Genomic DNA, 58,924 nt, shown 5'->3' on the forward strand with positions numbered 1-58,924 from the left:
TGCATTATTGCTTAATGACATGTTACCACAAACATAGTAGCTTAAAAAATGCAAGTCTATTACTTCATACTTGTGTGAATCAGGAGTTTAGGCACAGTTTAGCTGTCATTCACAGAAAGAAGATGTTGTGAGACAGATGGAGCATGCCACCTACAATCCAAGGGATATTTGAGGTATCAGGCAAGAGCCCTGGAAAATATTCTCCCTGAAGTTCATAGCAGCTTTATTCATACTTGCAAAAACTTGAAAATCACCTAGATGAGTTGGTAAAGAAATTGGTGAATCCAGATAATCAAATATTATTCTTGACTAAAATGCAATCAGCTCTCAATCCTTCAACAGATGTGGAGGAATCTTACATTGTTTTTAATAACTGAAAGCAAAAATCTACATGTTGCATGATTCCAAATATATGACATTCTAGGAAAGGGCTCCACCCTCAAGACTTAACTCCTTCACAAAGACCCACCTCCAAACACCATCACATCAGGGATTAAATCTGAACAAACGAATTTTGGAGGGACACAAACATTTGGGCCATAACAGACTTCCTTACATTTTTCATAAAGTCCTTGTCTTTTCAACGATCCTGTGTAGGATCACACAGGATGTATACCACACACATTTACTTGTCATGTTTCTCCTTGGGCTCCTCTCAGCCGTGATGTTTCCTGACTTTCCTTGTTTTTGATGATTTTTGACAGATCTGATAAATACTTCTCAAATTTATTGTAGGATGTCCCTCTACTACAGCTTTTCTGATGCCTTTCTCATAATTAAACTATGGTTATAGGTTTTGTGGGAAGAAAGTCCCAGAGCAAAAGTGCCATTTTCATCAGATCTACATGCTTTATGCCTATTGATATTGATTTTGATTGTTGAAGAACATTTAATGACTTGGATAATTTGTATTTGTCAAATTTCCCCACGGTAAAGTTACCCATTTTCCTCCTTCCATTCTGTCTTCTTTGGAAATGAGTCACCACATGCAGCCCATACCTCAGGAGTGGTAAACTGGGTTTCCCTTTTTTAGAGTGAAGTATCTACATAAATTATTTAAGACTTTCCTGTACAGAAGATTTTTAAAAATTCTGCTCCATTCATTAATATATTCAATGCTTTATTTACATCAATATGGACTCACAGATATTTATTTGATATTTGAAGTTGTAATCCTAACTTATTTTGGCTGCTATAACAAAATATCACAGACTGAGTGACAGAAAACAGAAATTTATTGCTCACAGTTCTGGAGGCTCAAATTCCACTATCATAGTAGCAGCATGATTTTGGATTGATCCGAAATCCTTCTTTTGGAGTGCAGATTTCTCATTGTATCCTCACATGACAGACAGAACTAGGAAGGCCTTGTGGGTCTCTTTTGGAAGGTACTAATCCCATTCATGACAGAGGCTCCCTTGTGAGCTAGTTGTGCTCCAAATGCACCAACCGGAAGCAAGGTACATTGGGCATTAACATTTTAAATATGAATTTTGAAGTGACAAAAGCATTACATCCAATACTTAATATATTTGTTGCTCAAATTGTTCCAGCTTTGTCCACTGGGGCCTCTTTCAGTTGTTTCCTGAGCCCCTTTGACAAACTCTAGTAAATGTCAGTTTTTGCATTTTGGTTTTGTTTTCTTTTGGCTTTTCACTTCCTTATATTCTGAAGGATCCTGAATTTTTGATAGGACTTCTAAACACAAAGAGGAGAGTTTAGCCTTTAATGAAAGGACTTTAGAACACAAGAGTCAGGTGACTGAATTAGATCATTTTTATTTTGAAATCCAACATTTAGTAAAAATGAATTCATTCATTTATTAAACATTAATGGCCTGGTATGTGGCAGTCAATGTTCTGGCAACTGAGGATTCGGTCTATTCTCATAAAACTGACGTCTTGTTTGAGGAAGAGACAACACATATATCAGAGTTCATGTTGCATGGTGCATTAGTTTAGTTGAATAACACCAACCCCCAACACATGGTTCAGATTTCAGTTATCACAGGAAATTTACTGTGAACAGTTGCATGAAGTACAACTTTGCTGCTAACTCCACGTCAGTCCACAAATCACTGTGTACTAACAGGTGCTCATCATGCTCAATAACCAATCCTGTTAATTCTTCAAAAGTCTGCAGGATTGGTCACTGTGACTCTTACTCTGTTTTGGCACAGACAGAAAAATAAGTAGTTGTGTTGTCTCCATTCTCCCAGTGATGAACTCATATGTCATTTACAAGGTGAATAACTGTAAAAGGGAATTGGTAACAAATGAAAGTGCAATGGAGAGACAAAAAGTGATGATGCCAGAAGTTATATTCAAATTGAATGCAAATGGATTACTGAAAAAATAGTTGACCATGGGAGTAGTAACTTAATACTGTAAGAAAGATTCCAGATATGCAGTCAGAAGAACTTAGTGAAGGCCAACTTACCACATAAATAAGGAAACTGGTGGTAAGAAAAGGGTGAAAATGACCCAGAGGATGTGACAGCAGCAAATATTTCAAATCAAAGGAAGTTTTGTAAAGATTTCACAACTTTGAGAGTACAAGCACAAAATGTTGGAAATTGACCCAAACTTACCAAGGAGCATAATTCACCAAGTTGGAAAAAAGATGCTCTTATATTGTAAATTATACAAGAAGAAGAAAGCAGGCAAATTAATTGATGTAATACTCAATGTTTCTACTTTGTCAAACTATATATTGTTAGTTGCTGACAATCAGAGTTTCTAATGCTTTAAAAACAAATTTTAAAAGTCACAAAACAATCATTATTCATCCCAACATTACTGAGATCAGATTCCATGATTTCATTTACACAGTAATTTTTATAGTCCTTTTCTCCCATTCAAAGAGAGAGCTGCCTATCTTTTATGTCAGATGGTGATAAGTGCTCAGGAAACTAACCAGATTAAGAGCTCATGGAATGCCATGGTGAGACTGGAACTGATACTTTATACATTGTGGTATATGGAAGGTGCCTTGGTAAATTTGAGCAGAGACTGCAAGGAAGGAAAAGAGTGAGCCAAGCAGACATGTTGGAGGAAGAAGGTGAGGGTAGAGATAGGATTTGACTGACAGTCCGAGAATCACTGTGCCTGAAACAGGAAAGCCAGTTAGAGACTATAGCAGTGGTGCAGGAAGGGATGATGGTGTCTGGGACCAGGGAGTGGTGATGGGGATGAGAATGTGCAGATTATGTTCAGTGGTGAGCTGTGAGAAGCTTGGACTGGCTCAAGAGAGACAACATTTACATTTTCAGGAATTATTTAAGTTGCTAAATGGTTGTGAACTTGAAATTGACCACATTGAAAGCATTTTACATCAAGAATTTGACATGTATTACCAATCAGGCTTATTTTTTCTTTCTTAACAGTCAGTTGTTAAAGATTTACCATCACGCTACTGGACATAATCACTTTAAAGACAGAACTGAATATGTGATATAAAAGAAAGAGAAATCAAGGATGACTCCAGGCTTCTGGAAATAGTGTATTTATCATGAGCAACAGGGTTGGGAAAAATGCAAAATGATAGAAAGACTACTCTTTCCATCACAGAGAGAGGAGGGAACACTACTCTTTGGGTTTGAAAAATAGGCTATTGAGACAATAAGGAAGGAGAATAATTTTTCTTAAAACCAAGATAGGGCATCATTTATACTCAAAGGGTGAGGAGTCCGATGAACAGAAGACAGAATAACTTCTCTGCAGAGAACATTAGTGTGAGCCAAGTCCAGGGTTACAGGTGAGAGATAACCTGACCTGTGTTGATCTGACTTATTTCTCACATTCCAGGGATATGTCATGAGTCAGTCCCCAGAACTACTTCCCATGATCCCCACTCAGGACCAAGTATGAAGACACAGCTCTGAGGGCTTCAGGAACATGTGAGCAGGCAGGTCTCCATGGAAGGGGGGCATTTGGAGCAAAGTTGTGGGAGCTTCTAGCTGGGTTCTTCTCCAAGGCTGGGCCCTTCAGGGAGGGAAGGAGACAGCAGAGACAGAGGGTGGCACCAGGCAGGCGGGAAGGATGGAGCTGTGGGAAAATGTCATAGTTACGTGCTCATCACTCAAGAAACATTTCATGAATCCCTCCGATGTACCCAGGTGTTCTCCTCCTAGGATAACTGTCCTGAGAGGATGGGCAGCTCCTGAGATAGAACTTTACCTACTCAGCCTCCTTCCCTCCTCCCCAGGTCCTGCGCCCCTGGTGCCCCTTCCTAAGCCTTTCTACTGTTACACAGAGGATCAGAGCAAGACACCCCTCAGAACAGCTGATCCAAACTTCTCAACATTGCCCTAAAATATGGATTTCTTTTGCCCCAAGAAGTCCCAGATTTTAAGTGAACCACCCACTCAGGTGTTCCTCATTCAGCACCCTCTGCCCACTTCCTCTACAGAACCCCTAAGACTCTGTGGACCCCCTTTGAAAATCCCTGATCCAGCCCATCTCCTCTAGGACCTCACACACCTCCTGAGAACCAGGTAACACTGAGAGGGAAGCAGGGTGTCCTGAGGGGATTGAGGGAGCTACTTCACCTTCTCTTAACTCCACATGGGCCCTGACCTTGTGTGGTCTATGAGTAGCCTCCCTAAGCTCTAGGACAGAACTTGTCCTGCCCTCCATCCCACCCCAACTTACATTTATACTCAAAACTTCTTGCAGATTAGGATGATGGAGATACTAACCAATAGCAGCGTCTTGGGGCCTAGGAGGAAAACTGCCAGGAGAGGCGAAGACTGTTCTGGGCCTGGAAATCAGGCGACAAGGGGATTGATTAGAAGGGTCACAGAGGTACAATTCCCAGGGCCTCCACTTACTCCATCTGAGGCCGCCTGGGCCCACCAACACTCTGTGGCTTTGACCTGCCTCCTGGCCTCAAGCTTGAGGCAGACATTAGGGCACAGGAATCCCTCATCTCACACTCTCTTTTCCCAGGCTGCAAGGGTCCTATAACTTGAAGAGAAAACTCCAGAAGTGAAAATCACTGTGAGACAAGAGAAAATTCAGCAAGTCCTAGTGCACAGTCTCTCACTAGGCTGCAATCCCATCCTCAGTCAGCTATTAGGAAAATTTCAGGAGAAATAGTCAAGTCTGATAAGGTTAGGAATCTAGATATTGAAAATAACATCATGAGTATTAAATCTGCCTAAACTTTGAAAATATTTTAAAAAGTGTCCTGCAGAACAGTGCATAGATCACAGGAAAGGGTTTCAACCTATTCTTGATTTAATATGGTTGGCACACAATCCCCCATATCTGTGTGTAGATTACCAAATGTGTCAAAAGAGGTGATCAGTAGTAATCAAGTTAAAGATCTTAAGATGGCACATTATCTTGGATTTTCTGAGTAGAGCCCATGTGATCACAAAGATCCTTACAAGTAAAAGATGGAGGCAGGAGAGTCAGAGAAGGAGGTGCGATGTCAGAAGCAGAGGTCAGCGTGATGTGGGGCCCTTTGCCAAGGAATGTAGGCACCTCTGGGAGCTGGAAAGGGCAAGAAAATGGATTTTCCTCTAGAGCCTTTGGAGGGAACACAGCCCAGCCACCATCGTAGACGTCTGACCTCTACAACTATATTAAGCATATTTGTGTGTGTGTATATATATATGTATTAATGCACTTGTATTGAATCACTGAACATGGTAACTACTTACAGTGACTATAGGAACCTAATTCAAGGAGAGATGTGAATAAATGGACAGGCACAATTTAAAATGCTTAACTTCTGCGTGTGCATGCGTGCATGCTCAGTCGCTTCAGTCATGTCCGACTCTTTGTGCCCCCATGGACACATGTGACCCCTGCCAGCCTCCTCTGACCATGAGATTTTCCAGGCGAGAATACTGGAGTGGGTTGCCATGCCCTCCTCCAGGGAATCTTCCTGACCCGGGAATCTAACTATGACACCTATGACTCCTACATTGCAGGCAGATTCTTTACCCACTGAGATACCTGGGAAGCCCCAGCTTCTAGGTGAAAAGAAGGAAAAAGTACTGTTTGGCTATTGAATGGTGAAGGGAAAATGGGAAAAAGGAAAAACGTAGTGGAAGGGATTTCAGGGTTTATGTTCCTGAAAGATGAAAGAGAACCAAAGAACGAGAGGACTCACAACCTTTCTCCCTCTATGAAAACCAACTAACCAAGAACTCCTTTAAATGTTAGATTATGCTGTACTGAGAGAAGAGAGGCTAGAAATATTGTAAGACATCTCAGTACCGTAAGAACAAACAATAAGATATGCATCCTCACCCCAGACCCCCGGACCCAGGAGTGCAATGGCTGGATCCCTCAGATGCTCAGGGTAGGCTTTGGGTCTGGGTGGAAGGGTCACATCGGCATTTTATGCTTCTCTTCAGCCTGCCCACCTAAATGTTTCAAAAAACGCTTCCAGCCTTACTACACTAGCAACCTTGATGGGACAGCCCAGAAGTACCAACCCTGGTTGAGTCCAAGCAGGAGATGGAAGATTAGAAAACATTTCCAAGCCACTGTAGACAAGATTGCATGAACTCTTCTCTCCTACACTCCCTGTTAAGTATAACTTGAACCCTAGAAATAACACAGAGGATAAGCATAGGAGAACTCTAGGTGGAAGCAGAGGTGAACAGGCTGGAGACCTCAGGACTGGAGGAAGAACACAGCAGTCAGCCACCCAGGTCCGCTCTCCTAATTCCCTAGCACAGAAAGAGACCCAGATGTGGCACTAAAGAAAAAGAAAGTCTAAACCAATAATCTAAATTTCTGCTTCAAGAAATTAGAAAATGAGAAGCAAGATAACCTAAAGCAAAAGGAAGAGAGGAAATAATACAGAAATAAGAAAAATAAATGAAGTCAAAAACAGAAGAGAAAAATCAATGAAACTTAAAACAAAAACAATAGAGAAAATAACCGAAACAAAGAGTGTGTTCTTTCAAAACACCATTAAAATGAAATGCTTCTAATAAATAAATAAAAAAGGAGGAATGACACATTTCCAATAACAGGAATGGAAACGGAAGACATTAATACAGACTCTGCAGATATCAGTGGATAATAAGAGAATTTTACGAACAACTGTACAGACAGCAATTTGAAAACTCAGAGACAATGGAAGAAATGACTCAAAAAGCACAGCCTACCACAGCTCACACAATATGAAATGAATGTTCTGAATAGTCTTAAACAATTGAAATTTGCTTCAAATTAAAAAAAAAAAAAAGATTCTCATGACCCATACGGTGTCATGGGAAAATTTTGTCAAAAACTTACAGATGAATTAAAAACAATTTTGGTGAAAAAAAAATAATTATAAAAGGTATTTTGAAAAATTTGAATTTATATTCCACTTTAAGTGATATTGGGAATTAGTATTGATTATATTAAGTGTGCACTGGTATTAGTTTTATAGAAAATAATGTCCCTAACGAAAAGACCACACAATTGCAGACACCATTGACACACATAAGTTATGAACACAATTATGCAACTTCTCTATATCACTAATTTAAAGGAAGTTGTTTGTTCTCCCTTTCCTCTCTTAATTCTTCCAGCAGGCAGGGACCTGGACGCTCAGTGACCCAGCATCGACCCAGTAGATGAGGACAATACCATAGGCATGTTGGAAGAAATGTGGGCCTTTGAAAGATCTTCTGGAGAAAGATTCCTGGAAACCTGACTTGGCCCTCTCTTGATGTTATATGACAGCCTACAAGATGTCTTATTTATATAAAGGGAGGGGCACTGTCATTGGAACAAGTCCACGCTGTGGGAGAACACGTCTGTAATTAGCATGTATCTCTTGTGCAGGCTTGGGGTTCCTGTCCTCAGTAACTCATTCACCTTGATTACTTTAGCCCAATGACCTGGACTAAAGGCAACACATCTTCAACAACACAAGACCGACCCGCATCCCCACTGCTCCCTGAGTCCCTTATGTAAACTCCAAGCCCTCTGGGTGGCTGAAGCAGAAAAGGAGATGAACTGACAGTTGCATTTAGTTGATGTGCAGTGAGCGATTGTGATCATTTCTGGTCCACTGTCACAAATCAAAGGACAGAGGAGCCCATGCGGTGACCACTCATGGTCACCTGCGTGCCTGGTACAACTCTAACTTCATGTCCTCACGGCTCCCCCTCCAGAATTTCACAGAGTAGTAAGTACAGACATTTACTGGTGTGATGTTCCTGATATGGATGGAAAAGTCTAGGCTGAAAAGAGACCAGGAAGAGGTTAGAAAGAGTAAGGAGGTGGCAAGTGGGCAGATGTGGAATGGTGAACACAGAAACATTATTTGAAGAAAGAAAGAGGCAGGACACTGAACAGGATGATATTCCTCCTTCCTCTCTTTCTTAATGTCATGGATGTTTATGTCAAAGGATCTATAAAGAATATACCATACTCTTACCCGTGGTAAGGAGGGAATTCACTTTAAAGTTCTAGTTTATATCTATTGACTTCTAGATTGTTTGATAAAAAGCATGAAGTACTCCCTTCATTATATAAAAACAAATAAAGAATTGGGTCAGTTGGAGTGGAGTCCTCACCAGGGAGTTTGTGGGTGCCCTGGTCCTTCTGATGAGCAGAGACCTCCAGGGTATGTTTTTTGGTGACCGCTGGCTGCCCATCATACTGTGGTGAGCACCACAGCCTCCCTGTGGGCAGAGGAGTCCACCAGGAGCCAGCTCATCCAGTTAAAGTTTCCATCCTTGTGTTCTATGAGGGTCAAGGTCACTTCTGTTCAGAATATGATTCCATTCTCCAACCAGATCAGCTGCAAGTCTCTGGGGTAGAACTTGTTCACTTGGCAGGTGATGACATTCATCTGGTTCCCCATAGGGTGTTGTGTAAGCTCCAAGGTGGGTAAAACTGAAAGAGCACAGAGAAGAAGCTCTGACAAATGGGACAGGTCACCGCACCCAGGTCAGAGCCAGGCGGGCAGCAAGTGCTCAAAGGGTTTCTCTGCATAGGAATGAAATCACTAAGCACAGTGCAGGGCACACAGTAGGTGCTCAAAAACTGATAGCTCCTATTAGGGTTATAATGTTTGCAATCAGCAAGATCAGTCCCTATCATACAGTAGGCACACAATAACTGCAGCAAAATAAATGAAATCCCTAGGCACATAAGGGCCCGGCTTATAGTGTTGCCTAGTCACTCAGTCGTGTCCGACTCCTTGAGACCCCATGGACTGCAGCCCTTGAGTCTTCTCTGTCTATAGGACTCTCCAGGCAAGAACACTGGAGTGGGTTGCCATTTCCTTCTCCATGGCTTATAGTAGGTGCTCAGTAATTGGAGAAGCCATTGATAAAGCAAAGAAAACTATTTAGCATCGTGTTTGGCACAGGTGTCCATAGAAGTGAGTGAATAGCTCAACTAGAAGCCTGGTGTTGGGCAGGAATGTCAGGAAGTAGATTCCAGGCAATTCAAGGCATGGAGCAAAAAGCAGGCGGGAGGAGCTAGTTAGGGCCTTGGGGGCAGGTGAGGGCTTGAGTTGACATGAGGGGCATCTACCTCGGATGGTCTCGGACAAGTTGGCAGTCCCATGGAGAGGAGGCCCCCTGCAGGGTGACATGAGCCACCTCGCAGATGACCTGGGAGTGAACATCTCCCGTGGCCAGCAGCACCTTGGTTGTGCTGGAGATGCTGTAGGAAATGCTGTCTCCCTCTGGATCCACACTGGTCAGTTGCCATTTTTGAACCATATAAGGGAGATGTTTCTGGGGGAGAAAGCGTGAGATTTGCAGGTGAAACTCACTGTCTGCTCAGGCGTAGCCCTTATTGTAGGGCCAGATACCATGGGCGGGGAGGGCTTAACAATGAACATGATTGTGATTATCATCACTAACAAAAAACTTGTGACAGTGTTAAGAAATTGCAAATATATTATTTTTAAATTGTTCAAATAATTCTGGGAGGACAGTGTTACCATAGTCATGTTACGGGGAGACCTACAGGTTCCTAGGGGTGACTTTGAATCAGGGGCAGGGCTGACTGGAATTCCAGACCTGAGTTCAGAGTCCACCTTCTTTCCTCTGCCAGGTGATTTCCCACCAATTTGGGCACAGGAACAAAAGTACTTTTTGGGCTCACTCTTTTTATTAACTATTCCTGACTGGGCTCGCCTGGAAAACTTAACTAACTTCAGAAAATGCATTTACAGAAGGGAATGCAGGGAAGCAGGATCACAGGGACCACACAGAAGCTGAAGCAGGGTGGCCAGCGGATGAGAGGGGTGGTGTGGCCCCTTCTAGCTCCTCGTCTATGAAAGAGGGCAGCTGGCATTAACCTGCCCAGGCTTCAGTGAGAGTTAAATCAGGTGCTGGAAGTGTTTTTGCTGGGAGTAAAACAAGATGCTTCACAAAACTAAACAAATACATGTCTCTCTTTAACCTGGACTCTATTTATGTTCAGAACTGTCTTTCAGGTAGTTATTCTTCCCACAAAATGCCAATAGGACTAATATATCAACCCCTGAGTTTCAAAGGAAGGGTGCAAACGGGTATCTTTTTGAGTCGGGTTTTTCTCTTGGGTTAGTTTTGAGTTGAAAAGAAAGATCACTGAGTGCTGAGAAACCACAGGTGCTTAGCTTCTTCGCTAAGTCGCTTCAGTCGTGTCCAACTCTGTGCGACCCATAGACGGCAGCCCCCAGGCTCCGCCATCTCTGGGATTCTCCAGGCAAGAACACTGGAGTGGGTTGCCATTTCCTTCTCCAATGCATAAAAGTGAAAAGTGAAAGTGAAGTCGCTCAGTCGTGTCCGACCCTCAGCGACCCCATGGACTGCAGCCTACCAGGCTCCTCCATCCACGGGATTTTCCAGGCAAGAGTATTGGAGTGGGGTGCCATTGCCTTCTCCAGCTTAGCTTCTTAACTGTTATTAAATCCATAGAGACACAGACATAGGCCTACAAGAAACCCAGATTCACACAAATCAGCAAGTCAAATGTGAGAGTCCCTGTAGAGGAGTCCTGCAGGGTGTCTCTCAATTGTTCATTATTACCCAATACCTCCTGTAAAAGTCTGTAGACAGCAAACATTACAGATATTTGCATTTCTAAATATTTAGCTTGCTTCCTAAAACTCATCAAACATTTGAGGACATACATAGCTATATGTTCCTCATATTAGCTGCCTTAATATGTCAAATTGTATAAACTCCAGCATCCTGGACATCCCTAAAGGGATGAGGTACTGTGATCAGTTACTACTTATCCAGAGTTTCCTCAGAGCCTGTTTTGGCCTGATCTCTTGATCACCCTCAGCTCTCTAATCCCCCCCACAGCTCTGAGAGGAAGGCCTGAGTGTGTCCCCATATATAGGACAAAATTCAGGAAGAGTGAAGCTGTTCAAGGACACGTGGCAATTAAGGTCAGAGTTCACCTCACTGCACACAGGACTGATTGACTTTAGTGTCGAAGTTCTTTACCCTTGAGCCTCACTGTTTCTGGACAAAGTGGATACAAGCACCACCTGGTAAGATGAGGATGTATATAAAACACAGAGCTTGGCATATAGTAGGTGCTTAATCAATAACATCCATGATCTTATCATAAAAGAAAAGTGAAAGTGTTAGTCGCTCAGTTGTGTCCGACTCCTTGCGACCCCAGGGACTGTAGCGCTCCAGGCTCCTCTGTCTATGAGATTCTCCAGGCAAGAATACTGGACTGGGTTGCCATTTCCTTCTTCAGGGGATCTTCCTGACCCAGGGATTCAACCCAGGTCTCCGGCATTGCGGACACATTCTTTACCATCTAAGCCACCAGAGATGCCCTTGTTATCATAAGATATGGTCATTCTAGTTCTGAAACTACGTATTTATTTTTTAGGCAGTAAGAAGCCAAAACAAAGGCACAATTGAAGCACCAAGGAGAGTCATATTCTGCTCCAAACAGCTGCCGTGCAAAAAATCGACATTAAAAAAAAATAGTAGAAACACCAAATTATGAATCTGTCCCCAATTATAAAAATAATCCCATCAGAAATAAGTTTGGGGAATTAGCTTTCAAAACACACAAGAGACCACAGGCATTTTCCTGCAGATTAGCTCTTTATAGAACCTGGAAGCATTCTGAAAGGAGACAGGACAGATTTCATCAGTGTCACTGTGGTTGTTGAGGCCAGAGGGCTCCAGGCTGAGAAGGGAGTGTTTGCAGGGATTCCAATGCCTGTTTAGGCACACAGGTGTTTAAAGATGGGATGGTTTCCCCAGTGATGAAGCTCTGGTCTGAACAGGATGGTCTGAGTGAGTAGGAAGGCCCTCTCAACCCAGGTGAGCTCTGTTGGGGTGTGGGTGTCCTCGCCACTCCACTCAGGCTGAGTTTCTTGGGCCTTCTAAGATCTGTCACCATCACAGTTTATTCTGAAGCACTCACATCTGGGAGAGCTGTTCTTATAACCCAGGCACAACAGGGGACTGACCTCTATCAGGGAAAAACCACAGCCTTCCCTCTCGGTGACCTCGAGAACACACAGCTCAGGCTCCTCTGCCCTAGCTGGGCACCAGCATCCTCCACAGGAGTTAAGACACTCAGCTGTCCAGGCCATGTCTGTGCACTTAAATCAGAATTTATAGGGTACAGCCAGGGTCCTGGGATCTTGCCACCATCTTCCAGGTGATTCCAATGAGCAGCTGAGGTTGAAAGGCACCCAGCTCCACAGTAACTCAGTTGTACTCAGTCCTGGAGGGAAAGTGACTCTGTCTGAGGTCTTCTGGCTCCAACACATCAGGGCTTATGTTAGTGGAATATGTATCACATGCCAGGGTCTGCTCTAAGCTCTTGACATGTGTCCCTCATTCAGTCCTTTCAGCTGCTCTGTGAGGACGGGGCTGTCCCTGAGGGATGAGGACACTTAGGCCCAGAGTGGGGAGAGATTCGGCAGAGGTCCCAGCGCTGGGATGGGGCAGAGTTGGGATGAGTTCCCAGGCAGGTGTTTGGCCCAGGCTCTCAGACACTGCACTGAGCTCAGGAACACCCTAACCGCCACCCCCGCCCCAATCCAGAGCTTCCTAGGCCCTCTCCAGTCAATCACAGACCCCTGAAAGTTGTGTGATCACCATCATTTCGTAGATGGGGAAACTGAGGACAAGAGGGAACTGAGACATGCCCAGGACCCCACAGCCTGGGAGGCCAGCACCATCGCTCCCTGAGGGGCTCTCCTTTCACCAGGTCATTCTGCCCTCAGGACACTCTGCAAAGGTTGTGTGATCATCCTCTTTCTACAGGTGAGGAAGGGGGGTGCCCAGTACAGGGAACTGTGCTGGTAATTTGGACAGAGCTCCTCAAATCCTTCCTGAAAGACATGATGACCACCATCATGCAGATGAGGAAACTGAGGCTGAGAGAAATGAAGGGACTGTCTCCTCTCACCCTCTGACTGTGTCCTGGTGTTTCCTGTCAAGTCTAAGCTTTCAGGTCCATCAGCAGAGCAAGTGCCCACCTTCAGGAGCCTCCACACTGACCACCAACCTCTCTTTTGCCTCAGATTCTTGACTCCAACAACTACAGGGAGGAGTAGCCTCTGAGGGCCCGGCCCTGGGGACATTGGAACAACAAGGGAAGACGTGGGCTCCCGACGCCTGAGTCTAGAACAGGAACTCTCGCTCACACGGGGCCCCACCACCCTCTAGGGGACACCTCCCCCTCCTCATTCTCAGTCCACAGAACCAGGAGTGGGCACAACCTGGTGCTGCTGGGGTCACAGCGGCCCCTCTGGGCTCTGTCCACACCACCCTTCCCGGACCTGCTCCTCAGGGGCCTGGTGAAGGGGCAACATCATAACAATGGGGAGAAAATCTCCTGATGCTTTTAAGAGTGTTGAAAAAAGCTAATTCCCCAAACTTATTTCTGTGTCATTGTGGAACTTTTCAGCACATCATGTGACACTGAATGATCTGTCTCATCTGGGTTGTAAAACTGGACTTACCTCCCTTACAGGGCCTTTTAAAATGTTTATCTCTAAAGAAAAGAATGAAATAAGATTTTAGAGGACAGGGCTGGAGTCTGCTCAACACTTTGATAAGCACAGTGGGGTGTGCAGAGAACAGGGCTGTGTGACCTTGAGTGCCTGGGATTCGATCTTGGCTCCTCTACCTGTTCACAAATCAGATCCCCTCTCTGAGCCTGAGAGTCCTCATCTGTAAAAGTGGTAAACAGACAACCTTTCCTTCTGAACACTGTTTATAATGAGTAAATGCCTAAGGAGGATTCACCATCTGACAGGCGGCAGCTCCTCTCCCCTCCCTTCTTTCTCATCCAGGGGATCATCTTGCAGGCGGCCTGAGGAAGAGGATGAACAGCCCTGGGAGCCAGCAGATCTGAGAGGTGGGGGAGCCACTTACTAGCTGTATTGAGACTGAGCAGGGGACCCACCATCTGGGAAGTTTAATAATATCTGAGAAATCAGGAAAAAACACCTTCCGTGCTGACATCTAGACATTTAGGGAGATTATTTGCTACCAAGACTAGGAAGAAAATCAGGCAATATCATCACACAAATTAAAATCCACATACTGTCTGAATTAGCAATGCCACTTCCAGTGGGTATTTCCCCTCTGAGCAGAGTGACACTTGGAAAGCTTATCCACCTTAGCACTGTTTCAGTAGCCCAAGGTTGGGAACAACTTAGTCTCCATCAACAGGAGATTGGGAGATAAATGATGCTGTCTCCATATGCTGAGTGTTAAGTAGCTGTTGAAAACCAGGGCAGCTCTAGGGGCTGATGTGGAATGAGGGATTTGGGATCATGCGGGTGAAAGTAGGGAGAGTTTTCCAGTCACCTCAGGCTCAGGTTCTGAATGTGAGGGACCTTCTGGACCTTTGGGAAAGCAATGAAAGGAGCCTGTTCCATGGTTAATTCAAGGAGATTTTGGGTGGTGGTGGTTTACTCAGTAAGTCGTGTCTGACTCTTGTGACTCGATGGACTATAGCCTGCTGGACTTCTCTGTCCATAGTTTCTCCAGGCAAGAATACTGGAGTGGGTTGCCATTTCCTTCTCCAGGGGATCTTCCTGACCCAGGAATTGAATCTGGATCTCCTGCATTGCAGGCAGATTCTTTATCGACTGAGCTCTGAGGGAAGCCCAAGGAGTTTTTATTCTGCAACTTCTATGTGCCAGGCCCTTCCAGAAAACTAGTTCCAATGCCAGTGAAGGAAGGAGCCTTGCCTGGAGTCAGATGGAGTTCCTTTTTTTTTTTAATGGAAAAGAAAAAAATATATAAACATAGTGAGACATATTAACATTTATCTGAGAATATTTTATCAAATGCAGAAAAAATAAGAATAGGAATATCTTGATGTTATTAATAATTTAAATATAATTGAATTATATTTAATTAGTTTATATTAATCATATCCTATACAATATATATCAGGTGGGCCTTAGAAAGCATGACTACGAATAAGCTAGTGGAGGTGATAGAATTTCAGTTGAGCTATTCCAAATCCTGAAAGATGGTGCTGTGAAAGTGCTGCACTCAATATGCCAGCAAATGTGGAAAACTCAGCAGTGGCCACAGGACTGGAAAAGGTCAGTTTTCATTTCAGTCCCTCAGAAAGGCAATGCCAAAGAATGCTCAAACTACCAAACAATTGTACTCATCTCACACGCTAGTAAAGTAATGCTCAAAATTCTTCAAGCCAGGCTTCAGCAATATGTGAACCATGAACTTCCTGATGTTCAAGCTGGTTTTAGAAAAGGCAGAGGAACCAGAGATCAAATTGCCAACATCTGCTGGATCATGGAAAAAGCAAGAGAGTTCCAGAAAAACATCTATTTCTGCTTTATTGACTATGCCAAAGCCTTTGACTGTGTGGATCACAAGAAACTGTGGAAAATTCTGAAAGAGATGGGAATACCAGACCACCTGATTTGCCTCTTGAGAAATTTGTATGCAGGTCAGGAAGCAAAAGTTTGAACTGGACATGGAACAACAGACTTGTTCCAAATAGGAAAAGGAGTACGTCAAGGCTGTATATTGTCACCCTGTTTATTTAACTTATATGCAGAGTACATCATGAGAAACGCTGGACTGGAAGAAACACAATCTGGAATCAAGATTGCCGGGAGAAATATTAATAACCTCAGATATGCAGATGATACCACCCTTATGGCAGAAAGTGAAGAGGAACTAAAAAGCCTCTTGATGAAAGTGAAAGTGGAGAGTGAAAAAGTTGGCTTAAAGCTCAACATTCAGAAAACGAAGATCATGGTATCCAGTCCCATCACTTCATGGGAAATAGATGGGGAAACAGTGGAAACAGTGTCAGACTTTATTTTTCTGGGCTCCAAAGTCACTGCAGATGGTGACTGAAGCCATGAAATTAAAAGACGCTTACTCCTTGGAAGGAAAGTTATGACCAACCTAGATAGCATATTCAAAAGCAGAGACATTATTTTGCCAACAAATGTTCATCTAGTCAAGGGTATGGTTTTTCCTGTGGTCATGTATGGATGTGAGAGTTGGACTGTGAAGAAAGCTGAGCACCAAAGAATTGATGCTTTTGAACTGTGGTGTTGGAGAAGACTCTTGAGAGTCCCTTGGACTGCAAGGAGATCCAACCAGTCCATTCTGAAGGGGATCAGCCCTGGGATTTCTTTTCTTTTTTTTTTTTTAGGTACATAACTCCCATTTTTAATAAAAGGTGTGCAAATTAAAACTTGGAAGGGTTTTTAAAAACTTCCTTGAAGTGACTCAATAAGTACTTGGAAGATGTGGAATACAGACTGAGCAGAATGAACCCTTTGTCAAAGCTGCCATACTCTAAGTCCTCTAAAATAAGAGGAAAAGAAGATAGCAGGTAAATTAGAAAAGGTAATTTGCAGATAATTTGAGATTACTTGGATGTCAGGCTAAAAAGTTGTTTTCTTTCAGCAACAGAGTTTTCATGCTGTCTATGCGGTCGAACAGAGTCGGACACAACTGAAGTGACTTAGCAGCAGTGGCAGCAGCAGCAATGTTTCCTTTGGTTATTCAGTTCAGTTCAGTCGCTCAGTCACGTCCGACTCTTTTCGATCCCATGAATTGCAGCACGCCATGCCTTCCTGTCCATCACCAACTCCTGGCGTTCGCTCAAACTCGTGTCCATCGAGTCTGTGATGGGAAGGAATGATGCTAAAGCTGAAACCCCAGTACTTTGGCCACCTCGTGCGAAGAGTTGACTCATTGAAAAAGACTCTGATGCTGGGAAGGATTGGGGGCAGGAGAAGAAGGGGACGACAGAGGATGAGATGGCTGGATGGCATCACTGACTTGATGGACGTGAGTCTGAGTGAACTCTGGGAGTTGGTGATGGACAGGGAGGCCTGGTGTGCTGCAATTCATGGGGTCGCAAAGAGTCGGACACGACTGAGCGACTGATCTGATCTGACACAATATATTTAAAATTCTGTATCTCATACGTTGTTGTTAGATGTCCACAGGACATTTAAAAAAACTGGCAAAAAGATAAACATTACTAAATCTCAAAAAGTAGAATTATTTTGTGTGTGTGTGATTCAGTTATACATATATACATATGTTATTTTTGAAATTATTTTCCGTTATAAATTATTACAAGATATTGACTATAGTTCCCTGTTCTATATAGTGAACGTTTGTTGCTTATTACATATCTATATTTTTAAACTAGATATCTAGTATTCTATTAATACTAAGTCAAACAAGTAGAATCAAAATATCATAAATTTTTTAGTTAGGTAAAAATTCATAAGTTTTCTAAAATATATATGTTATACATAATTTATATGTATGTATACAAAAGGTTTTCTACTACACTTGATAAAGGTTTGAGAAATGAACATCAACAAAAAGAAGAGATGGAGAAACTGGAAAACATAAACTAAATGAAATGGGAGCACTGAATATGAAATAGAAAAAGTGAAATAGACTAGATAAAAGTCACAGACCCTCATATAGTCCAGTTGTTTTTAAATATGGCTGCTCATTAGAAACATATTGGAACTCTGGCCAAAAAAAAAAAAAAAATCAATACCCTGGTATTTGTATTTGTATTCTGCAACTTCTATGCTCTAGGCTCTTCCATTAAACAAGTTCCAATACTGCTGCAGGAAGGAGATTGGCCTTGAATCAGATTGGGTTCTTGATGGATCCTTTCACTGACTATGTGACTGTGGTCTGGGCCCCCGTCATCTCTTGGCCTCAGGGCCCCATCTGTACATAGGAGGTTGGGAGGATGATGCCTAAGGCCCATCCTGTGCTGAGAGTCAAGGATTCAGGGCCTTTGGCAGAAAAATCTAAATGAGCACCTTTGCTGCCTCAGTGGCACTGCTCCTAAGTCACCCACATGGAGAACTGCTTCCCTGAGGAGGGACATTCTGAGATGAACCAGCTCTGCTGGGAGCCTTTAGTGACTGTGTGAGTCAATCCCTGAATGACAGAAGGAAACACCCAACCTCTCGGCATTGTCTCCAAGCAGGGCCGTAAGAAGAAACACTGAAACAGCATCTCTTAGAATTTATTCCCAGTTTAGTAAGTTCTGAATAGGAAATAAAGAATAACACATCTCCCCTCCCTGCCCTCGATGGACTTCTCCTCTTTGGGAGGAAGAGAACATAAGCTTCATGGGAAAAGAGCCCTCCCCTTCTTTGTTCAAGAGCCCTCACCTGCTTTGTTCACTGCTGCTTCCACAGCATCCAGGGCAGGGCCTGGCACACAGTAGGTGCTCAATAAGTGCTGAATAAAGAGAAGACTCAGCCACACTGAGGGTGCACTCTCCAGAGATAAGAAGTGAGGCCTGGCCTGTCAAGGAGCAAGTCACTCAGACTTTCATTCCCTTTATCCCTGGAATCAAAGGACTGAATGTGATGGAAAAGACAAGGACTGTGGAACCAGGTAGATGGGGGATCCAGACTTTTCCCACATTTACCAGCTGTGGGGCCTGGAGCAAATAGCACAACCGTCATGGCCTCAAATACTCTGATTTGTAGAAGGGAGGAAAATCAGATCATGTCCAGATCACTGTTGTACCAGATTGCTTTTTTTGCTCAAAGAGTGAAGGGCATTCTTGTTGACATGTCAGAGACCAGGGGATGAAGGACCCCCAGGCCATACTTACCACTCACAGTGAGATGAGTGCCTGGTCCAGACTTAAACTCCACGTCACCACGTTCTCCTCTCCGGAACTTCACACAGTAGTAGACACCAGTGTCTGCTGGGGTGATGTTACTGATGCGGATGGAAAAGTCCATGTTGTTTCTCTTTGTGGTATCTACAACATTTGTTACTCTGGGGGAGACATCTCCTTTTTGACTGTAGATTAACTCCTGACCTGGCCCAGTTCCCCTGAACCACCTGATGGGCCCCACAGGGCTCAGGGAGGTCACGGTGCAGTGCAGAGTGGCCGTCTCTCCTGCTGTAACTGACACTGACCTCTCAGGCTGAATCACCTGCAGCTCCCCCTTACCTGCCGCTCCTGGAGGAAAACACAAAGCAGTTATTTATTCATCCTCATGTGATCCTGTACACTTTCTTACATGTTTATCAACGATCAAGATCAGCTTTCATTGTCTGAATGCACCGTGAATGGGCCTTAAACTCAGCACACTGCATGTGCATTGCATGTAGCTTGCACAACGAGCCTGTAATGTAAGACAATAATACAAGAAAGGAACTGAGTCAAAGAGTCGGACACGACTGAGCAACTGAACTGAACTGAACATGACCTCTTAGATCACTGAGTTATGAGGAGAAGTGATGCATGTATTTTGTATGTTATTCATTAAGCTGCAAATACCTTTATAGACCAACTTCACTCCTCCCCAGGGATCCACATACTCATGAAGCAATTTGCTCCAACAACCTGTATACTTGAGTGACAGTGATATTCAGATATTCACAATGAACATTTAGTTTATGAAGAAAGTAAAACATTGTTTCAACTCCCTGGGATTTTTTCCAAAGGCACACAATGACATATGTTATATTAGTTACCTAAGGAAGCTGCAATAAATTAACAAAAACTTAGTGACTTAATGATAGTTTTATTGTCTTATAATTCTGGATGTGAAAGGACGAAAAGCAGTATTACTGGACTAAAATCAAGGAGTCAACTGGGCTACATTTCTCCAGACGCTCTTATCATCGCCTCTGCAAATTTTTGACACTGTCTACATTCTTCTCAAGGTTTCTATCTTCTTATGACTCCAGTTGTGCTTCCATTGTCACCTGTATTCTAACTTTGGATTTCCTGCCTCTTCTTATAAGATTATATTGGGCTCCCATTTATAAGCAAGCATAATTCTCCCATAGCAAGAGCCTTAATCACTTTTGCAAATGCTTTTTTCCATGTAAAGTAAAACATTCACTAGTGAGTGTTAGGACATGGATCTCTTTGGGGGGCTACATTTTGTTTACTTAATCTATAACTTGCTTTAATCGAAGTGTATTGGTTTACAATGCTGTATTAATTTTGCAGCACAAAATGTGACTCAGTTATACATATACATTTGAAATATATTCTTTTCTGTTATTGTTTATCCCAGGATACTGAATATAGTTGTGTGTGCTGTACAGTAGGACCTTGTTCTTTATCCTTTCTATATATAATAGCTTCAGTTCAGGTCAGTTCAGTCGCTCAGTCGTGTCCGGCTCTTTTCGACCCCATGAATCGCAGCACGCCAGACCTCCCTGTCCATCACCAACTCCCGGAGTTCACTCAGACTCACGTCCATCGTATAGCTTACCTAACCCCTACATCATTTACCTTGACAACTGCAACTCTGTTCTCTATGTCCTTGAGTCTGTTTCTGTTTCATAGGTAGGTACATTTGTGTGTCTCTCTCTTTTTCTTTTTTTAGGCCACATCGTGTACCTTGAGGTTCTTTGGTACCCTGCTGCTGCTAAGTCACTTCAGTCGTGTCCGACTTTGTGTGACTCCATAGACATCAGCCCACCAGGCTCTCCTGCCCCTGGGATTCTCCAGGAAAGAACACTGGAGTGGGTTGCCATTTCCTTCTCCAATGCATGAAAGTGAAAAAGTGAAAGTGAAGTCGCTCAGTCATGTCCGATTCTTAGCGACCCCATGGACTGCAGCCCACCAGGCTCCTCCATCCATGGGATTTTCCAGGCATGAGTGCCGGAGTGGGTGCCATTGCCTTCTCTACTTTGGTCCCCTACCAGGAATCAATCCCAGACCCCTGCAATGGAATTATGAAATCCTAACCATTGACCATCAGGCAATTCCCTGAGTCATTTTTTGGATTCCACATACAAGTGATATCATATGGTTTTTGTCTTTCTTGTTCTGACTTACTTCACTTAGTATGATAATCACTAGTTTATCTATGCTGTTGCAAATGGCATTATTCTTCATTTTTTACAGCTGAGTAGTATCCCATTGTGTGGATAAAGAAATGGCAATCCACTCCAGTATTCTTGCCTGGAGAATCCCAGGGATGGAGGAGCCTGGTGGGCTGCCGTCTATGGGGTTGCACAGAGTCGGACACAACTGAAGCGACTTAAGCAGCAGCAGCAGCAGTATTCCATTGTATATATGTTCCACATCTTTTCATTCATTCATCTATTGATGGACATGTACTTTGTTTCCTTGTCTTAGCCATTGTGAATAGTACTGCTATGAACATAAGGATGTATGTGTCTTTTTGGAGAAAAAGATATATGCCCTGGGGTTGGATTTCTGGTTCATATGATAATTTTAGTTTTATGAGGAACTTCCGTAATATTTTCCATAGTGGTCACATCAGTTTACATTCACACCAGTAGTATAGGCGGGCTCCCCTTTTCTCCACATCCTCACTAGCATTTGTTATTTGTACAACTTAAAAAATACATATTTATTTTAAATGGAGGATAATTGCTTTACAATATTGTGATGGTTTTGCTATACATCGATATGAGTCGTACAAATTTTAATGATGGCCATTCTGACCAGTGTGAAGTGGTGCCTCACTGTAGTTTTAATTTGCATTTCTCTAATAATTAGTAATGTTGAGCATCTTTTCATGTGCCTCAGTCATTTGTATTTCTTCTTTGGAAAAATGTCTACTTAGGTCTTCTGCCCATTTTTCAATTGGGTTGTTTGCTTTTTGTTATTTTTGAGTTGTATGAGCTGTTGTATATTTTGGAAATAAAGCCCTTGTCAGCTGCATCATTTAAAAATATTTTCTCCCTTTCTGTAGATTGTTTTTTCATTTTGTTTATGGTTTATGGAGGTCCTCTGTCTTTGGCACATCAGAGCCCACATTAATGGAACATGTATCACATGCCCGGCTCTGCTCTAAGCTCTTGACATGCGTCCCTTACTCAGTCCCTGCAGCTGTTCTGTGAGGGCGGGGCCATCACTGAAGGAAGAGGACACTGAGCGCCAACTTGGGAGGGACTCGTCAGAGGTCCCAGAGTTGGAATAGGAGCCCAGGCAGGGGCGCGGCTCAGGCTCTCAACTGCTGTGCACTGAGCTCAGGGACACCCTAACCCACTCCATCCAGGGCTTCTTAGCCCTCTCCAGTCATCACAGACTCCTGAAAGGTAGTGTGATTACCACCATTTCACAGATGGGGAAACTGAGGACTAGAGGCTCTGTGAGGACCACACGGCCTGGAAGGTCAGCCCCATTGCTCCCTGAGGGGCCGCCCTGTCACCAGGCCATGTGCCCTCAGTACATTCTGCAAACATTACAGGTGAGGAATGGGGACACAGGGAATTGGGTCACAGCCTTGAAATAATACCCCAGTCTGGGTGTCTCTACTCCGTGCTGGTGATTTAGACAGAGCACCTCAAATACTTCCAACTCTCCTGAAAGGAGACAGTGATGATCACTATTTTACAGAAGAGAAAACTGAGGCTGAAAGAAATGAAGGGACTACGTCTTCACCCTTCCCTCCACTATGTCCCAATATTTCCTGTCAGCTCCAAGCTTTCATTTCCATCAGCAGAACAAGCACCCACCCTCAGAACCCCCCACAACAACCACCACTTTCCCCTTTTCTCTCAGATTCTTGACTTCAAGTGACTACAGGGGGGCGTGGCCTCTGAGGGCCCAGGCATAGAGACTCCGAAGCCGCAAGGGCAGACACAAGCCCCTGACACCTGAGTCTAGAACAGGGACTCTTGCTCACGTGGGGACCCACCACCCTCTAGGGAACACCTCCCCCTCCTCATCCTCAGTCTGCAGAGCCAGGAATGGGCGTGCCCAGTGCTGCTGGGGTTGCAGTGGCCCCTCTGGGCTCTGTCCACACCAACCTTTCCAGACCTGCTCCATAGGAGCCTAGTGAAGGGGCAACATCACAACAAAGGAGGAAATCTCCTGATGCTGCTAAGTGTGCTGAGTGCTGCCATTTAGAAGAGGTTCCGCCCATCCCATCAAGAGACACTGCAGTATCTGTCTGGTCCAGGTTGTAAAGCTAAACTTACCTTCCACAGTGGACTTCTCTTTAGTGCCACTGCTGAAGAACAGAACAATACAAGGATTTCAGAGGACAGAGTTGGAGATTTCCACCCCCACTGTGCAGAGAGCAGGGCTGTGAGTCAAAGTGCCTGGGGTTCAATCCTGGCTCCCTTACATGCTCACTAAACAAGTCCCCTTTCTGAGCATCAGTGTCCTCATCCGACACTCTTCTTTCTGAACACTGGTTATAAGGAGTAAATGTCATGAGAAAGGTTCAGTATCTGAGAAGCTGATGCTCTCTGGCCCCCTCACCTCCCTCCTTTCTCATCCAGGGAATCATCTGGGCAGGCAGCCTGGAGAAGAGGATGATCCACCTTCCGGGAAGCCGCAGATCTGAGTGGCGGTGGAACCACTTACTACTTGTGACCGAGGTTGAGCAAGGGACCCACCATCTAGGAAGCTAAGTAATAGCTGCAGATCAGGAAAAAACCACCTTCCTTGCTGATGTCTGGAGGTTGAGGAGGCTCAGTGGCTACCATGACTAAGAGGGAAATTTAGCAATATCCACTCAAATTATCATACACGTATCCTTAGTCACCTACAAATTGACACTTGCTTTCTATCTTTACAAGGGTTAAACTATGAGCCACTGTAGCTGCTGACCTTCAACACCTCCTGAAAGAAGATCAGAAAGGAGGCACTCTGTGATCTGGACAAATCTGGCAGAACAGGCCTTCAGATCCTTAGATATTTTCTGGAGATGATTTTATGAGCCCAGTTCTTGCATCTCCTCATATCTAGAAAAGCATCAAAATCTTTCATGGTGACATCTGTTCCTTGTGACTAGCATAAACCTTCTGCAAAAAGCGTGTGCTTGATTGCATGTACTCCCTTCACCAAAAGCACATATATATTGCCCCCACCCCCCAACTTCTTTGGAGCAATCTCTCAGAGCTACCTGAAATGCTGTCTCCCAGGCTATAGTCCTCTTTTTGCTCCAAATAAAACTAAACCCACAACTCTCACATTGTACATTTTTTTTCAGTCGACAGCTGCAACCTAGCAAAGCCACTTCCAGTGGTTACCTCCCCTTTGAGGAGAGTGACAGACGAAAGATTATCGACCTCAGCACTGTTTCAGTAGCCCAAGGTTAGGAACAACTTAGTGTCCATCAACAGGAAACTGTAAGATGAATGATGCTGGCTCCATATGCTGAGAGTTAGGTAGCTGTTGGAAAACAGGGCAGCTCTAGGTGCTCATATGGAATGAAGGATTTGGAATCATGTGGCTGAAAGTAAGGAGTGGTTTCCAGTCACATCAGGCTCAGGATCTGAATGTGGGGGGCCTTCAGAAACTTTGGGAAAACCATGAAAAGAGCTTATTCCATGATTAATTCAAGGAATTTTTATTCTTCAAATCCTATGTGCCAGGTTCTTCCATGAATTGAGTTCCAGTGCCAGTGCAGGAAGAAGACTCGCTTTGAAATAGATTGGGTTCTGGAAGGATCCCCTCACTGACCATGTGACTGTGGTCAGGGCCCCTATATCTCTTGCTCTCAGGCCCCCATGTGTACCTGGGAGGTTGGGAGGATGGTGTCTAAAGGTCCTTCCTCTGCTGACAGCCCAGGATCCAAGTTTTGGTCAGAACACTCTAAATGATCACCGTTGCTACCTCAGTGGGGCTGCTCCTAAGTCACCCACATGAACCTCTTCCCTGGGGAGGGACATTCTGAGATGACCCAGCTCTGCTGGGAGCCTTCAGTGACTGTGTGAGTCAATCCCTGAATCACAGGAGGGTCTTCTTAACAGATTCCCAGGAAACACCCAACCTCTAGGCATCTCCTCCAAGCAGGGCCATCAGAGTAACCACTGAGCCTGTGCTATAGGAATTTCTTCTCAGTGTGATGCTTCTGAAGAGGAAATAGATAAAATTTTCACTCCTTGCCCTAGATGAATCTCTCTTCTTTCAGAGGAAAGAGAACATAAGCTTCATGGAATAAGAGCCCTTTTCTGCTTTGTTCACTTCTGCTTCCACAGCATCTGGACCAGACCCTGGCTCACAGTAGGTGTTCAGTATGTGTAAATAAAGAGAAGACTCAGCCACATTGAGGTGAGCATTCTATGGAGGCAGGAATGAGTCTGGACAGTTGTCGGGGCAAGTCACTCAGACATTCATCTCTTTTATCCCTGGAACCAAAGGGCTGAATGGAGTGAAAAAGACAAGGGTTGTGGAGCCAGGCAGACTGGGGACTCAGAATTTTCTCACTTTTACCAGCCATGGGGCCTTGAACAAATAGGCCTCAACTCCCCTGATCTATAGAAGGGAATGAAATCTGATCATGACCCAGATCATGATTGATTCAAAGGGTGGAAGGCATTCTTGTCGACATGTTATCGGAATACAGGGGACAAAGGCTGTACTCACCACTCACAGTGAGATGAGTGCCTGGTCCAGACTTAAACTCCACGTCACCACGTTCTCCTTTCTGGAACTTCACACAGAAGTAGACACCAGAGTCTGCTCGGGTGATGTTACTGATGCGGATGGAATAGTCCATGTTGTTTCTCTTTGTGACATCTGCAACACTTGTTACTCTGGGGAAAGGAGCTTCTTTTTGACTGTAGATGAACTCCCGACCTGGCCCAGTTCCCCTGAACCACTTGATGGGCCCCACGGGGCTCAGGGAAGTCACGGTGCAGTGCAGAGTGGCCGTCTCTCCTGCTGCAACAGACACTGACCTCTCAGGCTGAATCACCTGCAGCTCCCCGTCACCTGCCGCTCCTAGAGGAAGACACAAAGCAGTTATTTATTCATCCTCATATGATCCTGTATGTTTTCTTACATGTTTTTCAACGATCAAGAACAGCTTTCATTGTCTGAATGCACCATGAATGGGCCTTAAACTCAGCACACTGCATGTGCATTGCATGTAGCTTGCACAATGAGCCTGTAATGTAATGCACTAATACAAGAGAGGAACTGAGTCACAGAGGTTAGTGATGTGGCAGCCTTCATTGACTTTGTATTCCATGATCCAGCCTTGAACTCAGCCTTTTGCATGTATGTTGCATGTACATTGCATGTAACCTGCACAATGAGCCTGTTATATGAGATCCTTATACAAGGGAGGAACCGAGGCACAGAGAGGTCAGTGATGTGGCAGAGACTGGATTTGGGCATTAAGCCCTCTCTGGAAGTGTCGTGCTCCACCAAATACTTCTGGCTGTTCACTGTGTGTCCTCAGGGAGTGATGCATTTCTATCCTTTGCATTAGGTGAGACCACATGACCTCTTAGATCACTGAGTTGTAAGGAGAAGTGATGAATGTATTTGGCATGGTTTTCATTTAACTGTAAAAACCTTTATGAACCAATGTCCCCCTTCCCCAGAAATACACATTCTCATGTCGGACTTAGCTCCAACGACCTGGATACTTGAGTGACAGTGATATGCAGAGCTCCCAACACACAGTGAACATGAAGTTTAAGAAGAAAGTAAAACATTGATCCAAGTGCTTGGAATTTTTTCCAATGACATGGTCATGTTAAAGTAGTTACCTAAGGCTCTGAGAGAAATTATCAAACATTTAGTGGTTTAAAATGACAGTCTCATTATAATGCTGGATGTCAACGTACCAAAAATTATATTATTGGACTAAAATCAAGGAGTCAGCTGGGAAATATTTCTCCTGGAGGCGGTGATCATTGCCTCTCCACATTCTTGAGACTGTCTGCACTCCTTTTCTCATGGTTTCCATCTTCTTATGAGTCAGTCTTGCTTCCATTGTCACTTGTGCTTCTCTCACTTTGGCTTCTCTGCCTCCTTTTTATAAGGGTATATTGGTCCACAATGATAATCTGGGTTATTCTCTCCATCAGTTCAGTTCAGTTTAGGCACTCAGTCATGTCTGACTCTGCGACCCCATGAATCGCAGCACGCCAGGCCTCCCTGTCCATCACCAATTCCTGGAGTTCACTCAGACTCATGTCCATTGAGTCAGTGATGCCATCCAGCTCCTCTAGCTATTCACAAATCAGATCCCCTCTCTGAGCCTGAGGGTCCTCATCTGTAAAAGTGGTAAACAGACAACCTTTCCTTCTGAACACTGTTTATAATGAGTAAATGCCTAAGGAAGATTCACCATCTGACAGGCTGTTCCTCCCCTCCCCTCCCTCCTTTCTCAATCAGGGAATCATCTGGGCAGGCGGCCTGGGGAAGACAGCCCTGGGAGCCAGCAGATCTGAGAGATGGTGGAGCCACTTACTAGCTGTATTGAGACTGAGCAGGGGACCCACCATCTGGGAAGTTTAGTAATATCTGAGAAATCAGGTAAAAATACCTTCCCTGCTGACGTCTAGACGTTTGGGGACATTATTTGCTACCAAGACTAGGAGGGAAATCAGGCAATATCATCACACAAATTAAAATCCACATACTGTCTGAACTAGCAATGCCACTTCCAGTGGGTATTTTCCCTCTGAGCAGAGTGACACTTGGAAAGCTTATCCACCTTAGCACTGTTTCAGTAGCCCAAGGTTGGGAACAACTTAGTCTCTATCAACAGGAGATTGGGAGATGAATGATGCTGTCTCCATATGCTGAGTGTTAAGTAGCTGTTGAAAACCAGGGTAGCTCTAGGGGCTGATGTGGAATGAGGGATTTGGGATCATGCGGGTGAAAGTAGGGAGAGTTTTCCAGTCACCTCAGGCTCAGGTTCTGAATGTGAGGGACCTTCTGGACCTTTGGGAAAGCAATGAAAGGAGCCTGTTCCATGGTTAATTCAAGGAGATTTTGGGTGGTGGTGGTTTACTCAGTAAGTCGTGTCTGACTCTTGTGACTCGATGGACTATAGCCTGCTGGACTTCTCTGTCCATAGTTTCTCCAGGCAAGAATACTGGAGTGGGTTGCCATTTCCTTCTCCAGGGATCTTCCCGACCCAGGAATTGAATCTGGGTCTCCTGCATTGCAGGCAGCTTCTTTATTGACTGAGCTCTGAGGGAAGCCCAAGGAGTTTTTATTCTGCAACTTCTATGTGCCAGGCCCTTCCAGAAAACTAGTTCCAACGCCAGTGAAGGAAGGAGCCTTGCTGGAGTCAGATGGAGTTCCTTTTTTTTTTAATGGAAAAGAAAAAAATATATAAACATAGTGAGACATATTAACATTTATCTGAGAATATTTTATCAAATGCAGAAAAAATAAGAATAGGAATATCTTGATGTTATTAATAATTTAAATATAATTTAATTATATTTAATTAGTTTATATTAATCATACCCTACATAATATATTTAAAATTTTGTATCTCATACGTTGTTGTTAGATGTCCATAGGACATTTAAAAAAACTGGCAAAAAGATAAACATTACTAAATCTCAAAAAGTAGAATTATTTTGTGTGTGTGATTCAGTTATACATATATACATGTTATTTTTGAAATTATTTTCCATTGTAAATTATTACAAGATATTGACTATAGTTCCCTGTTCTATATAGTGAACTTTTGTTGCTTATTGCATATCTATATTTTTAAACTAGATATCTAGCATTCTATTAATACTAAGTCAAACAAGTAGAATCAAAATTTTTTAGTTAGGTAGAAATTTATAAGTTTTCTAAAATATATATGTTATACATAATTTATATATATGTATACAAAAGCTTTTCTACTACACTTGATAAAGGTTTGAGAAATGAACATCAACAAAAAGAAGAGATGGAGAAACTGGAAAACATAAACTAAATGAAATGGGAGCACTGAATATGAAATAGAAAAAGTGAAATAGACTAGATAAAAGTCACAGACCCTCATATAGTCCAGTTGTTTTTAAATATGGCTGCTCATTAGAAACATATTGGAACTCTGGCCAAAAAAAAAAAAAAAAATCAATACCCTGGTATTTGTATTTGTATTCTGCAACTTCTATGCTCTAGGCTCTTCCATTAAACAAGTTCCAATACTGCTGCAGGAAGGAGATTGGCCTTGAATCAGATTGGGTTCTTGATGGATCCTTTCACTGACTATGTGACTGTGGTCTGGGCCCCCGTCATCTCTTGGCCTCAGGGCCCCATCTGTACATGGGAGGTTGGGAGGATGATGCCTAAGGCCCATCCTGTGCTGAGAGTCAAGGATTCAGGGCCTTTGGCAGAAAAATCTAAATGAGCACCTTTGCTGCCTCAGTGGCACTGCTCCTAAGTCACCCACATGGAGAACTGCTTCCCTGAGGAGGGACATTCTGAGATGAACCAGCTCTGCTGGGAGCCTTTAGTGACTGTGTGAGTCAATCCCTGAATGACAGAAGGAAACACCCAACCTCTCGGCATTCTCCAAGCAGGGCCATAAGAATAAACACTGAAACTGCATTTCTTAGAATTTCTTGCCAGTTTAGGAAATTCTGAATAGGAAATAAAGAATAACACATCTCCCCTCCCTTCCCTGGATGGACTTCTCCTCTTTGGGAGGAAGCGGACATAAGCTTCATGGGTGAGGAGCCCTCGCCTGCTTTGTTCACTGCTGCTTCCACAGCATCCAGGGCAGGGCCTGGCACACAGGAGGTGTTCAATAAGTGCTGAATAAAGAGAAGACTCAGCCACACTGAGGGTGCACTGTCCAGAGATAAGAAGTGAGGCTTGGCCATTAAAGGATCAAGTCACTCAGACTTTCATTTCCCTTATCCCTGGAATCAAAGGACTGAATGTGATGGAAAAGTCAACGGCTGTGGAACCAGGTAGATGGGGGATCCAGACTTTTCCCACATTTACCAGCTGTGGGGCCTGGAGCAAATAGCACAACGGTCATGGCCTCAAATACTCTGATTTGTAGAAGAGAGTAAAATCAGATCATGTCCAGATCACTGTTGTACCAGATTCCTTTTTTTGCTCAAAGAGTGAAGGGCATTCTTGTTGACTTGTCAGAGACTGGGAGATGAAGGACACCCTGGCCATACTCACCACTCACAGTGAGATGAGTGCCTGGTCCAGACTTAAACTCCACGTCACCACGTTCTCCTTTCCGGAACTTCACACAGTAGTAGACACCAGTGTCTGCTGGGGTGATGTTACTGATGCGGATGGAATAGTCCATGTTGTTTCTCTTTGTGGTATCTACAACATTTGTTACTCTGGGGAAGGGGAATTCTTTTTGACTGTAGATTAACTCCCGACCTGGCCCAGTTCCCCTGAACCACTTGATGGGCCCCACGGGGCTCAGAGAAGTCATGGTGCAGTGCAGAGTGGCCGTCTCTCCTGCTGTAACAGACACTGACCTCTCAGGCTGAATCACCTGCAGCTCCCCGTCACCTGCCGCTCCTGGAGGAAAACACAAAGCAGTTATTTATTCATCCTTATGTGATCCTGTATGTTTTCTTACATGTTTATCAACGATCAAGAACAGCTTTCATTGTCTGAATGCACCATGAATGGGCCTTAAACTCAGCACACCGCATGTACATTGCATGAAGCTTGCACTATGAGCCTGTAATGTAAGACACTAATACAAGAGAGGAACTGAGTCACGGAGGTCAGTGATGTGGCAGAGACTGGGACTGAGTACTTGAGCCCTCTCTGGAAGTGTCATGATCGACCCCATATTCCTGGGTGTTCACTGTGTCCTCAGGGAGTGCTGCACTTCTGTCCTTTGCATTAGGTGGGACCACATGACCTCTTATTTGGGCTCCAAAATCACTGTGGATGGTGATTGCAGCCATGAAATTAAAAGACACTTGCTCCTTGGAAGGAAAGTTATGACCAACCTAGAGAGCATATTTAAAAGCAGAGACATTACTTTGCCAACAAAGGTCTGTCTAGTCAAGGCTACGGTTTTTCCAGTAGTCATGTATGGATGCGAGAGTTGGACTATAAAGAAAGCTGAGTGCTGAAGAATTGATGCTTCTGAACTGTGGTGTTGGAGAAGACTCTTGTGAGTCCCTTGGACTGCAAGGAGATCCAACCAGTCCATCCTAAAAGAGATCAGTCCTGGGTGTTCATTGGAGGGACTGATGTTGAAGCTGAAACTCCAATACTTTGGCCACCTGATGTGGAGAGCTGACTCATTTGAAAAGACTCTGATGCTGGGAAGATTGAGGGCAGGAAGAGAAGGGGACAGCAGAGGATGAGATGATTGGATGGCATCACTGACACAATGGACATGGGTTTGGGTAGACTCCGGGAGTTGGTGATGGACAGGGAGGCCTGGTGTGCTGCAGTTCATGGAGTCTCAAAGAGTCGGACACGACTGAGCAACTGAACTGAACTGAACATGACCTCTTAGATCACTGAGTTATGAGAAGTGACGCATGTATTTTGTATGTTATTCATTAAGCTGCAAATACCTTTATAGACCAACTTCACTCCTCCCCAGGGATCCACATACTCATGAAGCAATTTGCTCCAACAACCTGTATACTTGAGTGACAGTGATATTCAGATATTCACAATGAACATTTAGTTTATGAAGAAAGTAAAACATTGTTTCAACTCCCTGGGATTTTTTCCAAAGGCACACAATGACATATGTTATATTAGTTACCTAAGGAAGCTGCAATAAATTAACAAAAATTTAGTGACTTAATGATAGTTTTATTGTCTTATAATTCTGGATGTGAAAGGACGAAAAGCAGTATTACTGGACTAAAATCAAGGAGTCAACTGGGCTACATTTCTCCAGATGCTCTTATCATCGCCTCTGCACATTTTTGACACTGTCTACATTCTTCTCAAGGTTTCTATCTTCTTATGACTCCAGTTGTGCTTCCATTGTCACCTGTATGCTAACTTTGGATTTCCTGCCTCTTCTTATAAGATTATATTGGGCTCCCATGTATAAGCAAGCATATTCTCCCATAGCAAGAGCCTTAATCACTTTTGCAAATGTTTTTTTCCATGTAAAGTAAAACATTCACTAGTGAGTGTTAGGACATGGATCTCTTTGGGGGGCTACATTTTGTTTACTTAATCTATAACTTGCTTTAATCGAAGTGTATTGGTTTACAATGCTGTATTAATTTTGCAGCACAAAATGTGACTCAGTTATACATATACATTTGAAATATATTCTTTTCTGTTATTGTTTATCCCAGGATATTGAATATAGTTCTGTGTGCTGTACAGTAGGACCTTGTTCTTTATCCTTTCTATATATAATAGCTTCAGTTCAGGTCAGTTCAGTCGCTCAGTCGTGTCCGACTCTTTGCGACCCCATGAATCGCAGCACGCCAGGCCTCCCTGTCCATCACCAACTCCCGGAGTTCACTCAGACTCACGTCCATCGAATAGCTTACCTAACCCCTACCCCATTTACCTTGACAACTGCAACTCTGTTCTCTATGTCCTTGAGTCTGTTTCTGTTTCATAGGTAGGTACATTTGTGTGTCTCTCTCTTTTTCTTTTTTTAGGCCACATCGTGTACCTTGAGGTTCTTTGGTCCCCTGCTGCTGCTAAGTCGCTTCAGTCGTGTCCGACTCTGTGTGACCCCATAGACATCAGCCCACCAGGCTCTCCTGCCCCTGGGATTCTCCAGGCAAGAACACTGGAGTGGGTTGCCATTTCCTTCTCCAATGCATGAAAGTGAAAAAGTGAAAGGGAAGTCGCTCAGTCGTGTCCGACTCTTAGCGACCCCATGGACTGCAGCCCACCAGGCTCCTCCATCCATGGGATTTTCCAGGCATGAGTGCCGGAGTGGGGTGCCATTGCCTTCTCCACTTTGGTCCCCTACCAGGAATCAATCCCAGGCCCCTGCAATGGAATTATGAAATCCTAACCATTGACCATCAGGCAATTCCCTGAGTCATTTTTTGGATTCCACATACAAGTGATATCATATGGTTTTTGTCTTTCTTGTTCTGACTTACTTCACTTAGTATGATAATCACTAGTTTATCTATGCTGTTGCAAATGGCATTATTCTTCATTTTTTACAGCTGAGTAGTATCCCATTGTGTGGATAAGGAAATGGCAACCCACTCCAGTACTCTTGCCTGGAGAATCCCAGGGATGGAGGAGCCTGGTGGGCTGCCGTCTATGGGGTTGCACAGAGTCCGACACGACTGAAGCGACTTAAGCAGCAGCAGCAGCAGCAGTATTCCATTGTATATATGTTCCACATCTTTTCATTCATTCATCTATTGATGGACATGTACTTTGTTTCCTTGTCTTAGCCATTGTGAATAGTACTGCTATGAACATAAGGATGTATGTATCTTTTTGGAGAAAAAGATATATGCCCTGGGGTTGGATTTCTGGTTCATATGATAATTTTAGTTTTATGAGGAACTTCCGTAATATTTTCCATAGTGGTCACATCAGTTTACATTCACACCAATAGTATAGGCGGGCTCCCCTTTTCTCCAATCCTCGCTAGCATTTGTTATTTGTACAACTTAAAAAATACATATTTATTTTAAATGGAGGATAATTGCTTTACAATATTGTGATGGTTTTGCTATACATCGATATGAGTCGTACAAATTTTAATGATGGCCATTCTGACCAGTGTGAAGTGGTGCCTCACTGTAGTTTTAATTTGCATTTCTCTAATAATTAGTAATGTTGAGCATCTTTTCATGTGCCTCAGTCATTTGTATTTCTTCTTTGGAAAAATGTCTACTTAGGTCTTCTGCCCATTTTTCAATTGGGTTGTTTGCTTTTTGTTATTTTTGAGTTGTATGAGCTGTTGTATATTTTGGAAATAAAGCCCTTGTCAGCTGCATCATTTAAAAATACTTTCTCCCTTTCTGTAGATTGTCTTTTCATTTTGTTTATGGTTTATGGAGGTCCTCTGTCTTTGGCACATCAGAGCCCACATTAATGGAACATGTATCACATGCCCGGCTCTGCTCTAAGCTCTTGACATGCGTCCCTTACTCAGTCCCTGCAGCTGTTCTGTGAGGGCGGGGCCATCACTGAAGGAAGAGGACACTGAGCGCCAACTTGGGAGGGACTCGTCAGAGGTCCCAGAGTTGGAATAGGAGCCCAGGCAGGGGTGCGGCTCAGGCTCTCAACTGCTGTGCACTGAGCTCAGGGACACCCTAACCCACTCCATCCAGGGCTTCTTAGCCCTCTCCAGTCATCACAGACTCCTGAAAGGTAGTGTGATTACCACCATTTCACAGATGGGGAAACTGAGGACTAGAGGCTCTGTGAGGACCACACGGCCTGGAAGGTCAGCCCCATTGCTCCCTGAGGGGCCGCCCTGTCACCAGGCCATGTGCCCTCAGTACATTCTGCAAACATTACAGGTGAGGAATGGGGACACGGGGAATTGGGTCACAGCCTTGAAATAATACCCCAGTCTGGGTGTCTCTACTCCGTGCTGGTGATTTAGACAGAGCACCTCAAATACTTCCAACTCTCCTGAAAGGAGACAGTGATGATCACTATTTTACAGAAGAGAAAACTGAGGATGAAAGAAATGAAGGGACTACGTCTTCACCCTTCCCTCCACTATGTCCCAATATTTCCTGTCAGCTCCAAGCTTTCATTTCCATCAGCAGAACAAGCACCCACCCTCAGAACCCCCCACAACAACCACCACTTTCCCCTTTTCTCTCAGATTCTTGACTTCAAGTGACTACAGGGGGGCGTGGCCTCTGAGGGCCCAGGCATAGAGACTCCGAAGCCGCAAGGGCAGACACAAGCCCCTGACACCTGAGTCTAGAACAGGGACTCTTGCTCACGTGGGGACCCACCACCCTCTAGGGAACACCTCCCCCTCCTCATCCTCAGTCTGCAGAGCCAGGAATGGGCGTGCCCAGTGCTGCTGGGGTTGCAGTGGCCCCTCTGGGCTCTGTCCACACCAACCTTTCCAGACCTGCTCCATAGGAGCCTAGTGAAGGGGCAACATCACAACAAAGGAGGAAATCTCCTGATGCTGCTAAGTGTGCTGAGTGCTGCCATTTAGAAGAGGTTCCGCCCATCCCATCAAGAGACACTGCAGTATCTGTCTGGTCCAGGTTGTAAAGCTAAACTTACCTTCCACAGTGGACTTCTCTTTAGTGCCATTGCTGAAGAACAGAACAATACAAGGATTTCAGAGGACAGAGCTGGAGATTTCCCCCCCACTGTGCAGAGAGCAGGGCTGTGAGTCAAAGTGCCTGGGGTTCAATCTTGGCTCCCTTACTCACTAAACAAGTCCCCTCTCTGAGCATCAGTGTCCTCATCCGACACCCTTCTTTCTGAACACTGGTTATAAGGAGTAAATGTCATGAGAAAGGTTCAGTATCTGACAAGCTGATGCTCTCTGACCCCCTCGCCTCCCTCCTTTCTCATCCAGGGAATCATCTGGGCAGGCAGCCTGGAGAAGAGGATGATCCACCTTCCGGGAAGCCGCAGATCTGAGTGGTGGTGGAACCACTTACTACTTGTGACCAAGGTTGAGCAAGGGACCCACCATCTAGGAAGCTAAGTAATAGCTGCAGATCAGGAAAAAACCACCTTCCCTGCTGATGTCTGAAGGTTGAGGAGGCTCAGTGGCTACCATGACTAAGAGGGAAATTTAGCAATATCCACTCAAATTATCATACACGTATCCTTAGTCACCTACAAATTGACACTTGCTTTCTATCTTTACAAGGGTTAAACTATGAGCCACTGTAGCTGCTGACCTTCAACACCTCCTGAAAGAAGATCAGAAAGGAGGCACTCTGTGATCTGGACAAATCTGGCAGAACAGGCCTTCAGATCCTTAGATATTTTCTGGAGATGATTTTATGAGCCCAGTTCTTGCATCTCCTCATATCTAGAAAAGCATCAAAATCTTTCATGGTGACATCTGTTCCTTGTGACTAGCATAAACCTTCTGCAAAACGCGTGTGCTTGATTGCATGTACTCCCTTCACCAAAAGCACATATATATTGCCCCCACCCCCCAACTTCTTTGGAGCAATCTCTCAGAGCTACCTGAAATGCTGTCTCCCAGGCTATAGTCCTCTTTTTGCTCCAAATAAAACTAAACCCACAACTCTCACATTGTACATTTTTTTTCAGTCGACAGCTGCAACCTAGCAAAGCCACTTCCAGTGGTTACCTCCCCTTTGAGGAGAGTGACAGACGAAAAATTATCGACCTCAGCACTGTTTCAGTAGCCCAAGGTTAGGAACAACTTAGTGTCCATCAACAGGAAACTGTAAGATGAATGATGCTGTCTCCATATGCTGAGAGTTAGGTAGCTGTTGGAAAACAGGGCAGCTCTAGGTGCTCATATGGAATGAGGGATTTGGAATCATGTGGCTGAAAGTAAGGAGTGGTTTCCAGTCACATCAGGCTCAGGGTCTGAATGTGAGGGGCCTTCAGAAACTTTGGGAAAACAATGAAAAGAGCTTATTCCATGATTAATTCAAGGAATTTTTATTCTTCAAATCCTATGTGCCAGGTTCTTCCATGAATTGAGTTCCAGTGCCAGTGCAGGAAGAAGACTCGCTTTGAAATAGATTGGGTTCTGGAAGGATCCCCTCACTGACCATGTGACTGTGGTCAGGGCCCCTATATCTCTTGCTCTCAGGCCCCCATGTGTACGTGGGAGGTTGGGAGGATGGTGTCTAAAGGTCCTTCCTCTGCTGACAGCCCAGGATCCAGAGTTTTGGTCAGAACACTCTAAATGATCACCATTGCTACCTCAGTGGGGCTGCTCCCAAATCACCCACATGAACCTCTTCCCTGGAGAGGGACATTCTGAGATGACCCAGCTCTGCTGGGAGCCTTCAGTGACTATGTGAGTCAATCCCTGAATCACAGGAGGGTCTTCTTAACAGATTCCCAGGAAACACCCAACCTCTAGGCATCTCCTCCAAGCAGGGCCATCAGAGTAACCACTGAGCCTGTGCTATAGGAATTTCTTCTCAGTGTGATGCTTCTGAAGAGGAAATAGATAAAATTTTCACTCCTTGCCCTAGATGAATCTCTCTTCTTTCAGAGGGAAGAGAACATAAGCTTCATGGAATAAGAGCCCTTTTCTGCTTTGTTCACTTCTGCTTCCAGAGCATCTGGACCAGGCCCTGGCTCACAGTAGGTGTTCAGTATGTGTGAATAAAGAGAAGACTCAGCCACATTGAGGTGAGCATTCTATGGAGGCAGGAATGAGGTCTGGACAGTTGATGGAGCAAGGGACTCAGACATTCATCTCTTTTATCCCTGGAACCAAAGGGCTGAATGGAGTGAAAAAGACAAGGGTTGTGGAGCCAGGCAGACTGGGGACTCAGAATTTTCTCACTTTTACCAGCCATGGGGCCTTGAACAAATAGGCCTCAACTCCCCTGATCTATAGAAGGGAATGAAATCTGATCATGACCCAGATCATGATTGATTCAAAGGGTGGAAGGCATTCTTGTCGACATGTTATCGGAATACAGGGGACAAAGGTTGTACTCACCACTCACAGTGAGATGAGTGCCTGGTCCAGACTTAAACTCCACATCACCACGTTCTCCTTTCTGGAACTTCACACAGAAGTAGACACCAGAGTCTGCTCGGGTGATGTTACTGATGCGGATGGAATAGTCCATGTTGTTTCTCTTTGTGACATCTGCAACACTTGTTACTCTGGGGAAAGGAGCTTCTTTTTGACTGTAGATTAACTCCCGACCTGGCCCAGTTCCTCTGAACCACTTGATGGGCCCCACGGGGCTCAGGGAAGTCACGGTGCAGTGCAGAGTGGCCGTCTCTCCTGCTGCAACAGACACTGACCTCTCAGGCTGAATCACCTGCAGCTCCCCGTCACCTGCCGATCCTGGAGGAAGACACAAAGCAGTTATTTATTCATCCGCATGTGATCCTGTACGTTTTCTTACATGTTTTTCAACGATCAAGAACAGCTTTCATTGTCTGAATGCACCATGAATGGGCCTTAAACTCAGCACACTGCATGTGCATTGCATGTAGCTTGCACAACGAGCCTGTAATGTAAGACACTAATACAAGAGAGGAACTGAGTCACGGAAGTCAGTGATGTGGCAGCCTTCATTGACTTTGTATTCCATGATCCAGCCTTGAACTCAGCCTTTTGCATGTATGTTGCATGTACATTGCATGTAACCTGCACAATGAGCCTGTTACATGAGATCCTTATACAAGGGAGGAACCGAGGCACAGAGAGGTCAGTGATGTGGCAGAGACTGGATTTGGGCATTAAGCCCTCTCTGGAAGTGTCGTGCTCTACCAAATACTTCTGGCTGTTCACTATGTGTCCTCAGGGAGTGATGCATTTCTATCCTTTGCATTAGGTGAGACCACATGACCTCTTAGATCACTGAGTTGTAAGGAGAAGTGATGAATGTATTTGGCATGGTTTTCATTTAACTGTAAAAACCTTTATGAACCAATGTCCCCCTTCCCCAGAAATACACATTCTCATGTCGGACTTAGCTCCAACGACCTGGATACTTGAGTGACAGTGATATGCAGAGCTCCCAACACACAGTGAACATGAAGTTTAAGAAGAAAGTAAAACATTGATCCAAGTGCTTGGAATTTTTTCCAATGACATGGTCATGTTAAATTAGTTACCTAAGGCTCTGAGAGAAATTATCAAACATTTAGTGGTTTAAAATGACAGTCTCATTATAATGCTGGATGTCAACGTACCAAAAATTATATTATTGGACTAAAATCAAGGAGTCAGCTGGGAAATATTTCTCCTGGAGGTGGTGATCATTGCCTCTCCAAATTCTTGAGACTGTCTGCACTCCTTTTCTCATGGTTTCCATCTTCTTATGAGTCAGTCTTGCTTCCATTGTCACTTGTGCTTCTCTCACTTTGGCTTCTCTGCCTCCTTTTTATAAGGGTATATTGGTCCACAATGATAATCTGGGTTATTCTCTCCATCAGTTCAGTTCAGTTCAGTCTCTCAGTCGTGACCAACTCTTTGTGACCCCATGAATCACAGCACGCCAGGCCTCCCTGTCCATCACCCACTCCCAGAGTTCACTCAGACTCACGTCCATCGAGTCAGTGGTGCCATCCAGCCATCTCATCCTCTGTCGTCCCCTTCTCCTCCTGCCCCCAATCCCTCCCATCATCAGAGTCTTTTCCAATGAGTCAACTCTTCGCATGAGGTGGCCAAAGTACTGGAGTTTCAGCTTTAGCATCATTCCTTCCAAAGAAATCCCAGTGCTGATCTCCTTCAGAATGGACTGGTTGGATCTCCTTGCAGTCCAAGGGACTCTCAAGAGTCTTCTCCAACACCACAGTTCAAAAGCACCAATTCTTCAGCACTCAGCTTTCTTCACAGTCTAACTCTCACATCCACACATGACCACTGGAAAAACCATAGCCCTGACTAGACAGACCTTTGTTGGCAAAGTAATGTCTCTGCTTTTCAATATGCTATCTAGGTTGGTCATAACTTGTTTTCCAAGGAGTAAGTGTCTTTTAATTTCATGGCTGCAGTCACCACCTGCAGTGATTTTGGAGCCCAAAAAAATAAAGTCTGACACTGTTTCCACTGTTTCCCCACCTATTTCCCATGAAGTGATGGGACCAGATGCCATGATCTTTGTTTTCTGAATGTTGAGCTTTAAGCCAACTTTTTCACTCTCCTCTTTTACTTTCATCTCAAGAGGTTTTTTAGTTCCTCTTCACTTTCTGCCATAAGGGTGGTATCATCTGCATATCTGAGGTTATTGATATTTCTCCCAGCAATCTTGATTCCAGCTTGTGCTTCTTCCAGCCCAGCATTTCTCATGATGTACTCTGCATAGAAGTTAAATAAGCAGGGTGACAATATACAGCCTTGACGTACTCTTTTTCCTATTTGGAACCAGTCTGTTGTTCCATGTCCAGTTCTAACTGTTGCTTCCTGACCTTCATACAAATTTCTCAAGAGGCAAATCAGGTGGTCTGGTATTCCCATCTCTTAAAGAATTTTCCTCAGTTTATTGTGATCCACACAGTCAAAGGCTTTGGCATAGTCAATAAAGCAGAAATAGATGTTTTTCTGGAACTCTCTTGCTTTTTCCATGATCCAGAGGATGTTGGCAATTTGATCTCTGGTTCCTCTGCCTTTTCTAAAACCAGCTTGAACATCTGGAAGTTCACGGTTCATGTATTACTGAAGCCTGGCTTGAAGAATTTTGAGCATTACTTTACTAGCTTGTGAGATGAGTGCGGTAGTTTGAGCATTCTTTGGCATTGCCTTTCTTTGGGATTGGTATATTAGATGCATATATTTTGATAAATATTAAAACCTATTCTTATATTGATTCTTTTATCAATGTATAGTGGCCTTGTTATTTATCTTTATGGCCTTTGTTTTAAAGTCTGTTTTGTCTGATGTGAGTATTGTGACCTCGGCTTTCTTGCCATTTCTGTTTGCATGAAATATCTTTTTCCATCCCCTTACTCTCAATTGATGTGTATCTTTTGCCCTAAAGTGAATCTCCTGAAGGCAGCATACTGTAGGCTCTTACTTTTTAAAATCCAATATGCCACTATGTGTCTTTTGATTGGAGCATTCATTCCATTGATATTTAAATTAATTATTGATAAATATGTATTTATTATCAATTTATGCCTTGTTTTCCCATCGATTTTATATTTCTATATTGTCTCTTTCTTTTCCCTTTTGTGGTTTGATGATTTTCTTTTATATTATACTCATGTTTTTGGTTTTTGTGACTCTATTGTATGTTTTTGATATGTGTTTACCATGTTTCTCAAGTATGTTAACCTCATCATATATCTACTTGCCTTAGACTGATAGTCATATATGTTCAAACACTTTCTAGGAAATTTTTTAAGGGTATATTTTCCTACTCTCCTTCCCTACATTTCATCAATATGATTCTGATGTCCCCTTTTACATCTTCATATTAATCCTTTTGCTGTTCACTGTCTTTATCATCACTTCCACAGAATTTTTATTTTAAAATATGTGTATTAGCTTATTTAGGTGATCTGTTTTTCAATTGTGACTTACTCTTTCCTATATGTTCATACTCCTTTTCTAGGTAGTGAAGACTTTTCAATGTTTCTTTTAGAATAGGTTTAGTATTGATGTTTTCTTTTAGCTTTGCTTGTCTGAAAAATTCTTTATCACTCCTTCCACTCTAAATAAATATCTTGGTGGGTAGAAGATCCTAGGTTGCAGATTTTTCCCTTTTAGGACTTTGAATCAATGTCTTGCCACCCTCTCTGGCCTGCAATCCTTCTGTAGAGAAATCTGCTGATAGCCTTTTGAGGGTTCCCTTGTAGTTAACTCTTTGTTTATCTCTTGCTACCTTTTAGAATTCTCTAACTTTTGCCATTTTTATTTTAATATGCCTTGGTATAGATCTGTTTGGGTTTATGGTATTTGGGACCCTTTGAGCTTCCTGTTCCTGAATACCGGTTTCCTTCTTTAGATTTGGGAAGTTCCTAGCCTTAATTTCTTCAAATTTTTGACTCCCCTTTCTCTTTCTTTCCTTTCTGGAATCTCTATTACGTGTAGGTTTTCAAGCTTTTTGTTATTCCATAAGTCTCATATTTTTTAAATTGCTTTTATTGCTTTGGTTTCCTTTTGCTTGAATGTCTGTATACTTTTCTGACTCGGTGATTTTCATTATTCTATCTTCCAGATCACTTTTTTGTTCTTCTGCATTATTTTTTCTGCTATTCATTGCCTTTAGTTCACTTTTCATCTCAGAAAATGATTTTTCTAGTTCCTTTTTACAATATTTTGCATTTCCGTTGATAGCCTGCTTAATTCTTTTAGTATTTTCATTATTTCCCTTTTCAAATCAGTGTCTATTAGTCTAAAAATGTCTGTCATTGTTTGTTCTTTCAGGGGAATTCTCTTGGTCTTTTAACTGGAATTGATTCTTTGTGTCTTCATTTTACCTATACTTTTCTTATTCTGTGAGTTTAGAAGAAGAAAAGATATCTACTGTGGTCTTGAAGGACTATTTCTTGGGGAGCATCCCTGCGTAGTTTGTGTGGGTTTAATATTTTTGGTGCAGAGGCTATTTTCAGTGTGGATGCCTGCCACCTCTTCCCTCAGCGTATGTTCACCATTATTGCCTTGATGGGGGTGTGCAGATGTGGTGGCTGGTGCCTTGTTCTTGGGTTCGTGGTAGTGGTGGTCACTCACACATGCCTTGGAGCTCATTATGGGAGTGGACGTAGCTGTCAACCATTCCTGTAGCCCCAGGGCACAACAGTGCCCTCCTGAGTGCAACTACTTCTAAACAAGGGCTTGGCAGGAGTGACTAGTGATACCTCCTGGAGCTGTGTAGGCAGTATCTTGCCACCTGAGAGCAGAGAAAATGGTGGGTCCTACCCCTCCCCTTGCACACCCCTCAAACAATACACCCTCAGGTGAGGTCATATCAGGCTCCTGCACCTTCAGGCTATTTCCACACAATCCTTTGCCAGGGTCTGATCTCTGAATCCTGAGCTACAAGCACCCAGCTCCCACCCAATGGGCCCATGATTTTCTCAGGCTGGGGAGTGCTGATCAATGGCACTGACCATCTGTGCAAGTCTCTGTCTGGTCTAGCTACTGCAAACCAGGTGTTGTATTCTCCTCTGAGACTCTGAAGCTCCCCCTCTGTCCCAGCTTATATCCTTACTGGTGAGGAGACTTCCTAGAGTGCAGGAACCTGTCTCTTTCACAGTTCCCCCCAAGGTGTGCAGATCCCCTCCTGATTCCTGTCTTACTTTCTTCTTTTTTTCTTTTGTCCTATCCGGTTGCATGGAGATTTTCCTGCCATTTCAAAAGTCTAAGTTCTGCCAGTGCTCAGTAAATATTGTGAAAATTGTTCTGTATGTAAATGTATTTTTGAAGTATTTGTGGGAGAAGGTGAGCTTCTCCTACTTCACAATTTTGATTGCTCCTCCTATGTTGGGGGATTATTTTCTATCTATCACACATATCTGTCCTGACAATTACAGAAACCAGTTGCCATAACAAAAATCTATGTATGTGTCATTGTCACACAGGATGAATGAGGAGGCAAATTAATGGAATCTGAATGAGGGTTATTCAAGCAACTCACCAGTCAAACAGTTTGAAAAATCAAATTAGATCAATAACAGAAACAGAAATAAGATATTCACCAATACATAAAAATCAAACAACATTCTCTTAAAAAATCAGTAGGTAAAAGATGAAATCACCAGGGGAATTAGAGAATGCCTGGAGACAAATGAAAACATAAACACATAATATAAATACATGTGAGATGCACAGAAAGCAACTGTAAAGGGAAATCCTACTATTCAGCAACAAAATAACAAACAACTCAACTTAAAAATGATCAAAAAAATTGAACAGGCATTTCTCCAAAGAATATATGTAGACAGTCAACAAGCATATAAAACAGTGCTCAACATCACTACTAATTGGAACATGCAAATTAAAACCACAGTGAGCTAGCCCTAAATATCCTCCAGCAATCCCACTGCTGGGCATACACACTGACGAAACCAGAATTGAAAGAGATACGTGTACCCCAATGTTCATCGCAGCACTGTTTATAATAGCCAGGACATGGAAGCAACCTAGATGTCCATCAACAGATGAATGGATAAGAAAGCTGTGGTACATATACACAATGGAGTATTACTCAGCCATTAAAAAGAATACATTTGAATCAGTTCTAATGAGGTGGGTGAAACTGGAGCCTATTATACAGAGTGAAGTAAGCCAGAAAGAAAAACACCAATACAGTATACTAATGCATATATATGGAATTTAGAAAGATGGTAACAATAACCCTGTATATGAGACAGCCAAAGAGACACTGATGTATAGAACAGTCTTTTGGACTCTGTGGGAGAGGGAAAGGGTGGGATGATTTGGGAGAATGGCATTGAAATACATATAATATCATATATGGAACGAGTCCCTAGTCCAGGTTCGATGCATGATACTGGATGCTTGGGGCTGGTGCACTGGGACGACCCAGAGGGATGGTATGGGGAGGGAAGAGGGAGGAGGGTTCAGAATGGGGAACACATGTATACCTGTGGCGGATTCATTTTGATATTTGGCAAAACCAATACAATATTGTAAAGTTTAAAAATAAAAAAATTTTAAAAAAATTAAATAAATGTAAAACAGAAGTCCTGCAAGTGTATAGACAGAAACTTCCTTCTTAGACCCAAGAGCATTGATATATATGCCATCAGATCACACCTGTATAGTTTATGGCTCCAATAGCAACAGGAGCTTATTCAGACTTTGCTGGAGACGAACTCCATCAGACTGAAGTAAAAATAAACGTTTGTAACTGCCAAAAACAAAAACAAAACAAAACAAAACTGAAAATAAGGGTCATGCCAAAGAATTGATGCTTTTGAATTGTGGTGTTGGAGAAGACTCTTGAAAGTCCCTTGGACTGCAAGGATATCTAACCAGTCCATTCTGAAGGAGATCAGCCCTGGGATTTCTTTGGAGGGAATGATGCTGAAGCTGAAACTCCAGTACTTTGGCCACCTCATGTGAAGAGTTGACTCTTTGGAAAAGACTCTGATGCTGGGAGGGATTGGGGGCCGGAGGAGAAGGGGACAACAGAGGATGAGATGGCTGGATGGCATTGCTGACTCAATGGACGTGAGTCTGAGTGAACTCCGGGAGTTGGTGATGGACAGGGAGGCCTTGCGTGCTGCAATTCATGGGGTCGAAAAGAGTTGGTCACGACTGAGCGACTGAACTGAACTGAACAAATTTTCCAGGTTAATTTCATTGCCTCACTGACTATCTAGTTTCAGGAGATACAGAGAAATACAAACACATTCTTTCTTATCTGAAATATCCTATTAAACATGCATAAGCCTAATTGCTGGGATGTAAATCAAAAGAACAAGTTGTTTTGATGCCACAAACAAATCCTGTTTTTTTTTTTTTTTTTTCTATTTCTTCCCTACTCTTTAGGAAGAACATGTGTGGTTCACCTGAGCAGAGTGTGAACTGACAAGTCCACCCACTAAGCACTATTTGGGGCTTCCCTCGTAGCTCAACTGGTAAAGAATCTGCCTGCAATGTAGGAGACCTGGGTTGGGAAGATTCCCTGAAGAAGGGAAAGGCTACCCACACCAGTGTTCTGGCCTGGAGAACTCCATGGACTGTATAGTCCATGGGGTTGCAAAGAGTCGGACACAACTGAGTGACTTTTGCTTAAGCACTATTTGTAACCAATTATGCCTCCTAACCGGAGAAGGCAATGACCCACTCACCCCACTCCAGCACTCTTGCCTGGAAAATTCCATGGTCAGAGGAGCCTGGTGGGCGGCAGTCCATGGGGTCGCTAAGAGTGAGACATGACTGAGCGACTTCACTTTCACTTTTCACTTTCATGCATTGGAGAAGGAAATGGCAACCCACTCCAGTGTTCTTGCCTGGAGAATCCCAGGGACTGGTGGGGGGGCCTGGTGGGCTGCCGTCTATGGGGTCACACAGAGTTGGACACGACTGAAGTGACTTAGCAGCAGCAGCATGCCTCCTAACAAGAGTGCATCCTATTACAGGGAAGGTCCTGTGATGTGTCAACATCATCAAATGGTTTAGTTTTTAAAGTCTGAAAAAGAAGACTGAGGTTGGGGAGGGTGAACTGCTAAGATAAAAACGGGAAGAAACATGAAAAAAAGTTGGAGAGAGAAATGGAGGGAGTAGAGAAGAGGGATCAGAGAATCAAGGAATAGGAAAAAAAATGTCTACAATCATAAATCAATAATTTTTTAATTTACATCTTTGGCCCAGGTCTTTCCTCTGAACTTGCTTGTCCAACTATCCACTTGTCATGATTTTTAGATAGAAATAGATATCTCACAGTTAACAACATCTGAAACCAAACTGAATCTCCTCCCAACCCCTGCCACCCTCTGTATCTCAGCTGAGCCACCATACTTCTTCTAGATGCACAAATCTCAAAGCCATAGTCTTTTCTCCCACCACACATCCTATGCATCAGAAAATCCTCTTCAGCGTGCACCCAGAACCTGAATTTTTTCCCTCTTATCTCTACTAGCTACTGTCCAGGTGCTAGCCATTTTTACGTCTTCTTTTTTGCACGTATATCATAACCTCAAATGTTCTAGTTGCTTCTATGTCCTCAGTAGTGTATTGTCAACCAAATGCCAGAATGAATATATGACTTGGGGAAAACAAAAGTGACTTGTATGTATGCAAGAAGCAGAAGAGCCCAGAAGAAGAAAACCACAAACCCTCTTCCCCACACTCCCCGCTCTGCAACTTATTGACAGAAGTGGCTGAAATCTCATGATCGTGAGATAGAAGCAGGGCCACAGCATCAAGAAGACCAAAGGTTAAACTCATGAGTTTTAGTATCAGATTGCTTGAATTTAAACCATACCTCTACCATTTACCACTGAGTGACCTTGAACTTCTCCTTGCTCTGTTTTCTTCTCTGTAAGGTAGGGGTGACCAGAGGCTCTAGTTTGGATTTGATGTCACATGAGTAAACAACTGTGAGCATTTCCAACAGTGTCTGGCACAAGACGAATGTGCAAGAAAATGAATAGTTTTTACTCAATAGATTTCCTGAGGTGTGCAGGCTTCAACGAGCATTAGATGATATAGATTCTTATAAATATGGATATAAATATAATTACAGATATGGATATGAATATATAGATCATATAGGCAAGAGTCTCGGTGTCTTTAATCCCCTCCTTTCTTCCTCACCCCTATCCAGCACGAAAGAGGGGACTCCAAGATGGGTACGCACAAAATTCTACCCATTTACCAAGAACCAAGTTTTCTTAAGAGTTTGAGGAAGGGTAAGCCCTGGTGGCTCAGATGATAAAGAACCTGCCTGGAATGAAGGAGACCTGGGTTCGATCCCTGGGTTGGGAAGATGCCCTGGAGACGGGCATGGCTACCCATTCCAGTATTCTTCCCTGGAAAATTCTATGGACAGAGGAGCCTGGTGGGCTACAATCCATAGTGTTGCAGAGAGTCAGACCCAACTGAGCAACTAACACTTTCACTTTTCCAAGGATAAATATATAGAGAAGTTAAAAGGAGAGTTGTTGCTGAAAGGCAGCAGAAACTAATTATTTGTCTATGTCATTTCATGTAGAGTGAAAAATGACTCATGGGAAAAATAAGGAAGTCTTTCTGAAATCTCATTTCTGAGAACACTTCCTCATACCCACTCATTCACATACATAAACATACACATATCATGCATCCACAAACATGTATTAAAGTGTAGCCTAGCATGATAGTGTACAAGCTGTTTTGAGGATCAAACACCATTATAACAGATGTTTAAAGCCCAGTTTTAAAAAAAAGTTAGCAGATAGGAACCATCTAACACATCACCAACAAAAGTTTGGGAGTACACACTGTAAGATTTTTAAAAGAGTAGCATGGTGTGTGATGATTTACCTATTATTTACTTCTCTGTTTTCTGATTTTTCTGCAATTAGGCTCCTCTGAGAAGCTGAGCAGCACAACATGGCTCAAAGAATCAATTCTGCAGCTGAACATCCTGGATTTTAATCTTGTGCTCTACTGCCTTAGATGACATTGTGACTTTGGTCAAGTTACTCTCTGCCTCAATTTCCCCATCTGCAGTTCACTGTTAATAGTTATCACACTGGGACATTGTGAGAATTAGATAATATGCACAAATCCGTCATGGTTGGTGTTTGAAGTATCTGTTTGGAAGCCTCTGGTAATAGGCTGCAGGTGATGGATCCACAGAGAAAACACTCAGATCCCTGATTTTATGCTCTCAGATAATGTCTACCCCTTGGACTTCTGTAGCATGGATTGAGCACTCATGTTTACATGGAGACCCTAAAAGTACTGGGGCAGTGAAGGTCCAGAAGGCAGGAAAAAGGAGATTCTACCCAAAGGAATACTTACCTGTGAGTCCCAGCAGCAGAGTCAGCAGCAGGCAAAGAGGAGGAGGGTGGACCCAGAAGGCAGGGATGGGCATCATAGAGGCCTGAGGAGCCCGCTGTGTCCAAATGTGTCCTAGGGAAAACCAGAACATCTGTGCTTGGTGGAGAGGAGAGAAGCCCCACCTCCCAAGATGTAAGAGGAAGTGCCTATGATGATGTGAAATGTTTGTGAAATTGTAATCTGCTTCTGCATTCTAGACAGTTTCTGCTTCTGATGGTGAAATAGAATTCAGACAGAGAAGGCTCATGGAGAGTGAGGAGTTACTTATGTTTTCAGAGAGAGTGAACAAACCTAATAGAAATAAACTTGCTCCTTATTTGGCTAGAACTTGGGGCCACTATTCTCTCCATTGGGCCCCTGACCTCATTCATGGTGAACCCCAGTTTGGGAGCCCTAGGCAAACTCACAGACCCCAGGAAGAATCTGTGGCTGTGGGCTTGTCCCAAAGTACCAATTCCAGAACTCTAGGATGTGGCTGGCTTGTAGTCTGATTCTACACCTGCCTCAACCAAAAGAAGTTTCTCCAGGGCCTCTCAACCCTGTGGAATGGAAGCAGGTCTGCTCCTGTAATGATTTCTTACTCCAGTCCTTTAAAGATGTAATTAGTAAAATTTAGCCAATTTCACAGTGCAACGTGGATCTCAGAACTTGTATGACCTGCCTCCAAAAAAGGAATCACTTCTTACTCCTTTCACAAAAAGAAGTGCATTATATGACCCAGAAATTACGCTTCTAGACATTTATTCAGAAAAACAAAAACTACCTCCACACAAAACCTGTGCATGAATGTTATAGAGGATTTTTCTGTAAAGCAAAAACTTGAAAAAAAAAAATCTACCAATATGTGTACAGTTTAACAAACTGCATCCATAACAGGAAATACTATTCAACAGCCCAAAGGATGAGTTTTATATATGTGTGTGTGCAACAATTGTAAGTTTCTTGAAGGTACTAGGTTGAGTACATAAAGCCAATCTCAAAATACAAATTCCACTGATATAGCATACTTGAAATTATATGGAAACAAAATACAATGGCATTTTCCAGAGGTTTGGTATGGTGGGGACGTATGTCATTGTAAAGGGCTATCACGTGAGAGACTGTGTGGTCATGTGATGCTGACCATGGTGCTGGTTATACAAACACACAGATGAGAGGATCAACACAAGCCAAAACCAGGAATGCTACCAAGTCAGCTATAAATAGCAACCTCAGTCATAATAACATAATATAGACACTACTAAGTTATTCAAAATTATATTCAGTTCAGTTCAGTTCAGTTCAGTCGCTCAGTCATGTCCAACTCTCTGCGACCCCAGAGACTGCAGCATGCCAGGCCTCCCTGTCCATCATCAACTCCCGGAGCTTGTCCATCGAGTCTGTGATGCCATCCAACCATCTTGTCCTCTGTCGTTCCCCTTTTCCTCCCACCTTCAATCTTTCCCAGCATCAGGGTCTTTTCCAATGATTCAGTTCTTTGCATCAGGTGGCCAAAGTACTGAAGTTTCAGCTTCAGCATTAGTACTTCCAACAAATATTCAGTACTGATTTCCTTTAATATGGACTTGTTGGATCTCCTTGCAGTCCAAGGGACTCTCAAGAGTCTTCTCCAGCACCACAGTTCAAAAGCATCAATTCTTCAGGGCTCAGCTTTCTTTGTAGTCCAACTCTCACATACATACATGACTACTGGAAAAAACCATAGCTTTGACTAGATGGACCTTTTCTGGCAAAGACATGTCTCTGCTTTTTAATATGCTGTCTAGGTTGGTCATAGCTTTTCTCCCAAGGAGCAAGTGTCTTTTAATTTCATGGCTGCAGTCACCATCTGCAGTGATTTTGGAGCCCCCCAAAATAAAGTCAGCCACTGTTTCCACTGTTTCCCCATCTATTTGCTATGAAGTGATGGGACCAGATGCCATGATCTTCATTTTCTGAATGTTGAGTTTTAAGCCAACTTTTTCACTCTCCTCTTTCACTTTCATCAAGAGGCTCTTTGGGTCTTCTTTCTTCCATAAAGGTGATGTCATCTGCATATCTGAGGTTTTTGACATTTCTCCTGACAATCTTGATTCCAGCTTGGGCTTCATCCAGCCTGGCATTTGCATGGTGTACTCTGCATATAAGTTAAATAAGCAGGGTGACAATATACAGCCTTGATGTACTCATTTCCCAATTTGGAACCAGTCTGTTTTTCCATGTCCAGTTCTAACTGTTGCTTCTTGACTTTCATACAGATTTGTGATGAGGAATCAGATGCATCTGTGTGGCATGAAGTCAGGAGTAACAAAACATTACTCATCTTCCATAGAGTCATGTCCATAAATAATGCTTCAGTTCAGTTCAGTTCAGTTGCTAAGTCATGTTTGACTCTTTGCGACCCCATGAATCGCAGCATGCCAGGCCTCCCTGTCAATCACCATCTCCCCGAGTTCACTCAGACTCACGTCCATCGAGTCGGTGATACCATCCAGCCATCTCATCCTCTGTCGTCCCCTTCTCCTCCTGCCCCCAATCGCTCCCAGCATCAGAGTCTTTTCCAATGAGTCAACTCTTCGAATGAGGTGGCCAAAGTACTGGAGTTTCAGCTTTAGCATCATTCCTTCCAAAGAACACCCAGGGCTGATCTCCAAATAATGCCTAAGTGTGAGAAAACAAAAGGTTGCTATAGAAGCATGCTATATAACATGTGTGTGCGTCCTCAGTCACTTCAGTGGTGTTAGCCTCTCTGCGACCCTATGGACTGAGACTGGCTCCTCTGTCCATGGGGATTCTCTAGGCAAGAATACTGGAGTGGGTTGCCGTGCCCTCCTCCAGGGGATCTTCACAACCCAGGGATCAAACCCATATCTCTTATGTCACCTGCATTAGCAGGCAGATTCCTTACCACTAGCACCACCTGAGAAACCCATGCTCTATGATATTTGGCACTAAAATCTAATAATCAGTTAAAAGAATTGAAAGTGGTTTTCTCTCAGAGGTGGAAACTGGCAGGAGGTTAGGGAGGCTCTTCCCTGGTGGCTCAGATGGTAAAGCATCTGTCTACAGTGTGAGAGACCTGGGTTCGATCCCTGGGTTGGGAAGATTCCCTGGAGAAGGAAATGGAAACCCACTCCAGTACTCTTGCCTTGAAAATCCCATGGACAGAGGAGCTTGGTGCAGGCTACTATCCATGGGGTCTCAAAGAGTCGGGCACGACTGAATGACTTCACTTTCTTTCTTTCACTTAGGGAGGCTCTAGTTCTCATATGGAGAACTTAGAAATGTTTGACACATAAAAAATTTGCATATGAATCATTATGAAGATAAAACTAAGTTGGATGATTGGATTAATGTTAACAGAGTTACACTATTTTTTTTTTTTAATGCCTTTGCTGTTAGTCAGGCTGTATGAATCACAAGCTGGAATCAAGATTGCTGGGAGAAATATCAACAACTTGAGATATGCAGAAGATAGCACCCTAAGGGCAGAAAGAAAGAAACTAAAGAGCATCTTGATGAAGGTGAAAGAGGAAAGTGAAAAACCTGGCTTAAAACTCAGCATTCAAAAAACCAAGATCATGGCATCCCATCACATCATTTCACGGCAAATAGATGGGGAAAAAATGGAAATAGTAACAGACTTTATTTTTAGGGGCTCCAAAATCACAGCAGACAATGACCACAGCCATGAAACTTAAAGATGCTTGCTCCTTGGAAGAAAAGCTATGACAAACCTAGACAGTGTATTAAAAGTTCAGAGACGTCACTTTACTGACAAAAGTCTTTCTAGTCAAAGCTATGGTTTTTCCTGTGGTCACATATGAATGTGAGAGTTGGACCATAAAGAAGGCTGAGCACTGAAGAATCGATGCTTTTGAACTGTGATGCTAGAGAAGACTTTCGAGAATTCCTTTGACTGCAAGGAGATCAAATCAGTCAATCCTAAAGGAAATCAACCCTGAATATTCATTGGAAGGACTGATGCTAAAGCTGAAGCTCCAGTCCTTTGGCCATCTGATGCAAAGAGCCAACACTGGGAAAGACAGAGGGCAGGAGGAAAAGGGGGCAACAGAGGATGAGATGGTTGGATGGCATCAATGACTCAATGGACATGAGTTTGAGCCAACTGTGGGAGACAGTGAAGAACAGAGAATCCTGATGTGCTGCAGCCCATGGAGTCACAAATTGTTCAACATGACTCAGCAACTGAAGAACAACTCTTAGCAATGGTAAGAGTTTTATAGCTTGCTGGAATAACATTTATGATATACCTCAATTACAATCATTAGACAAAACTACTGAAAGCAGTATTAGTAATATTTAAAGATACCATGAACAAGACTTTCTGGTCTTACATTTAACCCTCTTAAACCCATTATGAGTTTATTTTTGTGAATGGTGTTAGAAAGTATTATAGTTTTCATTCTTTTACACCTAATTGACCAGTTTTCCCAGCACCACTTGTTGAAGAGACTGTCTTTTCTCCATTTTATATTTTTGCCACCTTTGTCAAAGATAAAATGTCCATAGGTGGGTGGATTTATCTCTGGACTTTCTATTTTGCTCCACTGATCTATATTTCTGTCTTTGTGACAGTATCATACTGTCTTGATGACTGTAGTTTTGTAGTATCGTCTGAAGTCAGGCAGGTTGATTCCTCCAGTTCCATTCTTCTTTCTCAGGATTGCTTTGGCTATTCAGGGTCTTTTGTGTTTCCATACATATTGTGAAATTATTTGTTTTAGTTTCTGTGAAAAATATATTTGGTAGTTTGATAGGGATTGTACTCTTGCCTGGAAAATCCCATGGATGGAGGAGCCTGGTAGGCTGCGGTCCCTGGGGTCACTAAGAGTGAGACACGACTGAGCGACTTCACTTTCACTTTTCACTTTCATGCACTGGAGAAGGAAATGGCAACCCATTCCAGTGTTCTTGCCTGGAGATTCCCAGGGACGGGGAGCCTGGTGGGCTGCCATCTATGGGGTTGCACAGAGTCAGACACGACTAAGGCGACTTAGCAGCAGCAGCACTGAATCTATAGATTGCTTTGAGTAGTATACTCATTTTCACTATATTGATTCTTCCAATCCAAGAAAATGGTATATTTCTCCATCTATTTGTACCATCTTTGATTTCTTTTGGGCTTCCCTTGTGGTTCAGATGGTAAAGTGTCTGCCTACAATGCGGGAGACCTGGGTTCGATCCCTGGGTCGGGAAGTTCCCCTGGAGAAGGCAGTGGCACCCCACTCCAGTATTCTTGCCTGGAAAATCCTTTCATCATGTTTTACAGTTCTGTATATACAGGTCTTTCGTTTCTTCATGTAAATTTGTTCCTAAGTATTTTATTGTTTTTGTTGCAATGATGAATGGGATTATTTCCTTAATTTCTCTGATTTCCAACTCTTAAGGAAAACATGGGCCTCCCTGGTGGCTCAGAGGTTGAAGTGTCTGCCTCCAATCCAGGAGACCTGGGTTCAATCCCTGGGTCGGGAAGATGCCCTGGAGAAGGGAATGGTAACCCACTCCAGTATTCTTGCCTGGAGAATCCCATGGACGGAGAATCCTGGTAGGCTACAGTCCACGGGGTCGCAAAGAGTCAGACACGACTGAGCGACTTCACTTCACTTCACTTCACTTCACTTCACTTCACTTCAAAGGAAAACATAGAACACCCTCCAACATAAATCACAGCAAGATCCTCTGTGATTCACCTCCCAGAGTAATGGAAATAAAAACAAAAATAAACAAATGGGATCTAATTAAACTTAAAAGCTTTTGCACAATGAAGGAAACTAAAAGCAAGGTGAAACAACTGCCCTCAGAATGAGAGAAAATAACAGCAAATGAAACAACTGACAAAGAATTAACCTCCAAAATATTCATGCAGTTAAATACCAGAAAAATGAACAACACAACCAAAAAGTGGGCAAAAGACCTAAACAGATATTTCATCAAAGAAGATGTACAGATGGCTAATAAACACATGAAAAGATGCTCAACCTCACTCATTATTAGAGAAATGCAAATAAAAACCATAATGAGGTATCATCTCACACCAGTCAGACTGGCCAACATCAATAAGTCTACAAACAATAAATGCTAGACAGTGTGTGGAGAAAAGGAAACCCTCTTACACTGTTGGTGGGAATGCAAACTGGTACTGCCACTATGGAGAACAATGTGGAGGTTCTTTAAAAAACTAGGAATATAATAACTCCATCCCCAGATATCATTATACTGGGGATTAGGCTTCAACCTGTAAATCTGATGAAGGGCTAAAGCAGGAGGGGTGGGGAGAGGACACAAACATTCAGTCCATGACAAGAAAGGAGGCAATACTTCAAAAAACAATTTTATACAGCTTGCCAAACAGGACTCCAGAAAGGTGATACCCACTTATATTCCTAGCTAGCTTCTTTTTTAAAGATCTTTTTTATGTGGACCATTTTAAAAATCTTTGTTAAATTTGTTACAATATTGTTTCTGTTTTGTTTTGGTTTTCAGGCTCCTGAGGCATGGGGGATCTTAGCTCCCCAACCAGGGACCAAATTTGCATCCCCTTGCTCTGGAAGGGGAAGTCATAACCACTAGACCACCAGGAAAGTCCCTGTTGTTTGTTCTTTAAGTTCTTGCCCTGAATATCTCTTTTCATTGCAAAGCGCTATGTTGATTTTCATTATTTTCTTCACAAAATCATGAGCTGAGAAAAGTGACATGATATTAAAAGAGCAAATATGAAAACACATTTTTCTGTCTCCTACTTTTGGGTCCCTCTTGAAGCATGACAGGGAATCAGATTATTGGTAGGCTCTGTGTCCACAGCCCGCCTTCCAGGTTTCCAGGGTCAGTTCTTGGTGATCCATTCAGGTTCCTGTGAATGCAGAGAACAAACCCAAAGCCTTTTCTCTTCCCTGTGGTTTCCCATGGAGCTCCCTCCCACAGGTCAAAACTGCAGTTCTCCAAGTTACCACTAAGTGTCAGGCAAAGAATAGTCAATCGCACATGTTTCAATGACTTATTTTTTTTTCAGACTTGCAGCCTCAATGTTCAATGAGAAAGCACTTTAAAAAGCACGCAGTGAACTTTCTGATCCACTCCTCTTTCCATCCAGAGAAGAAAACAATAATCTGGTGCTTTTATCTTGAAAATTTTTTTAAAAAATCATTTTTTGGTTCACACACAAAAAACAAAAAACTCTGGAAATAGAACTGCCATATGACCTAGCAAAATCCCACTGCTGGGTGTATACTCTGAGGAAACCAGAATTCTTGGGATCTATTTCACAGCAAGGTGATTATAGTTGATGATATTGTACCATGTACCTGAAAGTTGCTAAGAAGTGAAGTGAAAGTCACTCATTTGTGTCCGACTCTTTGTGACTCCATGGACTATAGTCCATGGAATTCTCCAGGCCAGAATACTGGAGTAGCTAGCTTTTCCCTTCTCCAGGGGATCTTCTTGAACCAAGAATCAAACAGGGTCTCCTGCATTGCAGGCAGATTCTTTACCAACTGAGCTATCAGGGAAGCTATCAGGGAAGTTGCTAAGAGGATAGAGGATAGATCAAATGTTCTGACCAGAAAAAGAAATGGTAATTATGCAACATGATGGAGATGTCAGCTAACACTAAAATGGTAATAATTTTGAAAAATATAAATGTGTCAAATCAACATATTGTATATCTTAAATTTATACAGTGTTACATGCCAATTATATTTCAGTAAAGCTGGAAAAATAAAAAAAGAAAGAGACACATGTACCCCAATGTTCATTGCAGCACTATTTACAATAGCTAGGACATGGACATAAGTAACCTAAATGTCCATTGGCAGATGAATGGATAAGGAAGCTGTGGTACCTATACACACTGGAATATTACTCTGCTATAAAAGGGATGCATTTGAGTCAGTTCTAATGAGGTGGATGAATCTGGAGTCTATTATACAGAGTGAAGTAAGTCAGAAAGAAAAAGACAAACACTGTATATTAATGCATATATATGGAATTTAGAAAGATGGTACCAATGATCCTACATGCAGGACAGCAAAGGAGACAGATGTAAAGATGTAAAGAACAGATGTAAAGATGTAAAGAACAGACTTTTGGATTTAGTGAGAGAAGGCGAGGGTGGGATGATTTGAGAGAATAGCATTGAAACATGTGTATTACCATATGTAAAATAGATGACCAGTGCAAGTTCAATGCATGAAGCAGGGCACTCAAAGCTGGTGCTCTGGCACAACCTAGAGGGATAAGGTGGGGAGGAGGTGGGAGGGTGGCTCAGATGGGGGGCACACATGTATACCTATGGCTGATTCATGTTGATATATAGCAAAAACCATCACAATTTTGTAAAGTAATTATTCTCCAATTAAAATTAAATAAATAAAAATTTTGAAAAAAATATATTATGCAATGAAAAAAGTCAGTGGGTCAATAAAGAAATCAAAGAGGAAATTGAAAAATTTCATGAGACAAATGAAAACAAAAACACAATTTTTCAAAATCTATGGGATGTAGCTAAAATAGTTTGAAGAGGGAAGTTTATAGTGATACAGGCCTACATCAAGAAACAAGAAAAATCTCAAATAAACAGCCTCACCTACCATTTAAAGGAATTAGAAAAAGGAGAACAAAGGCAAAATTCAGCAGGATGAAAAAAGTAATAAAGATCAGAGCGAATATAAAGAAAATAGAGACAGAAAACAATAAAAAAGATAAATGAAAACTACAGTTGATTTTTTTAAAAGACTAACAAAATTGATAAACCTTGAGCCAGGCTCAAAAGTAGAAAAGATAGTGAACTGAAATAAACAAAATAAGAAATGATGAAAAAGATTTTCAAAACACCTAAAGCCTGATAAATTCATGTAAATCTTTTATTTTAATATTATTTGTAATAAAAACAAAAGGAAAAAAACTTAAAAAAGCAGAAAAAAGAAAGAAGTGATGAAAGAGAAATAACAACTGATATCACAGAGATACAAAATATCATGGTGCCGGGGACCACCACGGGAGATCCCACCCATGACAAAGGTCATGTGGAGAAGACCTGACAGGCAAAGGCAGATCAGGACTCGAGGGATTCCCTGGACCTGCTCGAGCATCTTCCCCGAAACCAAAATCTGTCTGTCTATTGTTTATTATATATGCCTTTCACCAACTCTTCTGACATTTACAGGGGGCTATCCCTGACCACCTTTCTCTGAAGAAAATCAACTTAGGGCTCTAGTTAATGAGTCTCCTGGGCTTTAAAGGAGCATTTTTACTTTAACCCCTCTGTTGCTATTTTAGCTTGCTTGGCAGGTTTATCCATACTCTTGCAACTAACGCACATAATTGCTCACAACTCCCCAACCATGAGAGGCACAGGAAGCCTAAGCATTCTAAAAGTCCTAATGAGCATAGAGCCCTTTGAGGGATGAAAAATTATTAGAATAGTACTGGTAAAGGGCTTCATTATTAGGCCAATGCTTGCTGCCAAGTTCCCATATCCCTTATCCATTGTGCACCTGTGAGTACATGAGTTAATGTAGTTGGAATGTAAGAAAAATAAGTAGTAGCCTTGGTATTAACCACATCAGATCTTTGAGCTAATAAGTTCTTTCTTTGTTGTGACCCACTGCACCTTCGCTCCGTGAGAATGTAACTTTATTTAGTACTTTCTGAGGCTGGGAGAAATAAAGAAAAAACACTTTAAGGGAAAACAAGTTTTCTGGCTGATCAACCTTTATCAGAAAAGAGTCATGAAATGTTAACAGGCCACAGGGCCAGACATAACATAAGACCTTTGTTTATGAAAAGGTGTACAGAAAATGTCCTGGTTTCGATAAAGGTAAAATTGATGGAATGTTGAGCTGACTCTGTATCTTTTACTTTGAGAAATGTGTAACTCAGAGTATAAAAGTTCCTTTTGAAAATAAAGCTGCGGATCCCACTTCACCAGAGCTCTGGTCTCTGTGTCTTTCTTTCTCTCTCTCTCTCTTCTTTTTTCAGGCTGACTCCTTGGAGCACAGAGGCTCTCTGAGTTCACTTTTTTGCCCAGGCTTCTAAGACCCAATCGGGAAGGTGCCCTGCATCTTCACCCCACCGAGAGGGCGCCTGTGGCCTCCATGAACAGAGCAATCCCATGCCAGGGGCTTTATTGGCTTTCTGTGTAAACCAAGGAACATCAGCTTCTTTCTCTCTCCCTTATTCTTTCTCTTTATTTTTATTTTCATTTTGACCCCGGACCACCAGCTCCCAATCCATTATAAGACCCGTGTCATCTCTCTCTATCTCCGACGCCATCCTTCCTGAGGGTACCCCTGGATCCTGCTGGGGCTGGAGCATGGTAATATTATGAACAGTTATATGCCAAAAAATTAGACAATCTAGAAGAAAGTGACAAATTTCTAGAGGCATACAACCTTCCAACACTGAATCAGGAAGAAATAGATAATCTGAGCACTGATCATGGGTAGTGAAATTGGCTTTGTAATTTTAAAACTCAGAGCATACCTAAAGTCCAAGATCAGATGGCTTCACGTGGGAATTCCATCAAAAATATAAAGAAGAGCTAATGCTATTCTTCTCAAACTATTCCAAAGATTAAAGAGGATGGAATACTTTTAAATTCATTCTATGTGGCACAATACCCTTGACAGCAAAACGCAACAAACACAGTACATAAAAGAAAATTACAGTCCCACATCCATGATAAATATAGAGACAAAAATATTCAACAAAATATTAGCAAATGATTCAACAATAT

The 58,924-nt window shown here is 42.9% G+C and overlaps 1 protein-coding gene across 2 annotated transcripts; it reads right to left on the minus strand.

Moving 5' to 3' along the window:
- Positions 1-1,753: 1,753 nt before the first annotated feature.
- On the minus strand, positions 1,754-48,301 carry LOC147360641 (netrin receptor DCC-like). Of its 2 annotated transcripts, none has more exons than XM_086333072.1 (7): positions 48,151-48,301; positions 37,711-38,067; positions 30,300-30,656; positions 25,776-26,132; positions 19,065-19,421; positions 4,700-4,761; positions 1,754-4,046 (listed from the first exon to the last, which is right to left on the minus strand). In XM_086333072.1, exons 1-7 carry the CDS (start codon positions 48,278-48,280, stop codon positions 3,834-3,836), a joined length of 1,833 nt encoding a protein of 610 aa, XP_086189198.1. In that variant the 5' UTR covers positions 48,281-48,301; the 3' UTR covers positions 1,754-3,833. The 2 variants fall into 2 exon arrangements, with proteins under 2 accessions (XP_086189198.1, XP_086189199.1); XM_086333073.1 differs by having other exon boundaries at positions 4,653-4,761.
- Between the last annotated feature and the right edge of the window lie 10,623 nt (positions 48,302-58,924).

This window comes from Bos grunniens, chromosome 13, assembly GCF_055505025.1.
Source record: "Bos grunniens cultivar Pamir isolate PY7600 chromosome 13, Bosgru_T2T1.0, whole genome shotgun sequence".
Classification (NCBI taxonomy): Eukaryota; Metazoa; Chordata; class Mammalia; order Artiodactyla; family Bovidae; genus Bos; species Bos grunniens.

Coding starts and splice junctions, on each gene's coding strand:
- LOC147360641 (XM_086333072.1), bottom strand. CDS start 48,280: ATGTTCTGGTTTTCCCTAGGACACATTTGGACACAGCGGGCTCCTCAG. Junction 30,657..37,710: donor CACTCATCTCACTGTGAGTG/GTGAGTACAACC, acceptor GTTTTCCTCCAG/GAGCGGCAGGTGACGGGGAG. Junction 4,047..4,699: donor GCCCCAAGACGCTGCTATTG/GTTAGTATCTCC, acceptor ATTTTCCCACAG/CTCCATCCTTCCCGCCTGCC.